General features: G+C 47.1%; 1 protein-coding gene and 1 long non-coding RNA gene across 2 annotated transcripts; one reads left to right on the top strand and one right to left on the bottom strand.

The window, feature by feature from the left end:
• The first annotated feature begins 8,471 nt into the window (after window positions 1-8,471).
• On the top strand, window positions 8,472-38,877 carry SLC26A9 (solute carrier family 26 member 9). The gene is made up of 22 exons (XM_009238648.3): window positions 8,472-8,563; window positions 16,091-16,233; window positions 18,831-18,970; window positions 19,089-19,199; window positions 19,868-20,043; window positions 21,861-22,025; window positions 22,569-22,721; window positions 23,015-23,097; window positions 23,853-24,000; window positions 24,297-24,410; window positions 24,615-24,692; window positions 25,273-25,368; window positions 27,443-27,549; window positions 28,318-28,387; window positions 28,504-28,596; window positions 28,736-28,849; window positions 30,088-30,369; window positions 31,701-31,755; window positions 32,937-33,082; window positions 34,573-34,644; window positions 36,525-36,568; window positions 36,746-38,877. The coding sequence occupies exons 2-22, from the start codon at window positions 16,109-16,111 to the stop codon at window positions 37,149-37,151; spliced, it is 2,778 nt and encodes a 925-aa protein (XP_009236923.2). The 5' UTR covers window positions 8,472-8,563; window positions 16,091-16,108; the 3' UTR covers window positions 37,152-38,877.
• A 16,778-nt stretch (window positions 38,878-55,655) lies between these two features.
• LOC129048184 (uncharacterized) lies at window positions 55,656-60,635 on the bottom strand. The gene is made up of 2 exons (XR_008510307.2): window positions 60,423-60,635; window positions 55,656-57,275 (listed from the first exon to the last, which is right to left on the bottom strand). It is a non-coding gene; the product is annotated as an uncharacterized LOC129048184 (long non-coding RNA).
• Between the last annotated feature and the right edge of the window lie 10,865 nt (window positions 60,636-71,500).

Raw genomic sequence — 71,500 nt, forward strand, 5'->3', positions numbered from 1 at the left:
GAAGAGGAGAGGGCATTCAGGAAGCATGCCCAACAACTCAAGACCCAGACCTGTAAGTGGCGGCCTCATTCTCCATTCCACAGTCCAGTGAAGACTCAGCCACATGGCCACACCTCATTACAAGGAAGGCTGGGAAGTGGAGTCCCACTTGGCCACCATGTGTCCTACCATAATGCAGTCTCTGACGGTGGATAGCATAGCACCATCAGGGTTGGGACAACACAGTGTGACACAGATTGGAGAGATGCCACAACCCACACTTCTGCATGGTACACGATGTGGCAGCTGGTCACAGTGTGCCCTGAGATGCTGGGCCCTCAAGGGTTGGAGCTCCGGGACATGGCACCAGAGCAGGAGAGCAGAATTCTCAGGAGGGACCCTGTCTCCATGACCCATGGGCAAGAGACAGTAAGAACAAGTCTGGAGCAGAAGAGTCTACCCAGAGACACCCCAGAGACTCCCAAGCGTAACCACGGCAAACTATAGCTGAGGAAGGACACGAGCTCTGAGTCAGAGGGAGGGGACACAAGCCAGCAAAATGTGGGTAAGTCGCAATCACATGAGCTCACCAGCTGGTGGGGTGTGGCTGCAACTGAAGCACTTCTTTGGAACCCTTGAATCTCCAAAGAGCATAACTACAACCACAATAAATTATGGTTATTCTAATTGCCCAGGGGTAGGACCCAGGATGGGAGTTCAGTCAACAGGTAAGCACTCTTGTTAAAATGTTTAGTATGTTTTGGTCCGCAAAGGAGACAAAACAAGCAAACATCCCAAATCTTATGCTCCAGGAATGAAGCCTCCCATTAGAGCCAAATCCCTGACAACACGTGGTCAAGTATCTAACTGCAGTTACCATCTGAGAGTGCTATGGGAGTGTGGGTACAACCAGAGCACACGGCAGGCATCAGGGAGATGTGGCTTGAGCTGAAGTGCTTCAGAAGCTGAGGCGAGAAGGGAGAGCATTCCAAGCTGAATGGGGAGAGGGCATAGAGAAAGGGCAGTGTTAGTGGGCTGGGCCCTCTGGGGCTGAGAAGTGTTAGACCTTGAGCTATGTGCTTTTCATGCATTACTTTGTTTAATCTTCCCAAAGTCACTCTGAGGTAGGTGCTGCTGGTACCCATATCTTGCAGATGAGGAGGCCAAGAGCTCAGGGAGTTTATTAACTCGCCCATAATCACACAGCTTGTTTCTGGAGGGGACAGAGCCAATCTCAGGACACTGCAGTTGCAGACAGAGCCGGTACTCAGTCTCCTTGCCAGGGCCAGTGGGGGTGTCAGAACTTCTCAGGCAAACTTGCTCCTGCCCTTGGAAAACAGCCCCAGATGGTCACATCCCAGGCTGGCCAGCCCCTGCTGCCTCTGAGCTCCCTGCTCGGTGGAGCAGCTCAAGTCCTGCCCGCAAGCTTGGCGTCCTGCCTGCCCCCTGAAGATGTCTTCAGCAGGAATCACAGCCAATGAATGTACCAGCAGGACGAGACAAGCTAAATGCTCAAGAGGCTCCCAGGGAACAATGCAGCCCTGTGAGCAGGCCAGGCCAGAGCACAGTCCTGGAGGGCTGACAGGAATTAGCCCCAGCTGACCAAGAACCCACTCGCTCAGTGACCTGTTTCCTGTACTCTGGGGATGAAGGTACTCCTTGAGGGTTGGACCCCAGCGCCACTCAGCCAGCCTTTGTCACACCTACCTAGGGCCTGCCTGCTGTGCTGGGAGACCCAGAGAAGTGGCCCCAGCTGAGGTCCCAGCATACCAGTCCCTGTTTTCCTCCTCCACCCTCACACTGGGCCCACTTTGCTCAGTGAATCTCATGCACAGTTCACACTTGACCCTAATCCCAGATGAAGAGTGGAGTTTAGGCTAGTCAGGGCACCCGAGTGTGTCCCAGACTAAAGCCCTGGCTTGGTTCCAGTCTCCTTCCTAGGGTGGACATTCCCTTTCTCTAGGGCTGCAAGCCTATCCTTGACCCTGCTACCATCTCCACCTTAGCCCTCGGTGATCAGTGCTGGGGAGGTTGCTGGAAAGGGGGAGGGTAGAATCAGGGAGCTAAGTCCCCTGACCTTGGCAGGTAAAAAACCCCGCAGCAATAGGAGGTTTACTTTGCAGAGGGGTGCTGATAAATTTCTGCACTTGTCCCCCACACACTCATGGTAAACACATGCCCCTCCACACTCCCTTCCCTCCAATGTGAACTGGAGCAGCCCTTGCTGCAAGACTCTGTTCTTGCAAAAGCTGCCTCCACCTGTGGGTCTGGCTCTAGAGAGTCTGGTTTATTCCTTAGGCAGGAAAGCTCCAGGTATCTAGAAGGTGAGAGGGCTCAGCTGCATCCAGGGCTAGGCAAAGGACCACTGGTCACCAGGGAGCATGTGGAGGTAAGGAGGGAGGAAGAGGAAAGGTGTACTACATACCCAAGTCCCCCTGTGTTTTAGAAAAGCATTGTCACTCTTGTTCAAAATTCACACTGCAGACACACACACACACACACATTCACTCACACCCTTTCCACCTGGCACCTTCCAAAAGGAGAAAAGGCAGAGGGGGCTGGGGCTCCAGGGCTCAGGTGCAGGTACTGCCACCATGGTTTTGCTCTTCTGGAGAAGCTTGGGTGGGGAGCCTTCTGGAACCCATTCTGCCACTTGGCTGCATCTCTGGGAGACTGTGAGGCAAGACCTGCAAACGGGAGCTCTGCACTCCTGGCTCCCTGGGACAAGGGAGCAAGGGCCATTCATTGTGCAGTTGAGAAGGGCCTCGCCTAGCTGGGATATGGATGAAGGGCTGATTACACTGCGCTATCAGAGAGATGATGGAGATAAGCAGATGGCCATGCCACTAGTGGTCATTCCTCGGCCCTGTCTTTGTGCCGGAAGGAAAGGAATTCACCTTACAACCACACCTCCTTTGTTGCCACTCGACCCCCTTCACAGATGAGTAAATTGAGCCTGGGAGTTTAATACTTTGCCCCAGGTCTCATGACTAGCAAACCCCAGAGCCAAGATCTGAGCCTAAAGTTTTCTTTCTTCCAGTACATTCTGATGTCTCACAAGTGCTTGTGATACAATCCCGGGCCTCAAGGAACCACTGGGAGACAAAACTAACCTAGAAGACCTAGAATACCTCACTTTCCGCCAGCAGTGAGGTTCAGACTGCACAGCTGTTGGCACTCAGAAAACAGAGGTCTGTGTGGTCAGGAGTCACCAGGGAGGAAGAGTCAGGTGGGCTGGATCAGGTGGTGGGTATTAGGCACCTTCCAGTCTCAGACTCTTTCCTGGAGAATGTGGAATAGGAAGAGGGAGATGGGAAGGTATCATTTTCCTATGACTTTACTGCAGTCAGAAAAACCACCTCTGCCATAATACCCTCACTGCCTAAGCCAGATCCTAGAGATAGGGTGAGGCCTGGTGCCCAAGATTCTCAATTCCATGCTTCTCCAGCTCTCTCAGTTCTCCCTGAATTGGGGGTCTACATCCCCCGCTTAGAAGCAGCCCCTACACCCAGGTTAATATGTGCTTGGCTTAAGGCCCCAGTGTCAGGATTGCAGCCAGGAGGCCCATCAGTCAACATTAACCACCTGGAACTCACCTCCTCCTTAGCTCCAGCCCCAGTCTCAGCATTCCTAGGGCAGTGTGAACTGCCCTGAACACCCTCACCCAGGCCAATTTCTGGTTCTGAGCAGAATCCTTTCCTCTTTCTAGAAGCTGCAGGACCCGCCCACCTAGGAGTTGTATCCTCCTGGGCTCCCAAGCCCTGACGCTGCAGACCTGCTTCCCCCACACCCCCAACCCCAACCCTAAACCACTCCTAAAGGAGTGCTGAGTTCAGACGGGCAGAACAGTCCCTCTGCAGCGGCAGCTGGCATATGCCCACCTCAGAGCCCAGGGTGTGTCTGGGTAATGATCGAATGGGGAGTGGGAGGAGGTCCCCACGTGACTTCTTGCCCTCTTTGTGGAGAGAGGGCTTGGTTTGTGCTCCAGGGCCAGGGTGGAGGGATAGGATGGGGTCCTGAGGCAGGCACCAACCTGAGCCATCTCCTCAGCTCTGCCATTATCTCTCTCGGTGACTTTGGGCAGGTCCCTGGCCCTCTCTGGGGCCTCGGGTATCTCATATGTAAAATGAGAGAGGTGAACCAGGTGGACCCTAAGGCCCCTTCCTTGTCTCCCATTCTATGGTTTGTGCCACGTCCTTTCCTCTGGCCTCAGATGTGCAGGGATCATGGTCAATGCTGACCTGACTGTCTCCAGACAAGAACTGTCCAGACCCTCGCCACCTCAGAGTCCACCCTAAGGTTCCTCCTAACATATTGTCTCCCAGCTCTGTCGTTGTGTGTATTCTAGAAGCCTCCTCTGCCTGCTCCTGCCAGGGTCTTGATCTCCCAAGGACTGGTTCTCACTGGGTCTTGCATGCCCAGTGCCTAGCACAGTGCTGGGCACATGCTAGGAGTTCCCTGTGTTGAAAGACCAAGCAAGCACTGGTTGGCATCACCCTACTCACCTTGCCTTCCATGTCTCCTGACCAACCTAAGATACTTACAGCTGGGGTACTTGAGCCCCTGGCTTCCCAGGGGACAGAAGTGAGGATTCGCCTCTCCTTGGGTACCTCTGCAGTCCCACCAGTCCTCAAGCACTCATGAAACTGGCAGCCGTGGAGGGCCAGGCCAGATCCTGCCACTGCAGGGCAGGGTGGTGAAGACTTTGCTGTCTTTAGCCTTAAGGTATTTGCTTAAGTCATTGGGCTGCTCTGCCCAAGACATGTTCCTGCCCACACCCTTGGCACCCACACAGGGCACACGTGCAAGAAGCCAGCAGGTGCAGATAAGACCAGAGGCCCAAGGATGGACAGAGGTGGCAGAATTTGTCTCCTGTTTGCAGGTCTAGCCTGATTTTGCTCATCTGAAAAATAGCTGTTTCTTAGCAAGATCAGCTCCAAGGTGAGATGTGTCAGGAGGGAACCTTAGGAATACTTTGGGTTTATCTGCATAACTCAGTGTTATGTGTGACTGTTCAGTGTGACCATGTGTGTATGTGGTCACAAGCTCTGGATCACAGGGGAACATAGGGATGGGCTTTAAGGCAGAGAACCTTGGGTGCATTCAGAAGTCAAAGAGGACTTGGGAACAAGCTGGAAATCCCTTCTAGAAACAGTGCTTCCAGGGGAAGCCACCATCCTACTTCTTCCTGGGAGTCCTCCCCCACCTGGGGTCTATAGCTTAGGTGTCCAGGCTGCAGCTGTGACTGACCTTCCTGCCCTCCTCTTGCCAGAAGTCTTCCTGGCTCCTTCTCTGTCCCCTGGAGAGCTGATCTGGGCACCTCTCCCCTGTACTCCCATAGCACCCTATGTTCCTTGCTACAATGGTTTCTTCACCTTCCTGTCTTCCTCACCAGACTGTAGGATCTTTTCAGGACAGGGATTGTGTTTGATTTATTTCATTTTCCCCAGGACAGGATCCTGGCACTTGATAAGGGGTTTCCAGTGAATGAATGAATGAAGGAAGGAAGGAAAGAATGAAGGAATGCAGCATCCCACCCTAGGGCTGGGGGTGAAGTAGGTTGCTTCCAAAGGATTCTCTCTCCTGCTCCAGAAAGAGGCATAGGGTTGCTGTTCATCACTTCCATCATGAAACACAGACGATTTAGCAAAACTCAAGGCTGAGCTGCTATGGCTGTGAATGTGTCCTTGGCTCCTTTCTCTTTGTTTCTGAGTCTTTGTCTCCATCACCTTTTCTCTGTGTTTCTATTTCTGTCACCTATCTCTCCATATCTTTGTGTTCCCTCCACCAACCCTAAATTTGTCCACACTTTAATTCTACCCAAGATACCCCTAAGATGCCTTTTCAGCCCTCGGGGCACTCTCCCTTCTGTCTTCTGCTTCCCTAGCCTCTGATCTGGTTTCCTTCTTCCTGGGCCTTCCACCAATGACCAGCCCCAGATTCTGAGGCCCCTATCAATCTTCCTTGGTGACTTCAGAGGAATCTCTGGGCTCATCTATCCCTATTGCCCCTATAATGCAAGAGCTACCTGCCCAGAATTTTGCTGAGACAGTAGAAAAGTTTTGAGGACAGAAAACAAGTTTCCAACTCCAGTATGTATCCTGGAGGCCCCAGACATCTTCATTCACATTACGTTAGGAGTTATACCTGCAAGGGAACCTGATAGTATCTAAAAGGTATGGTCTTTTATAGGATCTCATCCTTAGCTTCACAGGCTCAAAGGTTAAGATGATATCATAGACTAAGCAGAGGATTTGAAGCCATTTTAGCTAAGTTAGATTCCTGTCTCTTCCATCCAGATCTTTGTGATCTTAGACAAGTGATTTCACTTCAGTCAACTCAGTTTACTCATCAAAAAATGACAGTAACGTGCCTAAATGTTTGATATAAGAATTAAACCAAATCACCTGTGTGAAAACCAAGTGTTACTGTGGAAACTAGGTCATACTCAGGAGATACTAACTCACATTAATAAAACTCACACTGGACCAATGGGTAGCCCAGAATGTCCATGGGTCATTTAAAAGAGAAGCATGCCTGCAAAAGCAGCCCTAGATGCTCTAGCCAGCTGGGCAGTGCATTCTCTGCCCTAAAGGACATACAACCAGAAGATTCCCTGGTGGACATGGTGTCTCAGCAAGGGGACTTAGTTGTTTGATCTTGATGGCCACTGTCACCTGGCTATAGGAAGAACCTAATGACTCATCTGCTTTCTAGGAATTTCCTGGCCAAAGTTTAGAACAGGTCAGGCTACCCATGACACTGGACAATACTGAAGATGCATGGACAAATTCTTACCCTCTGGTTTTGGTTTGTTTAAAGACTCTATCATACCATTGTTCATTCATTCCTCAAATCTATATTGAGCTCCTCCTAAGTGCCAGGCACTGGGCTAGGTGGGTAGGGATACAAAAGAGGCACTGCCCCCTTGCCCTCCTCAGGGAGTTCATGGTCTTTGCAGAAAGACTGACAATTCCATACATAATTACCATTAATTGTGGTCAGTGTTATGAGAGTGAAGCAGAGAAAGCCAGAGGAACGAATGTGCAACATGTCAGCTAAGTCCACATAGGGGTCTGGGGAGGGGCTCCCCGAGGCAGTGTCCATGCACGCATCCTTCCCTCAGCCAGGTGTCAGGGCACACTTGGGTCACTTGAATTCTGGCTCTCTTCAGCCATTTGTCTGGCTACACCCTGACAACTCTGAGTGACCTTGGGTGTTTCCCTAGTCCCCCCCACAAGCAATGCATCTACAAACTATCCCTTGGGTTGGGCTTGCAGATAATTCACTCTTTCATTCATTTAACAAATATTTATTGAGTCCCTATTATGTACTGAAGCCAGCTCATTTCACCATGGGGAACTTTCGGCCCAACTTCCAGAGGTGCCTTACTGAAGCCCCCTGCACTGATTCCAGCCCACTTCAGAGCCTCTGGTTTCTTTTGGAGAGATGAGAGGACAATTGAGGACAAGGACAGTGCAGCACTTGATGTCTCAAAGAACAGGCACCTGGTGTCAGGTAGGGACTCTCCCTCCCAGGAAGTAAATTAAGAAACTTCCCCACCCACCCTCCCAGCCCCTGTCCACAATTGCTTTCTGAGGTCCTTCCGTAGCACTCAATGGGCCTGGGATGGGCAGCTCTGCTGGCAACAGCCGGATCAGTGCCATGACCCAGGGAGACATTAATTCCTGGAAGCGGCAGAGGGCTGTGATTGGAGATTTGCTAGCCTTCAGGTCGCCTCTCATATAATTGTTCTAAGTCCGGTTTCTTGAGCTCTTTTATCAGATTCTAAACCCCTGTGTTCTCTTTGCACACTACCTTGAGGGCCAGGAATAATTTCCCCCATTGCACTGATGGATAGACCAAGGCACAGAGCTTATAAGCAACTGAAGACTGGGGACAGAACTGGGAACCAGGTCTCCACCACAACCCAAAACTGCCTAAAGGCTCCCAGGGCCTCCCAGACACGGTTCTTCCCCTTCCCCAGGGGTGTTCAGAGGACTACTGTCTTCCCACCCCCTAGATCTCCAATCTTCAAAGCAAGCAGCCCCAAGAGCACACCCCTCAGGTGGCCTCAATAGCGCCCATTGTCCAAGAGGCTCTTTGGCCTGACCCCCAGCCCCATAAGCAGCAGGACAGCAAGCTCAGAGGAGCTTGTCCTGCCTTGTCCCCCTCCTCTGCCTCGTCCCCCTCCTCCCGGGCTGCCTTGGGGGAGCCTGTGGGGCAGGAGCCCCGCTGAATGTGACCTATTGTCTTCGGGGTGGATTTAGGAAGTGCCAAGCTCCCATCAAACAGCCCTGCTCCCCAGGTAAAACAAAAAAAGGGCTGTTCATTTGGGACCTTTTCCCCCTTATCTCCTTTTCCTATCTCCTCAGGCTTAGCTATGGTGTAGTGTTCAAAACCACTTCCCCTCTGAGCCAATCAGAAGCCGGGGCTCACCCCGTGGCCCTGAGGAAAAGTTATTTATAAACGCCTCCCTGGATTATTTGAGCAGAGCCCTTTCACACACCTCAGGAACACCTTTCGGCTGCCCGCTCCCCAGACACACCTGCAGCCCTGCCCAGCCGGCTTTGCTCACCCACCGGTAAGCCCCACCCAGCCCAGCCCACCCCACTGGGCTGGGGTCATCCCTGCAAGAGGGCAGGCACCAGGGGTACCGAGAGGAGGGATGACAGGAACCAACTGCCAACCTGGGCACAAGTAGGAAGGACACTCTGGCCCCTGGAGTCTGAGAGCAGCCTCCCAGCCCTTCCCCTCTGAGGAGCCCTTCGGGTCTTCACGTCCATGTAAGGACCTGGGCTGCAAGGCTGGGCTTGGCTGAGGGAGCAAGTAGGGTGAGGGTGTGGTGGAGGAGGTCGCCAGACCCTGAAACAGAGCGAGGCAAAGGCCTCCGAGGGAAAGGAAAATGTTAGACCTTCCTCTGCGCCAGCCTTTGAAGCTGTGCGCTGCTCCTCTCCCTTTCTTTTCAAGTCTTGGAGGCAAAAGCTCTTAATGCTTGACTCACCAGCCTACTCTGTATGGCTGTCTCCCCACCAGACATCCTCCTTCACTCATTTACTTCTCCACCAGCTCGGGGAACTTAGCATGGACTACGCAGAATCCCACGTGTCCCCATTAGTCCTGAGAAGTTGGAAGAGGTGGAGGGGGAGGAAACCGAGGAGTGGGAGAGGGTGAGCAAGGGACCAGCTCCATCAGGCAGGCGGGTGGGTGGTAGCTGGACCTGGGACGCCCGACTCATTGGTGAATGCTTCAACACAGAAGGGCTTGGGCCAGGACAGTGGATGGGCAGCCAGCTCTCCAGGCTCTCAGTCCCCAAACCCCTCATCCTGAAGCTCCAAGGGGTTCCAAGCCACTCTCAGGCAGTGCCCCCATTCCTCAAAACCAGCCCAGAGGGTCCCCAGCTGAGACCTAACAAAGCTTCTATTATTCCAGCACCAACTGCCCCCTTACACTTGGCCCCACGGGTCTGAGCACCAGAAGAAGACCTTGGAGTGACACAGCCCCCCAAGTGGGCAGACTGAGAGAGGGCTTTCCCCCTGAGTGGCTTCACTCATGCAGATGACCCTTTCTCAGAACCCCACAGTCCTCCCCCACCTCCCTCATCCTGGCCCTGGCATTCAGAACCTGGCAAGACCCTGCTTGGGCAGCATGGAGACCAGCATGGCCAGGAGCACCTCCACTGCCAGGATGGCCTTCCCAGGCACTTCCCAGAGCTAGCCACCTGCTCTCTGAGTCTCATTTGTATAAACCCTGGAGCAGAGACGGACTCCTCTTTGTCTTTTAATGTCCAGAGTCTTCCGGAGATTGGCATATACCCAGTATTCAAGAGTGCCTCTTAAACCGTACTAAACAGCCAGACTGACCCCCGTGAACTTGCTGGGGGAATCGAGGACCAGCTCAACACTGACCAAGCTTTGGGGGCTGTGGGGTCACTATTTGGAAGATGGAAGGGGCAGAGCCACCCCTTCAAGGGGAGTTGATCTTCACTGGATGCCTCTCTGGGCTTTCGCCTGGATTTCTGGGACCAGAGCAGCTGGGCCCTTCGCTGGTCTCCTTGCCCAGGCCCTGCTTCCAAGTGAAAGTAACCCCAGTCTCCTTAAAGACTTCTAGGAATTTAACCTCAAGTGCCCATTCCAGGGAGCCCATGACCTTGTCAGTCTTGCTATTAGGAAGTGATTCTCAAAGTCTAGCCTTGGTCCCTCTTTCTGGAGCCTGTTTCCTCAGCCCAGCACATTCCTAGCAGGGAAAGTGCAGAGGGAGGGGGAGTCCGCCTGTAGATAAGGAGTGGGGATTTGGGGGGTGGTATCAGTGAATCTCTCCCCTACATGGGATGCAGTCTCTAAGACACCTTAGGGACATCTCATCCTCCCCTACACTGAGGAGGAAATTAGGCTGGGGTGAGGAGCAGGGAGAGATTTGCCCTGGAAACACAGGGACAGTAGAAGGAAAAGGAGTGTTTAAAAATGCCCTGGGGGGCTGGGCGCAGTGGCTCAGCCTGTAATCTCAGCACTTTGGGAGGCCGAGGAGGGCAGATCACTAGAGGTCAGGCATTCGAGACCAGCCTGGCCAACATGGCGAAACCCCGTCTCTAGTAAAAATACAAAAAAAATTAGCTGGGTGTCATGGTGCGCACCTGTAATCCCAGCTCCTAGGGAGGCTGAGGCAGGAGAATTGCTTGAACCCAGGAAGCGGAGGTTGTGGTGAGCCGAGATCGTGCCACTGCACTCCAGCGTGGGTGACAGAGGGAGACTCCATCTCAAAAAACAAAAGCAAAACAAACAAACAAACAAAAAAGCCTTAGGGGTGCAGAGGCCTCTACATCCTTTCTCCTCCTGCCAGGGATGTGGTCTCCCACTGAGACCCCAGCCAGCTTGTCTGTCCCAACTCACATTCACACCTGGGTCACTCAGAAGCTGCTCTTACCCAGTGGCCCCCACCCTGGATGAGGCAGGGAGGCAACCAGCAGCTAGAGCGAAGGGGAAACCTCAAGGTGACCTTTCCTCTTCCCAGAACACAGCAACCAGCTGGCTAGGAACCAGCGATAAGGACGCCAGGGTGGGTTGGCCAAGCCAGGGCTGTTCCCGTACCTGGCACACATGCGTCAAAACCCCCCTCCCCCACATGCACACCCCCGACAGGACTGAGGGAGGAAGTCAGCCTGGGCCACAGTGACAAGATCACCTCCAGATCTGACCAAAACCCACAAATGGGCCCCTCACCGTCCTGCTCCGCAGATGTTCTACCCTCTTCTGACAAGGTTTTCTGCTATTCCTCTCATCAAGTCCTGGGAAAATTTGGAGGGGTTAAGGCATGGGGCAGTGGGTATAGGGGCAGATGGAAAAAGGAAAGCCAGAAAAAGGCAGAGTGCCCACTAGAGATGGCAGAGCAAGAAAAAGGCTCCTCTGGAGTCATAGCAGTAATGATGATAGTTGGAGTTTATTGCATGCTTCCCACGGCCAGGTGCCGTTCCGAGCCTTTCGGTGCATCCACTAGGGCACTATCTCTGCCTGAGCCCATCTCTGCCCAAGCCCATCTCTGCCTACAATATTTGGATGGTGTTGACAGAGACCTGGTTAGAAATGTGACCGGGAGAATGTACCAGGGGCATGCTTTGGCATGAGCTCATTGGAGGAGAAATCCTGGAGAATCTCAAGAGGGGATCTGCTTCAGCCTGTGCCCTCCCTGCAGGGTCTATTTTCTCTTTGCTTCCCCTCTCCCAGCTCCTCCACCTCGCAGGACCCCTGCATCCCCTCTGCTCCAGATTTGACCCACTCTCCTGCCAGGGCATGGGAATGGCCCATGACCCACATCTCCTGCCCTCTGCTCTCCCCGGCTCACCCCCTACTCCCCTTAAACCCTACAGACCCCCTCTAAGTTCCTGCAGCTCTTTAGGACCTACCCCCCTTCCCTGCAGAGTGGAGGAGGGGCAGGGTCACCCTTTTGTTTCTCAGTATTATCATATGGCACCTGCTATTTATCCCTGGCCCGGTAGGGGGATGGAAGGCAGTTGAGGGGTGGCGGGGGCAGGGCTTGTAGATACACACCTCTGGCAATAGGGCACTTGACTTTTTTTCCCAGCGATGCTGACATCACTTAGCATGGCTGTTTGGTTGTTTAACTAGGGATCAGATTGTTATATTCCCTATACCTGGCTCTCTTTCTTGCTCCCTCTTCCACTTTCCCGCCCCCAACGTAGCATCTAGCATCGTGAAACACCCTCTCTGAGGATTCCCTGGGACTCCCATCCCTGCTAGCTCTCTGAGACTCCTCCTCCCCACCATGCCACTCACCCTTTTCCGCCACTCCCATCCCCCTTCCCTCCACCTCTTGTCCTCACCTGAAGGGCTGGCTGGGGATGAAGTACCCTTGTCTTCTACGTCCCACCCAACCTCAACCCCTATTCTTGGAATTAGGAAGTACGTTGAGGGCGCCTTCTCACCAGGAGCTGGGGCAGTTCCTGTGGCTTCAGTTTTGCAACTCTGGCCATCATAGTCCTGGGAAACCAAGGCCAGGAGGGAACCAGAGCCCTCAAGAGGAGTAACAGAACCCAGAGGTCCTGTCCCATCAGCTGGGGTGGCAAGGACACCAGGGTGGTCAGAAAGGGGCATTCTGAGTGCCACTCAGGGGAAAACATTGTCCTGGGATCAGCTTTGTCCCTGGAAGGTCTGAAGCCCCTTCGAATAGGAACACTGGAGTTAAATCAAGTGCAGTTTCTTTATCTGCAAAATGAGACAATTGGACCAATGTGGTCCTCAAGTTCTCTTCTACACAAAACTTTCTGACTCTGACTGGCTACTGGGTTCTCATCTTTATGCAAACTCAGGATTGTGAAAGCTCCCAGAGCCTTCTCCCCTTCAGCATCCTATTTCTGGGATGGGCAGAGGGCATGGGAAAGAGACAGATTTGGTATTCCAGTAAAGCAAGGGAGGCTTTTCCTCTGTTAGCCTGTGTCAGAGGGGACTCCCTAGTATCTGGTGCTCCATCTGTTGGTGAGCCTGCCCAGAGAGGCAGAACTGGTCCTGAGTCACCTACCTGTTGCTCTCTGAAGGACTTCCACCACCCCTGCCGCTTTCCTCCCGAAGAAAAATGGCCAAAGCCAACACTAGTGTACAGGCTGGAGGGGTGCACATGGAGATCCTGGGAGAAAGAGAAATCCTTCAAGGTTTCAAGGTGGTCAGGAAAGGCTTCATATGCAAGAAGGAGAAGGGAAAAGAGTGGAAGAGGAAGGAGAGGGATGGAGGAGGAACTTCAACAGGTCTTAAGGATGGGCAGGTCTAGAAAGGCAGAAATGAGTCAGAGCACCTCAGATAAGGAGGAAAGTGGGAACAGAGACCCAGGCTTGTTTGGCGGGTGCAGAACAGACCAGCCCGGATGGTGTGGAGGGACCCAGCCAACAGATTTCCTGAATCCACCTAAGGCCAGAGGATAAAAAAACAAAAAGCCCAAAATAAGGAGTTTGGGTCTCATCCTCCTGGAAATGAAGGAGATAGAGGTTTCAGAGCAGGGAGTTTAGGCTGGGTTGGAGGGGCATGGCTGGAGACCAGCAAATCAATTTTTGCAATAGTCCAAATATGAGATAAGACTTGAAGAGGGAGGCAATGGGACAGGGTGGGTGGAAGTATGGAGGCAATGGACAGGACAGAAGGACATGAAGGAAGGAAGGAAGGAAGGAAGGAAGGGAGGAAGGAAGGAAATAGCAATAGGATTTGATGAACAACTGAATATGGAGGCTGAGGAGGAGGGAGAGGACAGGAACAAGGATGGGGGTGGGCTGGGTGGCAGGAAGAAAGGTACCACTGAGGAAGTGGGGAAATCGCGAGGAGGGGGGCTGGGATAGTAGGGTTCAGCGGAATCAGATGCTAATAACTCCATTCCCCGCAAACACACTACCGGAACTTAGAGCCTTTGAAAGCAGCCTAGGAAGATGCTTCAGGGATCGCTGCCTGCTGGTTGGTGTGGAAGCAAGATCTCCCATCACCTCCTCTTCCAAAGGGCTCTTCTTTTCTGATTCAGCCCCCCTTGAAATTTTTGGCTATTTTTTTTTTTTTTTTTGCAAGTGGTCTGTTTAGTGGCCTGGGCTAGACTCCCCAAACCATGAGTCTTTTTCCGAAGCAAGGTCTGGAGCTCTGGGTTCCTATGTGGGGAGGTCATGCTCCCCACTCATTGAGCCCCCCCCAGGCAAACCACCTCGACAGCCAGACCCATGCAGACTCTGGAGCAGGTGGAAAGGAAGAGCGAGACCACCCCGACTCACGGGCAGGTGAAGGGCCGGCAGCCTCTGAATAGTCTCTGCTAGGAGGTAGAAAGCACCCTCCCATCTTAATCATAGTAATCACCGCCACTACCATTTACTGTGTGCCTATAAAAAGCTAGCCTCTTCATACACATGATCTCACTTAATCCTCATAGCATCTGCCTGCAACTGTTATTATCCCCATTTACAGATGAAGAAACTGAATCTTTGAACCTAGGTCATCTGGCTCTCAAACTTGTGCTGTTTTCCTTAAGCCACCCCGTCTCTCATTTCTCCCACTGAAATGTCTCACATGCCATTGCCCTTACTCATTTCTGCCCATGTCTCCTCCAAAACACCATTTATCAATTCGCTCAACAAGTATTTGTTGAGGACACACTAAGGGCAAGGCAAGGGGCTGGGCACAGGCCCTGGGGGTAGGTTCATTCTCCCACCTTCGCTTCTGCTGGGTACCACCTGTGGGGTCTTGCCGGGCATCCCACCCTCACATGTAGTTCAAGTGGACCTTGGGATCCTAAGACCAAATGAATGGAATGCACCAGCCCAGCCTTCACCAACTTGAGCACAATCTTATTCATAATAGAAACTCACATTTGCATCACACTTTACATTTTACACAATCCTTTCTTATCCATTAACTCATTTGATCTTCACAACAACCCTGTGAGATATGTCTGTTACCCCCACTTTAGTGATACGGAATCTGAGGTTTGAAAAGTAATGTTGCCCGTTCTACCTCCTTAATAAAAGCAGGACTAACCCAGGCTCCTGGACCCTTCCACAAAAGGCATTAAGCAACCTGCTCCCCTCTGACAACCTGCCCCTCACCCAGGCTCTCCTCTGGGAAGTTGGGGGCATCTCTAGTCCCCATGTAGTTACTCATTTTCAACCCCATCTCCAGTCTTTTGCCAAACTGGCCACAGCCACCCCACACTCCCCACCTCCCAGATACAAATCCTCACTCTAAGCCTGCCCCATCTCTTTCTTCTCTGTCCTTCTTTCTCTGTGGTCCTCTGAGCAACTTCTCCCAGCTCTAGGAGGTAGAGGGGAGGTGGGAAGCCCAGTAATTGGAAGAAGGAGGGGGAAAGCTTCCTGCAGGGAACTCCTCCGGGCCTCAGGGGCCCTGGCACTCAGCTCTGCCCATCTCAACTCCTGGAACGTCAGCAAGGTTGCACAAAAAGTGAGGAGGAGAGGAGCGGCAGTACACAAGGGTGGGGGAAAGGTTAGGCACAGGAAGCCGTGGGAGAGAGAGCCGGCAGGCGGACCATGCTGGTTTCCCCACACACACCATTGTCCCCCTGGGAAAACTGTTGGTGAAGTTCTAGGTGCCTTATCCAAGAAGGGTCCTCCTGAGTTCATCTCAGCTATCCCCCTGCTTCTAGGCAAGCTGTTTTCTGTTTCTTCCAAGCTGACTGGCTGAATGGTGGGAGCCTTTCTGCCAGGGAAACTGAGGTCTGGGGAGGGAGTATGGCTTGTGGGGACACCAGAGGTCAGGGGAGGGGAGGGTCCACCTGCTGAATCAAGTGGGGACTCCTGCCCTCGTACTTCTACCTCCCCTTTGCCTGGTGCTCAGTGGGGGTGATGGTGATGCCACAGGTGTGGAGTGCCAGCCACGTGCTGAGCGCCAAGCAAAACAGCCAGGGCGAGTGTATGCATCATCAGTGCCTGGGAAGGAAGGCCATTGCGAGCAGGGAGTCTGACGGAAAAACTTGACAGAGGGAAGGGAGGCACCTTGCTTTATCGGGGCGGGGAAGGCCAGAATAAAACTCTGCTGCTGCAAGGACCAGAGAGAGAAGGCCTGGGCTGGCACTGGGGAGGGATGTTCCCTCACCCTCCCTTCCTCTGCTTCTCCCAAAGCTTGTAAATGCCCCAGATATGAGCCAGCCCAGGCCCCGCTACGTGGTAGACAGAGCCGCATACTCCCTCACCCTCTTCGACGATGAGTTTGAGAAGAAGAACCGGACATACCCAGTGGGAGAGAAACTTCGCAATGCCTTCAGGTAACTGGTCCAGAACCCAGACTCCTGCCTCCTCTCCTCCCTATCAAAATCCTTTCTGCACTAGGACACGGCTTCCGCACTGGTATCCCTAAGATGGGGTTAAGGGAAGCCCTGGGGAAGCGAGGTTCTGAATGACGAATTTAAGATCCTACAACCTCATCTGTACTGAGACCCCCAGGGAGGATGGGGAGCAGGAGCAAGAACCATCCAGAAGGGTTATAGGGCATTCCCAAACCCCTGCATGGCATCTCCCATATTCTCAATCCACCCCAGTCTCTCTGGGTTTGTTAAGGTGTGGTAGATGAGCATGCTACATTATGGAGGGATGGGGAGCATCAGAGCCCTTACTCCATGCCCTGTTCCCTCCTTACAAAAAAATACCTGAAGTTACCATCACCCCAAGTTCTTTGTCCTTTCCCTCCTGGGTGTTCCTTCCTCCATTTGGTCCAGAGAATGCCAAAAGGAGGCCCTAAATTTCTGAACTTTCCTGAGGGGATCTACCAGCGGCCAGGCTCTTTCCACTCTCAGCTCCCGGGAAATGCGATGGTGGGTATGAAACCTTGTCCCTAAGGAGGCGCTACACAAGGTGATCCATACCCACACCCCAGGAGGCTGGGGCTGCGGGTGTCACCCTCCCCATTCCCAGACTCCTGGCAGACCTCCTCTGGCCCAGCTGTAGGCCGGCTCACTCTCCCTCACTCCCCTGGGGAAACGGCTGATTCAGTTACCTGGATTGAGGTCACTGGCAATGGCTGAAGTGGAGACGCAGGTGGAACAGGTTCAGGCCGGGGGAATCACCCACTTGAGTTTGTACTAAAAGCCCCAGCCCAACCCTATTTCTCTTGGGAGGCTCCATTTCTGCCCAGTTACAGTCTGTCCTCATAGCTGTGCTCCTCAGACAGGTGGTCTCTGCCAGTCTTTGTGCCCAAGACTTTAGGGCACAAAGTCTGAGGATGAGAAGATCTGCTATTGTTCTAAAAGATTAGGATAATGAAAGCTGTAAAGGGATACAGCAAACTAACAATTCCTATGATACTGGCATGAGAGCCTTGAACAGTGCCTGGCATAGAGAAGGTGCACCAATAAATATTTGTTTCATGAATGAATGAATGAATGAATGTCTAGAAAGCTAATCCCTCTCAGCCTCTGTTTCCAGCTCTTCTTTCAAGCTTCAGATTGCTTTGCCCAACATACAGCAGACTTGCAAGTAAGGTTGGGCATGGACTAGCCCTCAAATGAGTTGTTTTTCTTTCCCTAGCCAGCTCTCTATTCATAAGTTCGGCTTTCTCTGCCACAAACAGACCTGATGGAGCCCCTGCAGGGCTGATTCTCTCTTCAAGCAAGGCTTTAGAGTTGCATTAAGCAATTTATCCCCCATTCACCTCCCCTTCCAGCATCCCAGGGATGGCAGAGGCACCCATGAGCCCCAGAAGGGACAGGGGGTAAGATATTGATGATGATGCTTTTCCTTGGAGTGTTAGTTGGAAGAGAAAATCTGCCCAGACTTTCCAAGGTACAAAGCATTGTCTTTGTTGGTTTCAGTCTTGGGTGACATCCAGGGGACCGAGTGTCAAGGAAACTATTGTTGAGCAAGAGCAAAGAGCAGGAATTGGTGCTGGGCAGGAAAGGAAGCCTCATCAGAGCAGGCCAGTGAGTCACCAGATGGGCCCTAAGTATTTGAGTTCCCTCAACTGGGAGAAGGAAAGCAAATGCCCCTCACCCACTTCCAGTCATCAATCCACCGGCTGTCACCCTTGAGTTTGTAAGCCCTTGTTCCTACCGCTCCTGAGTTTCTATGAAAGGACCTTGAGGTGTTCAACAAACAGGGAAGGGATCAACTCTCCCCACCCTGCGTTGACCAACGAATTCTTCCCTCCTTTGCTGCCCAGTGAATTAACAGGAGAAAGAACTCCGGTATTGGAGTTACCACACATAAAGGATAGTGAGTCAGCAGAGTGCACCCTGCAGGAACAATAGAGCCTTCCTTTTCAAAGAAGTTCTAAGAAAAATGGCAGCAGGCAGGCCCCACTCAGGTGTATTCACTCATTCATTTATTCAACAAATATTTACTAAGTGCCCCTGTGCAAGGCTCAAGGTGTACAAAGATGAACAGGAGAGTTAGACTTCTCGCCATGCATGGTGGGGTTTGCTGCCTAGTGGGAGAGACAGACGAAAAGCAAAGAATGCACACACAGGATGCACACACAGCGGCAGGAGCCAAGGTGCAGTTACCCAGGCCTGGGATCAGACAGACAGGACTCAGAGGAGCCTTTCCCACAGAAAAGCCATCTGAGCCAAGGGATGGATCTGATACCTCCGAAGGCTGAGCCACCATAACACCCATACCTTTAAGCCAAGTCTTGTAAACTCCCCAGGTAAGCAGCTGGCAGTCAGAAGACCTCCAGCTAATGCCCAGGACAAGTTGATGAGCTCTCAAGAAAAAGTTCCTGCCTTTTCTTCTCAATATCCCTGGCACACAGTTCAGTGAATTTTGAATGAACCAATGAATGAAACGAGCAGGATATGATAATCCCTCTCCAACATGGAATGTCCAAGCCATGCAGAGCCGACTGGAAATTTTCCCCTTTCCCCTCCAGATGTTCCTCAGCCAAGATCAAAGCTGTGGTGTTTGGGCTGCTGCCTGTGCTCTCCTGGCTCCCCAAGTACAAGATTAAAGACTACATCATTCCCGACCTGCTTGGTGGACTCAGCGGGGGATCCATCCAGGTCCCACAAGGTGAAGGGGCCTGGATTGCCACTCCCCCCACCATTCCTCTCCTCATCCCCACTCCATCCCTCTGTGATCTCCATAAGCCAGTCATGCCGCTGAGCTTCAATCTTGTTGTCCTCTGCAGGCATGGCATTTGCTCTGCTGGCCAACCTTCCTGCAGTCAATGGCCTCTACTCCTCCTTCTTCCCCCTCCTAACCTACTTCTTCCTGGGAGGTGTTCACCAGATGGTGCCAGGTAAGGCCTCTCCCCTCTGGGCAGGAAGGATAACCCAGACCACAAGGATGGGAGGTGTGGCAAAGGGGGCTCGGGAGATTTTCCATCTGCATTCTCCTGGAGTTGTTGCTGGTCAGTCCTAGGGGAATGGTCACTGTGAATGTCATTTCCAGGTCCTCAGTGACCTTGGAGAAACCACTGAGCCTCTTTGAGTTCGGTTAGCATTACCTGTTCCATCTTCCTCCCAGAAATGAGAGGAAGACTTGGCAGAACAAGATGTACCATATGCTATAACATGCTTAAACAGATGGGAGAAATCACCATCTAACTCCCTAGTTGGTCCCAGCCGGCCACTACAGGGACATTTGGACTTCTCTGGTGCTAAGTGAGATGGAGGAAAGCCTGGTCACAAGGGCTGGTTTCTGGTTCAGGCTCTGCTTATATTTCTTATTTCTGAGTTCATTTCCTCACATGTCTGGTAAGACAATATTGACCGTTGAGGTGAAAGCACCTTGAAAAGCATAGATCATGGTTAGAGTGAGTGGTTGTTATTATTATGATGGAGAAGAGCCTTGGAGGTGCAGGGATCCATCCCCCTGGGGGTTGGGAAGCGTTCCTGGGCCCCTTTCTGATTTCCATTGGGTGTGGTCCAAACCTCTGATTTTTGCTGGCTGGGTGGGGCACCACAGGTACCTTTGCCGTTATCAGCATCCTGGTGGGTAACATCTGTCTGCAGCTGGCCCCAGAGTCGAAATTCCAGGTCTTCAACAACGCCACCAATGAGAGCTATGTGGACACAGCAGCCATGGAGGCAGAGAGGCTGCACGTGTCAGCTACACTAGCCTGCCTCACTGCCATCATCCAGGTGAGGGGGCAGCCCCCAACCTTGCTAGAAGAGCATCAGACCACCCTGCCCCAATCAGACTGATGCTAAATCTGATTTAGGGGGCTGGGTGTGGAGGCTCATGCCTGTAATCCCAGCACTTTGGGTGGCTGAGGCGGGTGGATCACTTGAGGTCAGGAGTTTGAGACCAGCTTGACCAACATGATGAAACCCCATCTCTACTAAAAATACAAAAATATGCCAGGCTTGGTGGCATGCGCCTGTAGTCCCAACTACTCAGAAGGCTGAGGCAGGAGAATCACTTGAATCCGGGAGGCAGAGGTTGCAGTGAGCCAAGATCGCGCCACTGCACTTCAGCCTGGGTGACAGAGCGAGACTCCATCTCAAAAAAAAAAAAAAAAAAAAAAGAATGAAAAACAATTTAGGGCTCTACCTCCTCCCTCCTCCCCCCTCCTCATCCCAGGGCTAAAGTGAACCTTGAAAATTAACAGTATCTCCTCATCTGCATCCAGCAGGACCATACAAAAAAACAACAGCTGTACCTGGTAAAACTGTCCTGAGATTTAAAACTGTAAAAGACTCACAGCCTCTCTCCATTATCCCGTGGAGAAACCCAACTCTCTGCCAGCACAGTCTTGCAGACTGCTAATTTTCTCTAACATCCCTCACTCCGCTCCAGCCTCCTCTGCTCCAAGCCACAGCAGCAGTTGCACAACATAAATTGAGCTTCTGCAAAGGGTTGCAAAGGATTCTGCTAGGTTTTACAAAGGAAAGCACAACATGACAGAATGCAAGAGCAAAACGCAGTCCCAGAGAGCACCTTTTCATTCACTCATTCATTCAGTTTTGTGCCAAGAACTAGGCTAAACCCTGGGATACAAAGATAAGTAAGAAAGAGGTCCAATTCACAAGTTGCTCACAGCCCAGCAGAGGAAGGAGCCATGTCAACAGATAAATTTGTATGCAGTGAGATAAGCAGCAAAGTAGAGCCATGTACAAAGACTGTAGGGACACAGAGCAGAGTCACGGAGGACCTCAAAGAGGAGGTGACACTCCACCTCTCTTAAAGGATGAGAACTTAACCAGGAACAAGATATACAAAGGATGGTCCAGGCAGAAGGAACAGTGCCTAAAAACACTGAGGCCTGAGAGAGTGTGATCTGCCCAGGGAAAGTAAGGGGCTTGGTGTGGCTGGAGGGTAAAGAGCCCCAGAAGAGGATGGAAAAGTAGGCAGGAACCAGACAATGAGATATGGGGTCTGGTCTCTAAACAGCGACTTTGGGTCTGATTGGCAGTTTATAAGGATCATTTGGGCTACGCAGAGAATGATCAGTGGGAGGTGGATTAGAAACAAGGCAGGGGACCTGTTGGGAGACTCTGCAGAGGCCCAGGCAGGAATAATGCAGGCCAAGACCAGGTAGAGAAAGAGATGGGGCTGGACTTGAAAAGAATATTTTACCAGGAGCTTGGTGATAGACTGGATGTGGGAGGTAAGGGAGGATGACTCTCAAGTTTTTGGTTGGGCAACCAGGTTAATGATGGTGTCATTTACTGAGAGAGAAAACACTGGGGGAGAACCAGACTTATTTTACAGATAAGCCAAAGCCAGAGAGGTGATGTGACAAAAAGGCCCACGCTCTAAAGGAGCTGAAGGTCTGATGGCAGGCATGTAGAGCACAGTGAAGGGCAGATGAAGGTCACAGATGGTCCATTTCCCTCAAGCCACTGCTATGCTAGGACTGCATGGAGCTCCAGACCTGGGTGTGGGTGGGGCGGGTCATTGGAACTGCTGAACCACATTGGTCTTCCTCCACCAACCACCCTTTTCCTCCTCTCAGATGGGTCTGGGCTTCATGCAGTTTGGCTTTGTGGCCATCTACCTCTCCGAGTCCTTCATCCGGGGCTTCATGACGGCCGCCGGCCTGCAGATCCTGATTTCGGTGCTCAAGTACATCTTCGGATTGACCATCCCCTCCTACACAGGCCCAGGGTCCATCGTCTTTGTGAGTCTGGGGATGCACCCCTGCCAGTGGGGCAAGGCTCGAGCAGACACATGAGGAGGATGTACTGTTTTAAGATGTTGTGAGCTCCTCATTGCAAGAGCTGGCTTAGCTGTTGTTCAGAGAGGATTCTGAGGGGGTTTCTGTCTTGGGAGGGTCAAAGTCATGACCTTGAGGCTCACTGAGGTTCTTGGTAGTTAATCCCTGCAGAAAAGAGCTGTACATTCTCCGCCAGTTCCCCATTCTAGTGCCTCAATCCCTCCCTGCCTGGAAAGTCCTGCCTTATGTCTAATCTCCATCCCTCCTCCTTCAGCCCAAACTCTTCTAAAGAAAAAAAAACCACTCCTTTTCTAGCACAAGTTCCCCATGTGCCTTTTGGGAGAGGGCGGTGGACGACGGGACAAGGTTCCTGATCAGGGTCTTAATTCTGTCTCAGTGTGCCTCCATTAGCTTTGATGGCAACCCTTCCCTGGGTCAGACACCCAAAGATGGGGTAGTATGGGAAGAAGGGGTGGGAGCCTGTGAGCATGATGCTCTTTCCCCCAGACCTTCATTGACATTTGCAAAAACCTCCCCCACACCAACATCGCCTCGCTCATCTTCGCTGTCATCAGTGGTGCCTTCCTGGTGCTGGTGAAGGAGCTCAATGCTCGCTACATGCACAAGATTCGCTTCCCCATCCCTACAGAGATGATTGTGGTAAGGATGTTGTCCAGAGCTGGGGTGTTGGGGGGCCAGGCTGTGAGACGAGGAAGCCCCTACCTTTCCTCACCCCATCCCCTCAACTGGCAGCCAGTGGGACAGGAAGTCAGATGTGAATCCATCCCATCCCCCATATGTGGCGTTTCCTCTCTTTCTACTGCTCTAATAATTCCCCCTAAGGAGGCAGGGGAGTGGGATTCAGGGACCCTAGAGAAAAGGAGACTTGAGAGAGACCCCTGCCCTGGCCCCAACTTAGGGCCAATCCCCATTCTCCACTCTGGGGTTTGCAGGTGGTGGTGGCAACAGCTATCTCCGGTGGCTGTAAGATGCCCAAAAAGTATCACATGCAGATCGTGGGAGAAATCCAACGTGGGTGAGTCCAGGTGGCCCAGAAGCCTGGCCCACCCACACCACATGCCCCACTAAGGCCTGAGCTTGGAGAGGGAGACAAGATGAACTCTATGAAAGTGCAGTCGAAACTGTATGACACTATTACCGTTTCCTGAGAAGGGCCGCACAACCAGCCAATGTAGGCTATTTTATCAAAAATGAGTCTCAACTGCCTCACTCCCCTTATAAATCTCATTCAACAGATGCTGTTAAACAAAGCCTCTCTGATCAGCCCCTTGCTGGCTCTTCGCCTTGCTCTAATGCATTGGTTCTTTGTCCATGTAGAAAGGGAACTATTAGGTTCAACCAGATTCATGAAGCATCCACTCTGTGCCAGGCACCATGCTGGGCCCTGGGAGGAGAGGGGAGACGCTTGTCCTGCAGGACTGGAGCAGGCAAGGGAGGGAAGACCATATAGCACCAAAGGTCTAGGTGTCTGTGGACTCGTGAGTGTACAGGGTTCAGAATCTGGGAGTTAACAAATGAGGCCCTACCATGTACTGGCCCAGGGACCTTGGGCAAGTTAGGTTCTCTCAGCCTCAGTTTCCTCCTTTGTAAAACAGGAGTGATGGTCCCTACCCTATGGGGTGGTGCTGAGGATTCAGACTGGATGGGATAACTTAGGCAAAGATCCCGGCACACCATGGGGGCCTGGCTGGTCCCTGTGGGCTGGTGAAGGACTTGGCTGCCCTCCCACTCACACCCTTGGGTTCTGCCTCCTTCCTGGATCCTCGGCAGGTTCCCCACCCCTGTGTCGCCTGTGGTCTCACAGTGGAAGGACATGATAGGCACAGCCTTCTCCCTAGCCATCGTGAGCTATGTCATCAACCTGGCTATGGGCCGGACCCTGGCCAACAAGCACGGCTACGACGTGGATTCGAACCAGGTAGCTCTGGCCACCTCCGGCAGGACTGGGCAGGACGGGTCAACTCAGGCCTGGCATGAGATATCTTGGGTGGGGAGCTCATTGGGCTGAGGTGAGGCAGGCTGCCTCGAGTGTGGGGGATAGGGGGTCCTCTGACCCCAAGAAGCTGACCTCCTCTTGACTGGGAATGTGTGACTTTATAACCACTGGGTCACTCTCAGGTCCTAGGCCCACAATCCAGCTTGCGTGCCTGACTGCACTTGGTCCCCGTGCCCCCCAGCCCCACACTGGCTTCTAATCCTGTCCCCTACCTGCAGGAGATGATCGCCCTCGGCTGCAGCAACTTCTTTGGCTCCTTCTTTAAAATTCATGTCATTTGCTGTGCGCTTTCCGTCACTCTGGCTGTGGATGGAGCTGGAGGAAAATCCCAGGTAAGCCTTGTTCTAGGGGAGTTGGGGGGAGGTGGTAACAGAACAGTTGCCCCAAAGAAGCCTGGGCACTGCAAGCCAGGCCAGCTCTTCTCCAACCCCCTTCTTCCCTTCTTAGTCTCCACTCCACCAAAGCCATGGATTGGAAATAAATCAAGAGCAAAAATTTCACACCTTCCCTCTATCCCCAACTCTTTCTCGGAATAGGTGGCCAGCCTGTGTGTGTCTCTGGTGGTGATGATCACCATGCTGGTCCTGGGGATCTATCTGTATCCTCTCCCTAAGGTAAGAGCCCAGCCATCGAGCAGAAGAAAACGAGAGACTCCAATAAGAACAATCCCTGAGAGTTGTGTGGCACTTTACGGACTACAAAGTGCCATCATTGTCGTACTTAGTCTCAACCACAACCTGTGAGGTAGACAATGCAGGTTTTATCCTCCCCATTGTACAGGTGAAGGAAACTGAGTCTGAGAGCCTAAGTAACCTTGTCCATAGTGAGGCAGCTTACAGCGCAAGGCTGGTCCCAAACTCCAGCCTTCTGGCCTCAGAGTCTAATCCCTAGGCAACATTTGCACCTACCCATGAGTACCAGGCTCTTATATAGCCCAGCTAGGAGGGCTCTAGGCATGCATCATTTAGAGATGAGGGAAGAGAGATAGGGCAAGGATGGGGCCAGGAAGGACCCCATGGCTCTAACGCCAGCACTTTCCAAACCTAAGGTTGAATGCAGAGATTTGGGAGATCAGCCAGGGGAGGTGTTCCAGAACTCCATCTCTGTCCTGCCAGGCTTCAGGGTCGAGTATGCGCAGGAGGGCAAAAAGAAGGGGAGACCCTGGGGGCCTGGAGCAATGTTCTGCTTCTCTAGTCTGTGCTAGGAGCCCTGATCGCTGTCAATCTCAAGAACTCCCTCAAGCAACTCACCGACCCCTACTACCTGTGGAGGAAGAGCAAGCTGGACTGTGTAAGTATTGGGCAGCCTCTGGGTACTGGCCATGCCCCTGCCCTCTCCTCCAACCCCACAGCCCTGTCAGTTAGCCCTGTCCTAACAATGAACCCTCTAGTCTGCTGCTTCCTAATTAGCATAGATGAGTTGTTAAAAGTCCAAGTTTCGAAGTGAAACATCCTATGATCAAACCCTAACTCAGCCATCTGCTGGCTCTGTGGCCAATAGCAATCCCCTTAACCTTGCCCATTCTTGGCATCTTAATCGGGGAAATGGTTATTTTATACTCTCTGCCTCCCAGGGTTTTCTATGAAGAGGAAGCAAGGTAATACAAGTAAACATGTTGTCTACATCGTATTTTATACTCAATAAAGCTTAGCTATGACTACTTTATGACATATAGCTCCAAAAAAGTAAAAGGAAATTGTTTTTTTTTTTTTTTTTTTAAAAGCCCTAGAACATAAAGCCAGGGGACCAAAATCTTGAGCAAGTTACTAGACTTCCCTGGGGTTCTATTTCCTCATCTGTAAATGGGGGTAAGACTCATGCAGTCATGGTTGCGTCAAATGCTGGTTCCGAGGATTAAATGAGATCACAGTGGGAAAACACCACATGAGCACAAACATCCTGCAAACATGACTTATTGTTATGATTAGTCACACACTCCACTGCATCATCCGCTGGGCATAGTAATGAAGGCCAGTGTGTTTTGATGACACTGCCTTCTCTCCATTTAAGCCCCACCATAACCTATGGGAGAGGATTTACTAAACTTTCTTAACGATGGTGAAACCAAGGCTCAGAATGGTTAAGTAAATCGTCAAAGGCCACAGAGGTAGGAAGCGGTAGAGTCTGGATTAAAACTCCAAGTCCTGGACTCCAGACCTCTAGGCTGTACTGTCTCAAAGGGAAGGGAGGCTCACCCAACCTAGGGCAGGAAAGAAAATCCTTAAAGCCAGAGAAGTGAGTGGCTCATCTGTGGTCACCCAGAGAGTGATGAGGACAGGGAGAAAAATTATACCTCAGTTCCCAGCCCAAGGATCTGCTTTGACCATAGCCCAACAAGCCCCCACTATGGCGGTATTTCCTTAGGTTCATATGGTGGCTTTTGTTTCCATTTGATCTTCACAGCAATTCTCTACAGGAATCTGGGCAGATTTATTTCCTTTAGAGGAATTTCCGGGTCTTAAAATCTATAGGGGGCAACTATCAAAACTTCACCCAATGTTGCCCCCTACCCACACACAAAACCAGGCCCCCAGCCAATCAGAAAGCACTGCTGAGCTCCTGTCAGGGCCCACACAGCTCGCTGTGAGACAGAGAGAGGGAACTCACATTTGTTGATCACCTACTGAGCATCCATCACTAGGCTAGGATTGTCACATTCCTTAACTTTTGAATCCTTTCATAAGGTAGACATTATTATTCTCCTTTTGTTTCACATAGCGATTAAAGAACAAAACTTTGGGCTGGGTGCAGTGACTCATACCTGTGATCTAGCACTTTAGGGGGCTGAGGCAGGAGGATCACTTGAGGTCAGTGACCTCAAGCCCAAGTGACCTTGAGGTCAGCTTGGGCAGCATAGCGAGAACCTTCTGTAGAAAAATAAAACGTTAGGTGGGTGTGGTGGCATGTGACTATAGTCCTAACTATTCAGGAAGGTAAGGCGGGAGCACAACTTGGGTTCAAGAGTTTGAGGCTCCAGTGAGCTGATCTTGCCACTGCACTACAGCCTGAGCAACAGAGCAAGACCCTGTGACTCCAAAAACAAACAAACAAACACATTTTGAACCCAAACAGATCTGACCCAAGATGCATGCTCTTATAGATGCCGCCTCCCTGTGTGCTGGGGCTTCTATTAAAAACGCAGACGAGATCAGCCAACGACAGTCAATCTAAGGGAAAGAGGAAAGTGTAACCAAAGCACAAATACATAAAATATTGCAAAAATGCAATTTAAAAAAAAAAAAGAGAGAGAGAAGAGAGGCACTGAGGTTGTACTAACAGAGAATGGCCTTGGCTAATCCAGGAAGACTTCCTGAAAGAGGTTGTTTTTTCCCCAGGTCTGCTTTTGACATCTCTCTTTTCACAGTGCATCTGGGTAGTGAGCTTCCTCTCCTCCTTCTTCCTCAGCCTGCCCTATGGTGTGGCAGTGGGTGTCGCCTTCTCCGTCCTGGTCGTGGTCTTCCAGACTCAGTTGTAAGTGATAGCTTCTGCCCTCCCAGGCCCACAGTCGGGTCCTTGGGCCAGCCCACAAAGGGCTGCCATGCCACAGCCTGGCTTAGTCCACTGCACCTTCCACCTCTGGGCCTGGCACTGGAGGTGCTGCCAGGCCCAAGGAGAGCCCAACCCAGCCAGGACTGTGGGCACAGTCTGGGCTGTTTAACTTCCCATATCCTGAAAACCCCAGAGAAAACCAGCATAGTCTTGCTGGGGACAGCTGGGGAGAGGGCAGTGGCAGAGAAAGGAGGGCAAGGGCAGGTGGTGAGATTCAACATCCTTCCAAAGACACTGCCAGAACCCCAAACCAAATGGACCCCACCCCAGGAGAGAGCCTGGGTAGAAGACAGAAGCTGTGTTCTACACACTGGGAGTATCACAGAGAAGGGGTCTTGGCCAAGGCAGGGAGGATGCTGAATGTTGGGGGAATCCTATCTTCTCTTCTTGAGAACTCAGAACAAGGAAGTGATGACTTCAGGGCGACTCCCACCACTTCTCCTACCACTTCTCTCCCCCGCCCCGTGGTCTGGGAGCTATGTCAAGGGCCTGCCTGTCATCCTCATAGTTATAGGAGGCCACAGGCCACCAGACATGTGTCTCCAGTGCAAAAAGACAGACACAGCAAGTCTGGGGGTGAGGACAGGACCCCATCCTACCTTGGCTCTGCCCCCGCCCCAGCAGGGGCACCCTTCCAGGCCCATGTGCCATTAGCATTCTCTTATGTTTTTCTCTTCCTTCTTCATCCAGTCGAAATGGCTATGCACTGGCCCAGGTCATGGACACTGACATTTATGTGAATCCCAAGACCTATAATAGGGTAGGTAATTCAAGCTTATGACCTCCTTCTTTTGCTCTGCACCACCCCAAGAAGAGGTTGTTTTTTAAAGCCAATAAAGACATTTCTGCAACTTGAGCTCAGTCTCCCTGTCACAGGCCCAGGATATCCAGGGGATTAAAATCATCACTTACTGCTCCCCTCTCTACTTTGCCAACTCAGAGATCTTCAGGCAAAAGGTCATTGCCAAGGTAAGACTCAGTCCCTGACGACCAGAGGCTCTAGACAGAGAGTGGCCAGAAGATGGAAGCAGAAGGGCGGTGGGAGCTGAGAACAGCCCACTCCCATAGAGGGCGGAGGTCAAGATTGCTGTTGGCTCTTTCCCTACAGACAGGCATGGACCCCCAGAAAGTATTACTAGCCAAGCAAAAATACCTCAAGAAGCAGGAGAAGCGGAGAATGAGGCCCACACAACAGAGGAGGTCTCTATTCATGAAAACCAAGGTGAATGGAGGCCAGAAGCAGCCCCGTACCCTGCTCTCCTGCCCATTCTGATATTGCCCCCTGTTATTCGTGGTACCTTGGGGGCCCCACTTCCAACCCTGACAGGCAAAGACAGAAAGTCTCTGGGAACACTGCCTGGTGGCCACTGGGCATTTTTCTTCTTCTATTTTTTTTTTTTTTTTTTTTTTAAGAAGTGGAATTTTGCTCTCGTCACCCAGGCTTGAGTGCAATGGCGTGATCTTGGCTCTCCGCAAACTCCACCTCTGGGGTTCAAGCGATTCTCCTTCCTTAGCCTCCCAAGTAGCTGAGATTACAGGTGCCACCACGCTGGGCTAATTTTTGTATTTTTAGTAGAGATGGGGTTTCACCATGTTGGCCAGGCTGGTGTCAAACTCCTGACCTCAGGTGATCCACCTACCTCAGCCTCCAAAAGTGCTGGGATTATAGGCCTGAGCCACTGCGCCCAGCCTGGGCATTTTTCTTCTTGGATGAGGTGCTACCATCTCCCAGGAAAGCCACTGAACCCCCCATGGCCCTTCTCCATTTTCTGGCTAAGATAGGACATGGCCCATGGACTTTTGAACAACCCAGGGGGGAGCAGCAGTGAGTTTCCTGGGGAACCCAGGCAGCCCAGGGCTAGCAAGGCTGGGGTGGGCATGGGAGAAATCCTTATAATCCCAGCACTTTGGGAGGCCGAGGCGGGAGAATCACTTGAGGTCAGGAGTTCAAGACCAGCCTGCCCAAAATGGCGAAACCCTGTCTCTACTAAAAATACACAAAAATTAGCCAGGCGTGGTGGTGGGCACCTGTAATCCCAGCTACTTGGGAGGCTGAGGCACGAGAATCACTTGAACCCAGGAGGTAGAGGTTGCAGTGAGCCTAGATAGTGCCACTGCACTCCAGCCTGGGCAACAGAGGGAGACTCTGTCTCAAGAAATAAAGGAGCTCAGTGTCCCTGGAGGGGCATTCTCCCGGACAGAGTGGGCTTGAGGCTTCAGTGCCTCTCTTGGCTGGGTCCTCTGACTTTGTCTGGATTGTAGGAGACCAAGTTTGCAGGCCCTGCCTAAGAAAGGGCTTTAGGAGAGGCCTCTCTGGTGGAGCTTTCGGGGTCTGTGTTCACCATCACCGAGGCAAGTTATTCCCCTCCACCTACACCCTCCATGCCCCTGCTTCAGTCACAGCAAGGTCTGGCTCAGTCTGGTGGTCCCTGACTCTGCCCACTGTCCCCACCCCTCCAGACTGTCTCCCTGCAGGAGCTGCAGCAGGACTTTGAGAACGCGCCCCCCACAGACCCCAACAACAACCAGACGCCGGCTAACGGCACCAGCGTGTCCTATATCACCTTCAGCCCTGACAGCTCCTCAGCTGCCCAGAGTGAGCCACCGGCCTCTGCTCAGGGCCCTGGCGAGCCCAGTGACACGCTGGCCAGCGTCCCGCCCTTCGTCACCTTCCACACCCTCATCCTAGACATGAGTGGAGTCAGCTTTGTGGACTTGATGGGCATCAAGGCCCTGGCCAAGGTGAGGCCCTCGGGGACAGCAAGCACCACCCACTCCGACCCCTCCGCTCTGCTCTCCACATTCCCTTTCCTGGGAGCCCTCATTTCAGGAAGCTGAGGGAGGAAGCTCACCAGGGAGGCTAACGGCTCCTAGGAATCCCTCCTTCCCCAGACGCTACCAGGATGGGACATTCTCCACAGAGCAGGCCCAGACGACCCGTGACAATGAGTGGCGGGAGAAGTCTACCAGAGCTTCAGGCCCCCGTGCTCCCAACACCCCCAGCAGTGGCCATCCCAAGTCCCTCTCAGCCACCAGGAACCGACCCAGGGTCTCTGAGGAGGGTCCAGTTTGGCTCCTGGTTCATGATCTGCTGCCCTTGTCCCTCATTCACCGGCCACCTTAAGAGCGGAAAAGAAATAACACCAGTGCCCCACACCATCAGGCCAAACAGACAGCCCACGGGACACCTTGAATGAATGTATCTATCTGATAACTTTCCAGCAGCCACCGCCAATGGCGGGAGTCAGCAAACCTCAGAGCTGGCTCAGATAGAGGCAAGCCAGGGGAACAATGGGCACAGAGAGTGTTCGGACTGACTTCACCATCAATCAGGCGCAGGGCAGGCCCCATACCCAGCCTTGGGCCTCAGCCAGCTTCCTTAGCCGGGATCTGGAGTCCAGGCCGGCCTTGGCTGAAGCTCTAGACTCCCTGAGCCTCCATCCTCCCCTGTAGCTTCTGTCTGAAGCCACAAAGGAGTCTGGGAATCTAAGCTACTGAAAGAAAAGATCAGCCGGGCGTGGTGGCTCATTCCTGTAATCCCACCATTTTGGGAGGCCAAGGCAGGTGGATCACAAGGTCAGGAGTTCAAGACCAGCCTGGCCAACATGGTGAAAGCCCGTCTCTACTAAAAATACAAAAATTAGCCGGGTTTGGTGACAGGCACCTGTAGTCCCAGCTATTCGGGAGGCTGAGGCAGAGAATTGCTTGAACCCAGGAGGCGGAGGTTGCAGTGAGCCGAGATCGCGCCACAGCACTCCAGCCTGGGCAACAGAGTGAAACTCCATCTCAAAAGAAAAACAAAGAAAAGATCTAGCCCCACAGGAAGGGGCCATGGTGACTTTAAGTGCCCACCACGTTGGCAAAAGTCCATTTCCGCCCCACTTCCCAGAGAAGCCGTCAGCCAACACTCCAGGGAGAAGTGGTGTGCTTTGCTGCTATTTTTATCTTTGGCTGCTGGGCTCTTGGGGTTGCTTATTTGTTTGGCTTCCCCTCTGAAGTAAGTTTTGTGAATCACTTTTGAGACCCACTCAGAACATTCCTTTCCTTTTGCCTCCCTACTCCAACACTTCTAGCTGAGCTCCACCTATGGGAAGATCGGCGTGAAGGTCTTCTTGGTGAACATCCATGGTAAGAGAAAGAGGACATTTAGGGACTGAAAGGCTGGCAAGGAGTGTGGGGTAGGAACAGGTTGGTGGGGTCTGAATAGTGAGGAGGTTGGAAATGAGAGCACCCAGCTATCCCCCCTCAAGCTGCTGCCTGCTCATAAAAGCTTCAGGTACAAGTCCAAAGAGACTGGTCAGATTGCATAAACATCCTAGGGGCCTTAGTGGCAGAGTGGGGGTGAAGGGGTCATGGAGTTACAAAAGGACAGCTAGGATTCTAATCTACCCCATAACTAATTTGCCATGTATCCTTGGCCGAGTCACTTTATCTCTCAAGGGATCTATTTCTACCTATGTAAAATGAGAGGGTTGACTAGATGGATTTGAGGATCCTCTCCCAATCAGAAACTCTGTGAATCTATATAGGCATAGAGCACACAGTACCCTAATTCCCCAGGGAACATATAAATATGCAGTTTTGTAGGCATACAGCCTCCAAAGGGTGCATATACACAGCCTCAAGGACGTGGCCACAGAGCAGCAGACATTTACATCACTAGCATGTATGCAAAGTGCAGAGATGTGGGAGCAAGTGCACACAGACACACAGGAGAATGTGAAGGGGCACATACACACACATCCAGCTCCCTGCACTGGGTCAGACCCCCTCCAGCAGGGCTGCAGGTCCCAAGCTCCACATGGCCACACTCGGGGAGAGAATCTGCAGTGGCAATGACCTGCTATGACATGTTCTGGAGTTAGAAGCAGTGGATTCTCCCCAACCTCACTGGACACCCCCTCAGGAAACCATCTCTGGGATAAAGAGTAATAGTTCTGCCACACATTGGAAGTTGCTGGAAAGGTCTGGGAAAACAAGAGGAAGGATGGGTTCTTGGAGGATAGAACTGGCAGCGGCCTCCTCAAGGATGGCTTAGGCTTTTCCACTCGAATCACCACAAAGTACTGACTGCCTAAATCAAACTGCTTCCTTCTGCCCTGGGTTGAAACTTCAGCATCCTCAAGTTCATGTTGCCCTCTGCTGTCCAGAACTGATATTGCACTGCCAATGCCGTGGCCCTCAGATACAGCAAGAGCTGGCACCTCAGGCCTCTCCCATCCCTGCTCTGGTCTCACCATCTTCCCCACCCCCCAGCTCCAATCCACAATGGCTGTTATCTCTCTGAAGGTGATTTTTCCTCCTTCTAGCCCAGGTGTACAAAGACATTAGCCATGGAGGCGTCTTTGAGGATGGGAGTCTAGAATGCAAGCACGTCTTTCCCAGCATACATGACGCAGTCCTCTTTGCCCAGGCAAATGCCAGAGACGGGACCCCAGGACGCAACTTCCAAGGGGTAAGGTCCTTGCACCTGGGGAATCCTAGGCTCCAAGGCACTGAAATAGCAGGACCAAGAGGCATTAGAAAGAACACAGGAGAAGATTTAAATTCCAATATCAAGTCTGCCATTTCAGTTTTCTGAATCTCAGTTTCCTTATCTATAGAATGAGCACCATCAACTAACATTACCTACCTCTCTGCATTTTTCTTTTGTTTTGTTTTAGGGTTAAGTGATAATTACATCTTTTGTGTCACTTGAAAGCACTTTGTGTATTGTAAAAATTATTTATCAATATAAATTTTCTGGTTGCACAAACACCCAAAGCATAGTAGAGCAGGCCCACTCTGCTGGCATTGTTCCCTGCCTCCTCCTCATCTCTTTCTAAAGAAGGCTTTCGGGAAGGGAGGGGAGGGGAGTAAGCCTACCCATTTTAACTTACCGAAGCTTAGGGATTTCAGGCTGGTGAGGGATAAAGAGATTGGGTCTGAGTTTTGTCTCAGCTTTTTGACATTTAATTTACTAGCTCAGTAAGTGACATACAAATGGGATACAAAATAACACCATCTAAAACTCCAGAAGACTGGGGAGTCAGAAAAAGCCCACCCTCTTGGGGTCCCTGCCCAGATCCCCAGTCATCTCTCAGCCCTCAGGGTCCCCTCCCAGCTCAGCTCCTGCCCTTGGCCTCCCAAGACTCTGGTTGTGCCCCAGCCCTGGGTAAAAACCTCCCCTGCCCTCTGTGGGTCATAACAAAGGCTTTTCTGGCTCTAGAGCAATGATTTGCTCTTTGCCTTAAGAGACTGAAGAAGGTGAAACCATCTGTTCTAAGTGCTGAAAGACTGCCGAGGAACACACAGGGTGCTGGCTCCTGCCCTCCATGCCTAGAGGGAAACCCTGGGGAAACAACGGGCTTTCCTGCTTCGTGAATTTGTCTGCAGAGCAAAGAGGGAGATTCTGGAGGAACCTGCGTTAGTTGTTAGTGCCCTAATCATGTTCAGCTACTCTAGTTGATATGTATACTTGATTAGTTATAGACTTATAAATAATTTATATTTTATATTATATATACTCACATATTATAGACTATATTCACAGATACAAATCACACACATAAACGCACATCTTTTCAACAGCGTTGTGAGGGACAAAGCAGGCAAAGTGAGGCTGGTTATCAGACTTTAACAGATTAGAAAATAGATTCCCAGGAGGACAGGAATTCCCCAAGGTCAGGCGGCTAGCCAATAGTTTTTCTAAGCTGGGTAAAACCTTCCCTGCCTCTAACGGACCACAAAGGAGGGAAGACCGCGATACACACCTGTCTGGTATAAGGGGGAAGACCACAGCCGTGCTGTTTTTGTGAGGCAGGTGAGGGAAGGGACAAGAGGATGTCATGTGTCAGGAAGCAGCATCCAATCAGAGCCGGCCACCTGTCCCTTTTCCTGCCACCATGCACCAACTTTGCTGCTCAGTCACTGAAGCTCATTCTGCACCGGCTTCCTCCCTTCCAGGCTCCAGAGGACACTGAACTCTCCTTGTACGACTCAGAGGAGGACATCCCCAGCTACTGGGACTTAGAGCAGGTGAGCTGAGGGACCGCGCTGTGAGAGTGGGAGCAGGATGAGGAGGGGAAGGATGGGGTCGCTGTCAAATACAAGGCGTTCACTCAGCTGTCTCACCTCCAGCCCAGAGCAGTCACATTCAAGACCACAAAGATTTGTGGTCATCTTTGTTTCTTTTTCTTCTTTTTCTTTTTTGTTTTTTTTTGTGAGACAAAGTCTCTCTCTATCACCCAGACTGGAATGCAGTGACATGATCTCAGCTCACTGCAACCTCTGCCTCCCAGGTTCCAGCAGTTCTCCTGCCTCAGCCTCCCGAGTAGCTGCGACTTCAGGCCCATGCCCAGCTAATTTTTGTATTTTTAGTAGAGACAGCTTTTCACCATGTTGGCTGGGCTGGTCTCGAACTTCCGATCTCAAGCAATCTGCCTGCCTCAGTCTCCTAAGTGCCTGGATTACAGGCATAAGCCATGATGCCTGGCCTTTGTTTTCATTCTTCTCACTCCCTGAAAGGCATCGTGGGGTAAGGGTGAGTCACTGGACCAAGTCCTAGAGAACTAGTATCTATTCTTATTCTCCAACACATCACCCATGTGACCCTGAGCAAGCCACATACACCCTGGGCCCTAGTTTTTATCATCTGTGAAATTAGGGAAACATAGGTAATACCTGTCCCATCCACCACACAAGATTGGCAGGGCAGTCACTTGTTCTTTCATTAATTCAGCAGGTATTTATGGCGTACCTACTGTTTGCCTAACGCAGTTCAGTACGGGCATATAGCAGTGAGCAAAACAAAGGCCTCTGCCTTTTCGAAACTTACGTTCTGGTAGAATAGATGAATTCTGGGTCTACAAATGAATTATTATTGCATGTAGACAAGCCTTAAGAACTAAAAGATATGTGGCTGGCTGCAATGGTTCACACCTGTAATCCCAGCACTTTGGGAGGCTGAGGTGGGTGGATCACCTGAGGTCAGGAGTTTGACACCAGCCTGGCCAACATGGCAAAACCCCGTCTCTACTAAAAGCACAAAAATTAGCCAGGCGTAGTGGTGCATGCCTGTAGTCCCAGCTACTCGGGAGTCTGAGGCATGAGAATCACTTGAACCCGGGAGGCAGAGGTTGCAGTGAGCCAAGATCATGCCACTGCACTCCAGCTTGGGTGACAGAGCTAGACTGTCTCAAAAACAAACAAACAAAACAAAACCTAAAAGGTATGTGTATACGAGGGATCCCCATCCCCATAGGGCCCCTGGATTAACACCACCCCACCAATGCCCTGAATTAAAAGAAACCAGATGACTAGGTTTGGGGAAATCTGGCTTTGGATCTATGAGAAGTAGTGTCTCTCTTTGTGCCTCTTCCCATTCTTTTTGACATTGAGCTCCATGGTGCTCTGAATCCATCTCTCACAGTGCTGATGGCAGGTGGGACAGATTAAAAAATAGAGCTGGAGCCACAAAGATTTGGCAGACTGATTTCTGTGCCCTCTTGGAATCTCCAGCACGTTCCAAAAAGCCAGGATAGGACCAAAATAGCTTATCAACGTGAGAAAGGACTTTAGAGCTTGTCTACTGCCAACCCTCATTTTACCCAATGAGGAAAGTGAAGCTATTAGGGGGCGAGGGACACGTGGAAGGTCACACAGCACACAGGAGGTGATTCACATGTAGATTTCAGCACCTGCTCCTGCCACGCTGGACTGGTTCACCTCCTAGGCTGACCCTGCCTCTCCCCTGTTCACAAACACTTTCGCACACACACACACGCACACACACAGGCACACATGGTGCCTCGTTCTGGCCAGGGGTTCCTAGGGTCACCTCTTGGTTGCAGCCACTGTGACCCCAACTGGTCTAACTTCTCTCTTCCCCTCCCACTTCCTTCCTGTGGTTCCTGCAGGAGATGTTCGGGAGCATGTTTCACGCAGAGACCCTGACCGCCCTGTGAGGGCTCAGCCAGTCCTCATGCTGCCTACAGAGTGCCTGGCACTTGGGACTTCCATAAAGGATGAGCCTGGGGTCACAGGGGGTGTCGGGCGGAGGAAAATGCATCCCCCAGAGCTTGGGTTCCTCTCTCCTCTCCCCCTCTCTCCTCCCCTCCTTCCCTCCCCGCATCTCCAGAGAGAGCCTCTCAGCAGCAGGGGGGTGCTACCCTTACAGGAGTGAGAGTCTGGTGAGCCCACTCTTCACCCGTCAGGCCCTGGCCGCAATGGACAAGCCTCCTGCTCACTCCACCCCACCCACCTCTGCCCTGTCCTTGGCAGCTGAAGGACACCTTGACTTCCAGCTTTTACAAGTGAGCCAAAAACAGAAGGACAAGTACAACTGTGCTGGCCTGCTGTACAAGCTTCAAAAAGTGTCCCAGAGCCCACACGGCTCGGTGTCAGATGGTGTCAGGCTGTCACGGGACATAGGGATAAACTTGGTTAGGAATCTGGCTTGCCTTCCCCAGCTGCCTCAACTCTGTCTCTGGCAGCTCTGCACCCAGGGACCATGTGCTCTCCACACCCAGGAGTCTAGGCCTTAGTAACTATGCGCCCCCCTCCATCATCCCCAAGGCTGCCCAAACCACCACTGCTGTCAGCAAGCACGTCAGACTCTAGCCTGGACAGTGGCCAGGACCGTCGAGACCACCAGAGCTACCTCCCCAGGGACAGCCCACTAAGGTTCTGCCTCACCTCCTGAAACATCGCTGCCCTCAGAGGCTGCTCCCTTCCCCTGGAGGCTGGCTAGAAACCCCAAAGAGGGGGATGGGTAGCTGGCAGAATCCTCTGGCATCCTAGTAATAGATACCAGTTATTCTGCACAAAAGCTTTTGGGAATCCCTCTTTGCACCCAGAGACTCAGAGGGGAAGAGGGTGCTAGTACCAACACAGGGAAAACGGACAGGACCTGGGCCCAGACAGTCCCCCTTGACCCCAGGGCCCATCAGGGAAATGCCTCCCTTTGGTAAATCTGCCTTAACTTTCTTTACTTGGCAAAGAGCCAATCATGTTAACTCTTCCTTATTAGCTTGTGGCCCAGAGACACAATGGGGTCCTTCTACAGGCAAAGGTGGAAGTCCTCCAGGGATCTGCTGCATCCCCTAACTGCATGCAGATGTGGAAAGGGGCTAATCCAGATTGGGTCTTCCTCCACAGGAAGATTCTTTAACACCCTTAGGACCTGAGGCCATCTTCTCCTATGAAGATGAAAATAGGGGTTAACTTCTCCATATGTACAAGGAGGTATTGAGAGGAACCCCACTGTTGACTTGAAAATAAATAGGTTCCATGTGTAAGTGTTTTGTAAAATTTCAGTGGAAATGCACAGAAAATCTTCTGACCTCTCATCACTGCTTTTCTCAAGCTTCTTCAACTTAACAACCCCTTCCCCAACAGGTTGGGCTGGCCCAGCCTAGGAAAACATCCCCATTTCTAACTTCAGCCAGACCTGCATTGTGTGTCTGTGTGTTGAGTGAGTTGGTCAGCTAACAAGTCTTCTTAGAGTTAAAGGAGGGGGTGCTGGCCAAGAGCCAACACATTCTTGGCCCAGGAGCATTGCTTTTCTGTGAATTCATTATGCCATCTGGCTGCCAATGGAACTCAAAACTTGGAAGGCGAAGGACAATGTTATCTGGGATTCACCATGCCCAGCACCCGAAGTGCCAAATTCCAGGAGGACAAGAGCCTTAGCCAATGACAACTCACTCTCCCCTACTCCACCTCCTTCCAAGTCCAGCTCAGGCCCAGGAGGTGGGAGAAGGTCACAGAGCCTCAGGACATTCCAAGTCAGAGTCCCCTTTGAACCAAGTATCTAGATCCCCTGAGGACTTGATGAAGTGATCCTTAACCCCCAAGTAATCATTAACCCCCAGACCAGCCTCAGAACTGAAGGAGATTGTTGACCCAGTGGCCTGGAGTTGAGGCTCAGGGAGAGATCTGCAACATGTCTGAGGGTTGCAGAGCCCACTGTGGAGGTAAGATTGGAAACACATGAGGCAGAGGGAAGACATTGAAGAAAACATCTCTGCTGGAATATTTGGAAAAGAACACTCTTCTGGACCTGGTTGAAGCAGGAAAGATGGAGGCAAAGTAGTGAAATAATCCAGAATTTCAATACTTTTGAATGTTCTTAGTGATACTGACCTGTGATAATATAATTCCCAGGGAGGACTGGGAACCTTATCTCTTGAGATATTTGCATAATTTATTTAATTTAAGCCTCATTCTTCTTTTGTTCATTTTGGTAATAAACTGGATTTGAACTGTGAACAAATGCACATGTTTGGGTGGTTTTATAGAAAAGCAAAACAAGTCACCTCCACGGAGACCTGGCCTTGCTTTGCATTATCCCGGGCAGGGGAAGAAACGAGGACTCAGATTTCTCTGTAGGTCTCCCAGCTCCTCTCCAGGTTCTGATTTTCCATCCTGGGAATGCATAAACTTCCATGATCCAGCTAAAGAACAGAAATTGGGGAGAGAAGATTGGGCTGAGGGGTCCACACACCCAGGACCAGTATCCAGAGCCAACTCTGGATTTTTGTGGCTATAGGGGGTGTCAAAGCCCCATCATCCCTCTGCATACCTTTCACTCACTAATTCTTTCACATTCATGGGATGCCTATTAAGGGCCAATCCCATCCTTACTTAGCAAACCCTTCAGAATCCTTAGTGTGGGGCAGCACACAATCTAATCCCACCTTTCTCTGCCCTGTTTGTGAGACAATGCAAGGAGAGCAAAGCCATGGGATTCAAGTGTCATACAAGCTAGGTTGACTGTCAACTGTGTTTACCAGCAATCAGAAAGGGAAGAAGATAAGAGGAATCACAGAAAAACAAAAAGCAAAGCCATAAAGGAGACAGAAAGAGGATGAAGTGGAAAGAGATGAAGGACCAGAGATTAGACAAAACAAAGAGGGAAGGGAGATGAATGGTCAATGGTGTGGAGATACACAGGGCCAGGCACAGTGGCTCACACCTGTAATCCCAAAACTCTGGAGATTTAAGGGATTGCTTGAAGCCAGGAGTTCAACACCAGTCTGGCCAACCCATAGTGCGACCCCATCTCTTAAAAAAAAAAAAAAAAAAAAGATGGGGAGAACTAGAAGAAGGAGAAACAGTTGAAGGAAGAGGATATGTTGCAGAGGCAGAGAAGTCAATGAGTCCCAAAATGATATTTATTTAAGATAAACTAATCTTGCTTTAGCTGCTATTCAGCTGAGCTGTGGGATTTGGGTAAATGAGCAATTAGCATCCCTCTCGTAGGAGTTTTAGACTTTTTTTCTAATGATGCTATCTTAGCCTGATTCCCCCTGGATGCAGAACCTGAGACAAAAGTCTGCATGGGCTATTCAGGCAATGATCTCAGGGAGAGGAGAGATGGGCAAGAGTGAAAACAGGGAGGCAGAGAAAGCCAACACAAGAAAGAGCCACTGTGAAAGGCAAGTGGGGCTCTACCCTGCCAGTCCTTCCCAGGAGCCCTGTGAGAAGCATCTGCAAACTGTCCTAGAGAAACATTTAACCCTCACACCCATAGTCCATTGATCAAGGATGGCCCTATGGGTATTAACTCTTCAACAAATGTAGGATGCATGGATATGCGTGCAGAGCAGTTCCCAAGGTGACCCATGCTAGGGCAACAGTGATGCACCTGCAGGAAGGAAGAGGTATGGCATGGCTCCTGGGAGGGGCTAGCAGATAAGACCACCCAGAACCATTATTCCAACAGAGGCTTAGTAGGAGGGTTTTGAGTGGCACGTAAGTAGCATCTGAATTGGGTACATTTCTTTAGCCTTTCATCTTCCAAACCCACTGTAACCTATGTAGTTGTCTAACTACAACATGGCATTAGTCGTATATAGAGGTAGTATGGAAGCATTTGTAAGACAGCCATCTCACCATTCTAGACTGGAATGGGGTAATTTTAAGACTGTGAATCCCTGAACATGCCCAGGAAGAGATAAGCTAACCACCCACCAGGGATGTTGTCAGAGGAGCTCCTGCTCTAGATGGTAGATCAAACAAGATGACACTAAGACTTCTGTCTCTAAATTGCATAACATGAAAGCAAATTCTTTAGAATTATGCGAGTTACTTCTTACTTCCAGAGCTGGAAGTAAACACTTTTCCTTCAACAAATTTTTGTGTAAATAAGGGATTTTTTTAAACAAATTTTTACTTGGAAATAATTTCAAACAGATAAAAAGTTGCAAAACTAAAAGTATCACAAGAGGCTGGATGCAGTGACTCGCACCTGTAATACCAGCACTTTGGGAGACCAAGGCAGGAAGATCATTTGAGGCCAGGAGTTTGAGACCAGCCTGAGCAACAAAAGGAGATCCCCACCCCTACACCCCATTTCTACAAAGACAATTTAAAATTTTTAAAAATTAGCTGTGCATGATGGCACGTGCCTATAGTCCTAGCTACCAGGAAGGCTGAGACAAGAGGATCACTTGAGTCCAGGGATTTGAGATTACAATGAGCTATGATCACATCACTGCACTCCAGCCTGGGCAAGGGAGCAAGACTCTGTTTTCAAAAAGAAAAAAAAATCACACAATAAACACTGTATGCTCTTTAATCTGGTTCACTTATGGTTAAATTTTACCCCATTTGCTTTATCATTTACTCTTTCATTGTCTTTCTTTTCTTTTTTTTTTTTTTTTTTTTTTAGACAGTCTCGCTCTTGTAGCCCAAGCTGGAGTGCAATGGCATGACCTCAGCTCACTGCAACCTCCGCCTCCTGGGTTCAAGCGATTCTCCCTGCCTCAGCCTCCTGAATAGCTGGGATTACAGGTGCCTGCTACCGCACCTGGCTAATTTTTTTGTATTTTTAGTAGAGACAAGGCTTCACCATGTTGGCCACGCTGGTCTCGAACTACTGACCTCCAGTGATCTGCCCACCTCGGCCTCCTAAAGTGCTGGATTACAGGCATGAGCCACCACCACCGGCTTATGTCTCTTTTCTTTCTCTCTGTGGACATGCATAACTTTTTCTGAGGTATTTGAGGATGAAGTCCTTTAACTTTAAATACTTCAATGTGTATTTCCTGAGAGATAGTGTCTTACATAATCACAGTACAGTTATCAACTTAATGCATTTACATTGATCCAATACTTTTATCTAATCCACCATCCATATACCAATTTTGTCAGTTTATCTAATGAAGCATTTTTTCTCTCCAGCACAGGATTTAATCTAAAGTCAGGTATTGAATTTATTTTCTTTTTTTTTTTCATTTATTTATTGAGACGGGGTCTCACTCCATCGCCCAGGCTGGAACGCAGTGGAGCTATCACGGCTCAATGTAGCCTCAACCTCTGGGGCCAGGTGATCCTCCCACCTCACCCTCCCAGGTAGCTTGGACCATAGGTGCACACCACTACTCCTGGCTAATTTTTGGTATTTTTTGTAGAGATAGGGTTTCTCTATGTTCCCCAAGCTTGTCTCAAACTCCTCAGCTCAAGCAATCCTCTTGCCTCGGCCTCCCAAAGTGCTGGGATTACAGGCATGAGCCACTATGCTCGGCCAGGTATTGAATTTAGTTGCATGCGTTTTAGTGTCCTTTTATCTGGAATATTTCTACAACTCGTCTTTGTCTTTTACAGCATTGACATTTTTCTAAGATTGTGGTTCACCCACCCTTTCTTTGTATTCCTCATTTTGCATTTGTCTGATATTTCCTCATGATTACACTGAGGTTTTGCATTGTCTCCCAGAATACTCCATAGGAAATGCTCTGTCCTTTTCTGCCTAACATATCTGGAAGCACATAATGGCCACCAGTCTCTCATAGGTGAAATTAATTTTGATTACTCAGTTGGGGGTATTGCCCGATTTCTCCACTATATGATTACTGGGTTTGTTTTTTTTTTCTCCCTTGAAACTTATAGTTTGTGAGGATACACTTTAAGACCATGCAAATATTCTGCTGCTCATTAAAATTTCCCGTAGGTTAAGTATCCATTGACAATTCTTGTCTGATCCTATCAATACTACGATGATTGCAAAATGATGATTCTCCAATCCCAGCACACCCTCTACATTTACCAGTCCTAATAGGCATCCTACTATAACTAAGAACACTCGCTTCTCACCTTTTTCTACAATTTCCTCAAAATTGTATATGTATGTTTGTGTGCCTGTTTATGTGCACATGTATATGTATGAATATGTATATATGTGTGTACGTACATTTGTAGGTACGAGTATGTAGCCATGTGCCACATAACAATGTTTCAGTCAATGACAGTCGCATATACAATGGGATCCCATAAGGTTATAATACTGTATTTTTATTGTACTTTTTTTCTGTGTTTAGATACACAAATACTTAGCATTGTATTATAGTATGCAGTACAGTAACATGCTGTACAGGCTTCTAGCCTTGGAGCAATAGGCTACACCATGTAGTCAAGGTGTATAGTAGGCTATACCATCTAGGTTTGTGTAAGTACACTCTATGAGGTTCACACGATGACAAAATCACCTAAAGAGACGTTTCTCGGAATGTGTCTCCATTGTTAAGCAGTGCATGAAGAGGGCCCTAACTAGACATCGACTCTGCCAGCACCTTGATCCTGGACTTCCCAGCCTCCAGAACAATGGCATGTACATGGATATATTTCCTAGTGCTGACTGCTGAAAGTTCCAAGAAGTAATGACATCCAGTAAAAAGGAACAAATCTAGTACCTAGATTTCAGCTTCTAACACCATTCCTTTCTAAAAGGAGACAGAACTTCTTAAAAGAAACGGTTGATTCCAAGGCCAGGATAGGATTGGATACAAGATAAGTCTGGAACATATTTTTATACCAGACAGCAAGGAATTGTTCCAAAAAATTGATGGGAGTATGTCACAAGGTCACAGGAGCCAGATCAAAGTGGCCTCTACACGCAATTTAAGCACCAAAATGAATAAATACAAGAATGAATTTTAAACCATTAAAAACAAGAATTGAGCTCATACCAACGATGATGAGAGAGAGAGAGAGAGAATTAGGAAGGCTTTATAGTTGCTAGAGACTGTGTGTGTTGCCCCAAAATTCGTATGTTGAAATCCTAACCCCCAAGGTGATAGTATTAAGGGCTATTGGGAAGTGATTAGGTCATGAGGATAGAGTCCTCATGAATGAGATTAGTGCCCTTATAAAAGAGACCCAGAGATATCTCACCCTCTGCCATGTGAGGTTACGGTGAAATGACAGCTATCTACGGACCAGGAAGAGGGCTCTCACCAACATCAAATCTGCCCGCATCTTGATCTTGGAATTCCCCACATCCTTGGTTTCCCTTGATGTTGTCATCCCAACATCTGAGTTCTGGAAAGGTGTAGTGGCTACTGGCCCCCAGAGGAGGGCACACTGCAGAAGTGGCATAACAATGTGAGGAGTTCCACTGGCCAGCTCCCCTGTGAAACTGGTGAAAATTACTAAAATGAAATAAAATAAAATAAAGCCTCTAGAAATAGTCCCAAGGACAAACAGCAAATGAAGAAACATCTATTCAAGAAAATCTATGAAAATTTAATAAGAAAGCAAAAGCTATAAGCCTAAAACATCTTTATGTTAGCCCCAAAGTACATCTTTACATTCTTTATCTATAATAGCCCCCAAGTACATCTTTAGGTTCTAGGTGAGGATGGACCCTATGAGATATAGAGGAAGGTCAGTCCTTACTGCAGATAACTGAAACTGTGGGTTTCACTTTCTACAGTTTCAATTACCCGCAGTCAACCCTGGTCTGAAAAATATTAAATGGAAAATTTCAGAAATACACAATTCATAAGTTTTAAATTGCATTGCTGTTCTGGGTAGCATGATGAAATCTTGCACCATCCTGCTGTAGTTCTGCCTGGAATGTGAATCACCCCTTTGTCCAGCATATCCATGCTTATACACTATGCGCTCATTAGTCACTGAGTAGCCATCTCAGTTATCAAATTAACTGTCACGGTATCACAGTGCTTGTGTTCAAGTAACCTCTATTTTACTTAGTAATAGTCCAAAATAGGCCAGGCGTAGTGGCTCACGTCTGTAATCCCAGCACTTTAGGAGGCCAAGGCGGGTGGATCATAAGGTCAAGAGATCAAGACCATCCTGGCCAACATGGTGAAACCTGGTCTCTACTAAAAATACAAAAGTTAGCTGGGCATGGTGGTGCACAGCTGTAGTCCCAGCTACTCAGGAGGCTGAGGCAGGAGAATTGCTTGAACCCAGGAGGCGGAGGTTGCAGTGAGCCCAGATCGTGCCACGGCACTCCAGCCCAGTGACAGAAGGAGACTACATCTCAAATAATAATAATAATAATAACCCCAAAGTACAAGCATTGTGATGCTGGTATATTGTTATAATTGGTCTATTTTATTATTAGTCGTTAATATATTACTATGCCTAATTTGTAAATTAAACTTTATCATAGGTATGTATAATATGTACAGCAAAAAGGCCGGGCACGGTGGCTCACGCCCGTAATCCCAGCACTTTGGGAGGCTGAGGCGGGCGGATCACGAGGTCGGGAGATCAAGACCATGCTGGCTAACTCGGTGAAACCCCGTCTCTACTAAAAATACAAAAAAAAAAATTAGCCAGGCATGGTGGCGGGCGCCTGTAGTCCCAGCTACTCGGGAGGCTGAGGCAGGAGAATGGCGTGAACCTGGGAGACGGAGCTTGCAGTAAGCCGAGATCACGCCACTGCACTCCAGCCTGGGCGACAGACCGAGACTCTGCCTCAAAAAAAATATGTATATATATATATATCTACAGCAAAAAAAATACTGTAAACAAGGTTTTGTACTATACAAGGTTTCAGGCATCTATTGGGGGTAGATGGAATATGTCACCCACAGATAAGTGGGGGACCACTGTAGGTTTTTTTAATTTAAGAATATGGTATTTCTTCCCATTTGTTTAAGTCTTCTTTTGATAATTTCAGAAGTGTTTCCATATACCTCTTACACACTTCTTTTTTTTGGAGACGGAATCTTGCTCTGTCGCCCAGGCTGGGGTGCAGTAGCGTGATCTCGGCTCACTGCAATCTCCATATCCCGGGTTCAAGCGATTCTCCTGTCTCAGCCTTCCGGAGTAGCTGGGACTACAGGCACGCACTACCATACCCAGCTAATTTTTGTATTTTTAGTAGAGATGGGGTTTCATTATGTTGGGCAGGCTGGTCTCGAACTCCTGACCTCAAGTGATCTGCCCACCTCGGTCTCCCAAAGTGTTGGGATTACAGGCGTGAGCCACCGTGTCCAGCCAGCACTTACACATTTCTTAAGTTTAACCCTAAATATTTTTTACCACCTTTATAAATGGAATTTCTTTTATTATATTTTCTAACTCGTTGTTGTCGTTTACATACATAAAGGCTATCGATTCTGTATATTAATTGTGCATCCAGACTACTTACTGAATTCTTTTACAATGTTAGTAGTTTTGCTTTTGATTGCTTCAGCTTTTTCAGCTATACATTCTGTCTGCAAATAATTATAACTGTACCTCCTTTTCAAATTTTATACCTATAATTTTTTCTCTTATCTAATTGCATTGACTAGTATCTGCAAAACAATGTTAAATAATAGTGAAGACAGTAGACATTCTTTATTATTATTATTACTATACATTAAGTTCTGGGGTACATGTGCACAACGTGCAGGGTTGTTACATAGGTATACATGTGCCATGTTGGTTGGCTGCCCCCATCAACTCGTCATTTATATTAGGTAGTTCTCCTAATGCTATCCCTCCCCCACCTCCCACCCGCCGACAGGCCCTGGTGTGTGATGTTCCCCTCCCTGTGTCCATGTGTTCTCATTGTTCAATTCCCACTTATGAGTGAGAACATGCAGTGTTTGGTTTTTTGTCCTTGCGATAGTTTCCTGAGAATGACGGTTTCCAGCTTCATCCATGTCCCTACAAAGGACATGAACCCTTCCTTTTTATGGCTGCTTAGTATTCCATGGTGTATATGTGCCACATTTTCTTTATCCAGTCTATTATTATGGACATTTGGGTTGGTTCCAAGTATTTGCTATTGTGAATAGTGCCACAATAAACATGCATGTGCATATCTCTTTATAGCAGCATGATTTATAATCCTTTGGGTATATACCCAGTAATGGGATCGCTGGGTCAAATGATGTTTCTAGTTCTACATCCTTGAGGAATCACCACACTGTCTTCCACAATGGTTGAACTAATTTACACTCCCACCAACAGTGTAAAAGCTTTTCTATTTCTTCACATCCTTTCCAGCATCTGTTGTTTCCTGACTTTTTAATGATCACCATTCTAACTGGTGTGAGATGGTATCTCATTGTGGTTTTGATTTGCATTTCTCTAATGACCAGTGATGATGAGCATTTTTTCATATGTCTGTTGGATGCATAAATGTCTTCTTTTGAGAAGTATCTGTTCATATCCTTCGCCCACTTTTTGATGGGGTTGTTTGTTTGTTTAAGTTCTTTGTAGATTCTGGATATTAGACCTTTGTCAGAAGGATAAATTGCAAAAATTTTCTCCCATTCTGTAGGTTGCCTGTTCGCTCTGCTGATAGTTTCTTTTGCTGTGCAGAATCCCTTAGTTTAATTAGATCCCATTTATCTATTTTGGCTTTTGCTGCCATTGCTTTTGGTGTTTTAGTCATGAAGTCTTTGTCCACACCTACGTCCTGAATGGTATTGCCTAGGTTTTCTTGTAGGGTTTTTATGGTTTTAGTTCTTACATTTAAGTCTTTAATCCATCTTGAGTTAATTTTTGTATAAGGTGTAAGGAAGGGATCCAGTTTCAGCTTTCTACATATGGCTAGCCAGTTTTTCCAGCACCATTTATTAAATAGAGAATCCTTTCCCAGTGCTTGTTTTTGTCAGGTGTGTCAAAGATCAGATGGTTGTAGATGTGTGGTATTGTTTCTGAGGCCTCTGTTCTGTTCCATTGGTCTATATATCTGTTTTGGTACCAATACCTGCGGTTTTGCTTACTGCAGCCTTGAAGTATAGTTTGAAGTCAGGTAGCATGATGCCTCCAGCTTTGTTCTTTTTGCTTAGGATTGTTTTGGCTATGCAGGCTCTTTTTTGGCTCCATATGAACTTTAAAGTCATTTTTTCCAATTCTGTGAAGATAGTCAGTGGTAGCTTGATGGGGATAGCACTGAATCTATAAATTACTTTGGGCAGTATGGCCATTTTCATAATATTGATTTTTCCTATCCATGAGCATGGAATGTTCTTCCACTTGTTTGTGTCCTCTTTTATTTCGTTGAGCAATGGTTTGTAGTTCTCCTTGAAGAGTTCCTTCACATCCCTCGTAAGTTGGATTCCTAGGTATTTTATTATCTTTGTAGCAATTGTGAATGGGAGTTCACTCATGATTTGGCTGTTTGTCTGCTATTGGTGTATAGGAATGCTTGTGATTTTTGCACATTGATTTTGTATCCTGAGACTTTGCTGAAGTTGCTTATCAGCTTAAAGGAGATTTTGGGCTGAGACAATGTGGTTTTCTAAATATACAATCATATCGTCTGCAAAGAGAGACAATTTGACTTCCTCTTTTCCTAACTGAATACCTTTTATTTCTTTCTCTTGCCTGATTGCCCTGGCCAGAAATTCCAACATTATGTTGAATAGGAGTGGTAAGAGAGGTCATCCTTGTCATGTGCCGGTTTTCAAAGGGAATGCTTCCAGTTTTTGCCCCTTCACTATGATATTGACTGTAGGTTTGTCATAAATAGCTCTTATTATTTTGAGATACATTCCATCAATACCTAGTTCATTGAGAGTTTTTAGCATGAAGGGCTGTTGAATTTTGTTGAAGGCCTTCCTGCATCTATTGAGATAATCATGTGGTTTTTGTCATTGGTTCTGTTTATGTGATGGATTACGTTTATTGATTTGGGTATGTTGAACCAGTCTTGCATCCCAGGGATGAAGCTGACTTAATCATGGTGGATAAGCTTTTTGAAGCGCTGCTGGATTTGGTTTGCCAGTATTTTATTGAGGATTTTCGCATTGATGTTCATCAGGGATATTGGCCCAAAATTCTCTTTTTTTGTTGTGTCTCTGCCAGGCTTTGGTATCAGGATGATGCTGGCCTCATAAAATGAGTTAGGGAGAATTCTCTCTTTTTCTATTCATCGGAATAATTTCCGAAGGAATGGTACCAGCTCCTCTTTGTGCCTCTGGTAGAATTCAGCTGTGAATCCATCTGGTCCTGGACTTTTTTTGGTTGGTAGGCTATTAATTATTGCCACAATTTCAGAACCTGTTATTGGTCTGTTCAGAGATTCGACTTCTTCCTGGTTTAGTCTTGGGAGGGTGTATGTGTCCAGGAATTTATCCATTTCTTCTAGATTTTCTAATTTGTTTGCATAGAGGTGTTTATAGTATTATCTGATGGTAGTTTGTATTTCTGTGGGATTGGTGGTGATATCCCCTTTATCATTTTTTATTGCATCTATTTGAGTCTTCTCTCTTTTCTTTTTTATTAGTCTTGCTAGCATTCTATCTATTTCATTCCCTTTTCAAAAAACCAGCTCCTGGATTCATTGATTTTTTGAAGGGATTTTTGTGTCTCTATCTCCTTCAGTTCTGCTCTGATCTTAGTTATTTCTTGTCTTCTGCTAGCTTTTGAATGTGTTTGCTCTCACTTCTCCAGTTCTTTTAATTGTGATGCTAGGGTGTCAATTTTAGATCTTTCCTGCTTTCTCTTGTGGGCATTTAGTGCTATAAATTTCCCTCTACACACTACCTTAAATGTGTCCCAGAGATTCTGGTACATTGTGTCTTTGTTCTCATTGGTTTCAAAGAACATCTTTATTTCTGCCTTCATTTCATTATTTACCCAGTAGTCATTCAGGAGCAAGTTGTTTGGTTTCCGTGTAGTTGTGTGGTTTAGAATAAGTTTCTTAATCCTGAGTTCTAATTTGATTGCACTGTGGTCTGAGAGACAGTTTGTTGTGATTTCTATTATTTTACATTCGCTGATGAGTGTTTTACTTCCAATTATGTGGTCAATTTTAGAATAAGTGTGTGGTGATGCTGAGAAGAATGTATATTCTGTTGATTTGGGGTGGAGAGTTCTGTAGATGTCTATTAGGTCTACTTGGTCCAGAGCTGAGTTCAAGTACTGGATATCCTTTTTAATTTTCTGTCTTGTTGATCTGTCTAATATTGACAGTGGAGTGTTAAAGTCTCCCATTATTATTGTGTGGGAGTCTAAGTCTCTTTGTAGGTCTCTAAGAACTTGCTTTATGAATCTGAGTGCTTATGTATTGGGTGCATATATATTTAGGATAGCTAGCTCTTCTTGTTGAATTGATCCCTTTACCATCATGTAATGGCCCTCTTTGTCTCTTTTGATCCTTGTTGCTGTAAAGTCTGTTTTATCAGAGACTAGGATTGCAACTCCTGCTTTTATTTTTTCTTTTCTTTTGCTTGGCAGATCTTCCTCCATCCCTTTATTTTGAACCTACATGTGTCTTTGTATGTGAGATGAGTCTCCTGAATATAGCACATCGATGGGTCTTGACTCTTTATCCAATTTGCCAGTCTGTGTCTTTTAATTGGGGCATTTAGCCCATTTACATTTAAGGTTAATATTGTTATGCATGAATTTGATACTGTCATTATGATTCTAGCTGGTTATTTTGCCCGTTAGTTGATGCAGTTTCTTCATAGCATTGATGGTCTTTACAATTTGGCATGTTTTTGCAATGACTGGTACCAGTTGTTCCTTTCTATGTTTAGTGCTTCCTTCAAGAGCTCTTGTAAGGCAGGCCTGGTGGTGACAAAAGCTCTCAGCATTTGCTTGTCTTTAAAGGATTTTATTTCTCCTTCACTTATGAAGCTTAGTTTGGCTGGATATGAAATTCTGGGTTGAAAATTCTTTTCTTTTCTTTTATTATACTTTAAGTTTTAGGGTACATGTGCACAATGTGCAGGTTAGTTACATATGAGAACTTGAATACTGGCCCCCACTCTCTTCTGGCTTGTAGGGTTTCTGCAGAGAGATCTGCTGTTAGTCTGATGGGCTCCCCTTTGTGGGTAACCCGACCTTTCTCTCTGGCAGCCCTTAACATTTTTTCCTTCATTTCAACCTTGGTGAATCTGATGATTATGTATCTTGGGGTTGCTCTTCTCAAGGAATATCTTTGTGATGTTCTCTGTATTTCCTGAATTTGAATGTTGGCCTGCCTTGCTAGGTTGGGGAAGTTCTCCTGGATAATATCCTGAAGAGTGTTTTCTCACTTGGTTCCATTCTCCCCATCACTTTCAGGTACACCAATCAAATGCAGATTTGGTCTTTTCACATAGTCCAATATTTCTTGGAGGCTTTGTTTCTTTTCACTCTTTTTTCTGTAATCTTGTCTTCCCACTTTATTTCATTAATTTGATCTTCAATCACTTTCTTCCCTCTCTTCTGCTTGATCAAATCAGCTATCGAAGTTTGTGTATGCCTCATGAAGTTCTCGTGCTGTGTTTTTCAGCTCCATTAGGTCATTTATGCTCTTTTCTACACTGGTTATTCCAGTTAGCCATTCCTCTAACCTTTTTTCAAGGTTTTTAGCTTCCTTGAGATGGGTTGGAACATGCTCCTTTAGCTCAGAGAAGTTTGTTATTACCCACCTTCTGAAGCCTACTTCTATCAACTCATCAAACTCATTCTCCATCCGGTTTTGTTCCCTGGCCGACAAGGAGTTGTAATCCTTTGGAGGAGAAGAGGTGTTCTGGTTTTTGGAATTTTCAGCCTTTCTGCTCTGGTTTCGCCCCATCTTTGTGGTTTTATCTACCTTTGGTCTTTGATGTTGCTGACCTATGGATGGGGTTTTGGTGTGGATGTCCTTTTTGTTGATGTTGATGCTATTCCTTTGTTTGTTAGTTTTCCTTCTAACAGTCAGGTCCCTCAGCTGCAGGTCTGTTGGAGTTTGCTGGAGGTCCACTCCAGACTCTGTTTGTCTGGGTATCACCAGAGGAGGCTGCAAAACAGCAAATATTGCTGCCTGATATTTCCTTTGGAAGCTTTGTCCCAGAGGGGCACCTGCCAGATGCCAGCCAGAGCTCTCCTGTATGAGATGTGTGTTGGCCCCTACTGGGAGATGTCTCCCAGTCAGGATACACAGGGGTCACGGACCCACTTGAGGAGGCAGTCTGTCCCAGAGCTTGAACGCCATGCTGGGAGAACCACTGCTCTCTTCAGAGCTGTCAGGCAGGGACACTGAAGTCTGGAGAAGCTGTGCCCACAGCTGCCCCTTTCCCCAGGTGCTCTGTCCCAGTGGGATGAGGGTTTCATCTATAAGTCCCTGACTAGGGCTGCTGCCTTTTGTTCAGATATGCCCTGCCCACAGAGGTGGAAACTAGAGAGGCAGTTGGCCTTGCTGAGCTGCGGTGGGCTCCACCCAGTTCGAGCTTCCTGGCAGCTTTGTTTATGCTGTGAGCATAAAACTGCCTACTCAAGCCTCAGCAATGGCAGACACCCCTCCCCCCACCAAGCTCCAGCGTCCCAGGTCAATCCCAGACTGCTGCGCTAGCAGCAAGTATATCAAGCCAATGAATCATAGATTGCTGGGCTCTGTGGGCATGGGACCTGCCAAGCCAGGGACCAGAGGGAATCTCCTGGTCTGCCAGCTGTGAAGACCATGGGAAAGATGCAGTATTTGGGCAGAAGTGTACCATTCCTCCTGGTACAGTCTCTCACAGCTTCCCTTGATTAGGAAAGGCAAATCCCCCGACCCCTTGCACTTCCTGGGTGAGGCGACACCATGCCCTGCTTCACTCTCCCTCTGTGGGCTGCACCCACTGTTCAACCAGTCCCAGTGAGAAGAACCAGGTACCTTGGTTGGAAATGCAGAAATCACCCATCTTCTGCGTCGATCTCGCTGGGAGCTGCAGACAGGAGCTGTTCATATTCGGCCATCTTGGAAGAGTCGACAGTAGACATTCTTATACCATTTCTGACTTTATTATAAATGTATCTAGTTTTTTTGTGATTAAACATGATTCTTGTTTTGCATTGGGAAAAATATATATATTGTCATTTTGAGATTTTTATCAAGAATGGATGGACAGAGATCAACAATTGGCATGACAATGTGAGGGGTTCCACTGACCAGCTCCCCAGTGAAACTGGTGAAAATTATTTTTTAAAAAGACACATTTAGGCAAGGTGCGGTGGCTCATGCCTGTAATCCCACACTTTGGGAGGCCGAGCGGGGTGGATCAGGTAAGGTCAGGAGTTCGAGACCAGCCTGTGCAACATGATGAAACCTCATCTCTACTAAAAATACAAAAATTGGCTGGGTGCAGTGGCTCACACCTGTAATCCCAACATTTTGGGAGGCTGAAGCAGGCAGATCACCTGAGGTCAGGAGTTCGAGACCAGCCTGACCAAAATGGAGAAACCCCATCTTTACTAAAAATACAAAATTAGCCAGGCATAGTAGCACATGCCTGTAATCCCAGCAACTCAGAATTACAGGAGGCTGAGGCAGGAGAATCACTTGAACCTGAAGGCAGAGTTGCAGTGAGCCAAGATTGCACCATTGCACTCCAGCCTAGGTGACAAAGTGAGACTCTGTCTGAAAAAAAAAATAAAAGAAAAGGAAAGAAAACACACACACACACACACACACACACACAAAGCCTCTAGAAATGGTCCTAAGGGTAAACAGCAAGTGAAGAAACTTCTATTCAAGAAAATCAATGAAAATTTAGTAAGAAAGCAAATCTATTAACTTTTTAGAAGAAAACACAGAGGTATCTTCATGATCTTAAATTTGGCAAAGAATTCCTAGATATAACTCCAAAAGCGTGAGCAACAAAAGAAAAAAATTGGCAAATTGGACTTCATCAAAATTTAAAACTTTTGAGCAAGATGGCTGACTAGAGATGCCTGGTGCTAGTCTCCCCCACAAGAAAGGACCATGGCAATAAATAAATAGCTAAGACTTGACTGGATTGTTGAAGGAAGAGCACTGGAGTACAGTGAGGAAGTGGAGATGCACATGTGGTGATTGGAAGTACAGGAGGGCAACATGGAGGCACCTGCCCTTTGTAGCCCCATTTCCCTCACCAGGATCAGATCAGCCCAGATATGGGAAGGATTTCCCGCTGCAAGGAATAGGTAAGCAGAAGAGTCCCACTAGATACATGGCCACCACAAATACCTACAGTCCGTACTATAGGAGAATCTCACAGTCCTCACAAGTCCTAAGCCCAGTTTGGAGAGCTACCAGGAATTCACATAGCTGCCTTGCCCTGGATTAGGAGCACAAAGTATACACTCCCCACACTCCACCCACTCCCTGTGAGCCAAGCTGCTGTGGCACGATGCAATATTGAGACCACAGCCACTTCTGCAGTGTGCCCTTCTCTGGGGGCCAGTAGCCACTACACCCTTCCAGTACACAGATGGCTGAAGGCTCCAACCCCAGACAGCCAGACCCCATGTTGGCTGACCCACTGTGTACACACACGTTTCCAACCTGAGAAACAGAAACAGCCAGGTGAGCCACCCCTGGCAAAGCCTCACCATCATCACCACAAATTCTCTCAGCTTAGGCTACTGGGAAACTTGCAGACACCACTAGTGTGGACTATAGCTGAAGAAACTACATGGAGATTGCACTACTGCATCCACCTAGAATCAAGGCAAATGCACCCCACTGTACTGACATCCCAAGACTCATTCATACAAATAAACTTTTCTCCTGAAAACCTATTCCATAAAAATAGAAAAGATGACTTTTACACCATACATGTAGAAACCAATGTAGAAATACATCAACCATGAAAATGAAAGGAAACATGTCACCTCCAACAGAAAACAATAATTCTCCAGTAACAGTAATCATAGGAAATATAAGAAATGCCAGAAAGAAAAACAATTAAAAATAATAATCTTAAAGAAACTTGACAAGGCCAGGCACAGTAGCTCATGCCTCTAATCCCAGTACTTTGAGAAGCCACGATGGAAGAATGACTTGAGGGCAGGGATTCAAGATCAGCCTAGGCAACACAGGAAGACCACATCTCTACAAAAATAAATAAATAATTAGCTGGGCATGGTGACACACAGCTATATTCCTAGCTACGGTGGAGGCTGGGGCAGGAGGATTGTTTGAGCCCAAGAGTTTGAGGTTATAGTGGGCTACAATCACACCACTGAACTCCAGCCTGGGTAAGAGGGTGAGGCCCTGTCTCAAAAACAACAATGACAAAAAAAAATTTAGTGAGATACAAAAGAACACAAATAGACAATTCAACAAAATCAGAAAAACATTTCATAATTTGAATGAGAAATTCAACAACAACAAAAAAGATAGTATTAAAAAACAGCAGAAATCTCAGAGCTGAAGAATTTAATGAATTAAATAAAAATTTAGCCATATACTAGACCAAGCATATAAAATAATTTCTGAACTGGAAGACCTGTCTTTTAAAATAAGACAGGAAAGAAGGAAGGAAGGAAGGAAGGAAGGGGAGGGGAGGGGAGGGAAGGAGGGAAGGAGGAAGGAAAGAAGAAAGAAAGAGAGAAAGAAAGAAAGAAAGGGAGAAAAAGAAAGAAAGAGAAAAAGAAACAAAGAAAGAGAGAGAGGGAGGAAGGAAGGAAGGAAAAAAGGAAGGAAGGAAGGGAGAAATACTCCAGGGATGGCCAAGTGTAGTGTTTCATGCCTGTAATCTCAGCACTTTGGAAGGCCAAGGCAGGAAGATGACAAGTGCAGGAATGTGAGACCAGCCTGGGCAACATAGTGAGACTCTGTCTCTAAGGGAAAAAAAATTAAAGTAGCCAGACATGGTGGCACAGGCCTGTGGTCCTAGCTATTCAGGAGGCTGAGATGGGAGGATTGCTTGAGCCTGGGAGATCAAGACTGCAGCAAGCAGTGAATACACCACAGCACACCAGCCTGAATGAAAGAGCAAGATCCTGTCAAAAAAAAAAAAAAAAAAAACCCTCTAGGGAGGTCTATATCCAGAAGTGAGAAGTGCAAAGACCAGCTTGGTTGGGGAGACCCTAATCCAGTGGTGCTAAAGGAATTAAAGACACACACACAGAAATACAGAGGTGTGAACTGGGAAATCAGGGGTCTCACAGCCTTCAGAGCTGAGAGCCTCCAACAGAGATTTACCCACGTATTTATTAACAGCAAGCCAGTCATTAGCATTTTTTCTATAGATATTAGATTAATTAAAAGTATACCTTATGGGAAATGAAGGGATGGGCTGAAATAAAGGAATGGGTTGGGCTAGTTATCTGCAGCAGTAGCACGGCCTTAAGGCACAGATCACTCATGCTATTGTTTGTGGTTTAAGAATGCCTTTAAGCGATTTTCCACCCTGGGTAGGCCAGGTGTTCCTTGCCTTCATTCTGGTAAACCCACGACCTTCCAGCATGGGCGTTAAAACCATCATGAACATGTCACAGTGCTGCAGAGATTTTGTTTATGGCCAGTTTTGGGACCAGTTTATGGCCAGATTTTGGGGGGGGGGCCTGTTCCCAACATGTCCCCCTTCTTTGATTTGCAAATCGATAAAAGCAAAGGCAGCTTTGACACTGTGAGCTACTTCTCGCAGGAGTCAGGATCCACATCTGCACACTATACAAAGACAAACAACACAGATTAAAAGCACAATCATCATTGAAATCACAGAGCTTCCAAGTGTTTTTATCCATTTTAATGGGTTACTAGCTGCTAATCTGTCTGCAGCTCCTTCAAGCACTCCAGTTCCTGTCATTAAGGTCAGGTGTACCTGGGATGCTTTAAATATTTGTTCTTTTAATTTTGCAATATCCAAAGACAAGTTTGTAGAGTGTCTTTCTGGATGCTTTTTTATTCTTTCTCAAATTTTGATCTTATTAGGAGCTATTAATAGTTTCCACAAATCCTTATGTTTAGCTCCTACAATGAGCCATATCATTTGAGGTTGAGGTGACACTATACTGCCATGGTTCCAGACAATAGGAACTTTTGCCATACTTCTTATCATTTCTGCCATCTGACCACTTTGTTCAGACCATCTGAACTAGTGTGGCCATGGCATGCAGACTGAGAGGTGCAATTTAAGCTAAACATCCCCTTAGGGGACCAATCAATGATTCCATAGGAATAGTTGCATAGCATCTCTGCCTGTTCTGCAATGCAATCTTACTAAACAAGTTGTTCATTATTTCTGGCCAGGTGCTATTTTGTTTACAAATAGGTTTTTGAGGGTGGTATGCCTCAAGTATAGGAGTAGATTTATTATGGTAAATACTGAGATCAGAAAGCATGTGTAACTGTGTCATAGAGTGAAATCATCTAGGCATTATTGCCAGACAAGATTGATAAATATGCCCAATAAGTATAATTGTTCTCTGTGTCAGCCCTTGTTGAAGGAATACTCATGGCAATGGTGATCATCACTATGATAGATCACCAAATTACTCATTGTGACTGGTTGTCCCGCTTTCCTCAGGTTTTCTTCCACCATCTGTGACAGCTTCTTGATTTGTCCCCAGGTGGGTGGCTGTGTTCAATGGGTGTTGCTCATGACAGTTGGGGTCCTCCTCAGTGTCAGCCTTGACATGGGTGCAACCAGGGGGTCCTCGGGATCCTCCTGGAATTTCTTCCTCGGCATCTGGCTCATGATGAGGTTTCAGGTTTCTTGATGGTATCCAAATCAGTTATTGATTTTGGCCTGGAGAAACACAAGCATAACCTCTACCCCAAGTTATTATTTTACCTATTTCCCAACTTTTTGTTATCAGATCTCTCCACCAAACCAGTTGTTCTGCTTCTGTCTTTGCAGCCGGTTTCTGTAAATGCTGTTCAGCTGCTGATAACATCTGGCCTCTAGGCAGGCTCAAAAAATTTAAAGTTAATAATGCTAGATTCAATTGTATATGGGCTGTCCCATAATCCCTGTTTCTCCCCCTTTTTTGTTTTTGTCTTCAGTTGTTCATCTGTATGAAATTGTAACTAAGCATTTTCAGTTAACTGTGTGGAATGAACCACATATGAAGAATCAGAAATCACATTAATAGACATATCAAAACAGTCAACACCTCAATTACAGCTACAAGCTCCGCTTTTTGAGCTGAAGTATAGGGCATCTGGAAAACTTTACTTTTTGAGCCAGAATAAGAAGCTTTACCATTACTAGACCCATCTGTAAAACAATGAAAATGCTTAGCAGGCTGCAGGTTGTTTACTGCAAGAATTGTAAATGAAAACCATTCAGTCTTGCTCAGCTAAAGGGATAGTAAAGAAACAGTCTCTCAAATCTACGACTATTAAAGACCAATTTTTTGGAATTATAGCAGGAGAAGGCAATCCTGGCTGTAATGCTCCCATAGGTTGTATAACTGAACTGATGGCTCTTAATTCAGTTAATATTTTCTATTTACCTGAATTTTTCTTAATTATGAACACTGGAGAATCCCAAGCAGAAAATTTTGGGGCTATGTGCCCATTTTCTAGTTGAACTAATTTCTCTAAAGCCTCCAGTTTCTCTTTACTTAGCGGCCGTTGTTCTATCCAAATTGGCTTATCTGTTAACCATTTTAAAGGTATAGGTTCTGGAGGCTTAACAATGGCCGCCATCAAAAATGATATCCTAAGCCTTGGCAGGAATTTTGTCTTTCCACTTGAAGTGGTCCTTTCAAAACTTGCAAATTTTTTCCTAGTCCAATACCAGGAACATACCCCATTATATGCATCATATGTTGACTTTGAGGGCTATATAATTGTTCTGGAATTAGAACTTGTGCTCCCTATTGTTGTAATAAATCCCTTCCCCATAAATTTATGGGTACAGAAGTTATAATTGGTTGAATAATCCCAGGTTGTCCATCGGTCCCTTCACAATGCAAAATATAGCTACTTTGATATACTTCAGGGGCTTTACCAACTCCAACTATGTTAAATTGAGTGGGTTGAATTGGCCATGCAGATGGCCAGTGCTGTAGAGAAAATGTGCAGTCCTGTATCTACCAAACCTTTAAATTTATTTCCCTGAATAGTTATTTCACAGGTAGGATGTTTATCCATAATTTGATTTACCCAATAAGCTGCTTTGCCTTGTTTATTTGTGCTTCCAAATCCTCCTGTTCATTTAATTTCACTTTTTCCCATTCCCACATATGACAAAATCAGGAGCTGTGCTATGCACTCTCCTGGCTCTGCTTTCCAGGGAACAGAAGTAGATATAACAATTTGAATTTCCCATTCTAATCTGAATCAATGACTCCTGTATGTATTTGTACTCCTTTTAAATTTAAACTAGACCTGCCTAGAACTAATCCTATTGTCCCTGCTGGCAAGGGATCACAGACTCCTGTTGGGACCTTTTGTGGGGGTTCCCCAGGCAGAAGACTCACAGCTTTTGTGCAGCATAAATCTACCGTGGCACTACTGGCTGTGGCGGGGGACAGGCATTGTACAGGGGTGAGGGAGTGACCTGAGCTGGAAATGCCCCAGTTTGGAATGGGGCCCGGGATGGGCCCCTCATGGCATTTCCTGAAATCAGGTTCCCATCTTTATCAAACTTAGAGTGACATGGATTAGCCCAATGTTTTCCTTTTCTACATTTTGGACATAGTTCAGGCTCAGCAGTTTTCTTTTTTCCCCTATCTGGTGGCCTGACTAGCTGATTTTTTCTACATTTTTTTTTAGTATGACCATGCTTCCCACAGTTAAAACAAGCTCCAGGAAATGGAGTATTTTCTTTATCCACTCTCAGTCCTGCCATTGTCCGTGCTAGCAGGTGGCCTGATGCAGATTACCTCTGATACCACCACAGGCCTTGATATAATCAACTAAATGTGCTTTCCCTCTGATAGGTCACAGAGCAGCCTGGCAATCAGGATTAGCATTGTTGAAAGCTAATAATTGCAACACTATATCCTGAGCAGCCAAATCTGCAATCACCTTTTTAAGAGACTCCTGTAACCGAGCTATAAAATCCACATATGGTTCTTTTGGTCCCTGTTTTATAGCACTAAAGGAAGGGTATTTTTCTCCACTTGAAGTGATTTTTTTTCCCAAGCTCTGATGCACACTCCTCTAAGCTGTTCTATGGCATCATCCTGCATGACCACTTGTGCATCTAAATCAGCCCAGCTGCCAACCCCCAAAAGTTGGTCTGCAGTTGTATTAATTTGAGATTTGGCCTGGGTGTTGCAAGCAGCCTGAATGGAAGCTTCATCTGCCCACCAAGTTTTAAATTGTAAGAACTAAGCAGGAGTTAGACAAGCTTGAGTAAGAGTGTCCCAGTCAGTAGGAATCATCTGACTGGAAACAGCAATGTTCTTTAACAGTCCCATTACAAAAGGAGAACCTGGTCCATACTGATTAATAGCTTCTTTAAATTCTTTGAGTAATTTAAAACAAAAAGGCTCAAATGTAGCTATAATATTTCCCTGTTGATCTGGGCAGTGTAGTCTAACAGGGAACTGCCAAGCCTCTTAATCACCCTCTCATCTAGCTTGCTGAATTCCTGACTGAATAGAACTAAGAGCGGTCGCTCGAGGTGCTGCTTGAACAGTCACTGGGGCAACTAATTTTTACCCACTGTCCTCTGGAAAAGAAAGATCTGGAGGGTTAGGCCACTCTTTTTCTTCAAAATAATAATGAGGGGGTGCAGAAGGGTAGGGATGAACCTCTCCCTCCTTTGCCACTTTAGCTTTAGCTGGTAAATAAACCTGCTCTATAACCTCTTCTGTTACTTCATTATACTCTCCTTCCTCCTCATCATCAGTGTGAAAAAGTTCCAAGATGGAACGAACCAGACCGCACACTTGTCCCATTGTTACCCTGATGCTTCTGAGCTCCCCTTCTTACTCACCATGGGGATTGCCTTAAGAGTACTCAGGTGTCCTCCAGCTAGTTCCATGTTCTCCAAGCATCGCTCCAGTGACCCTTCAACCTGGATTCGAGACCCCATGATGGAAACCACTTGCTCAGACCAGCTTGGTTGGGGAGACCCTAACCCAGTGGTACTAGAGGAATTAAAGACACAGAAATATAGCAGAGTGAAGTAGGAAATCAGGGGTCTCACAGCCTTCAGAGCTGAGAGCCTCCAACAGAGATTTACCCATGTATTTATTAACAGCAAGCCAGTCATTAGCATTCTTTCTATAGATATTAGATTAACTTAAAGTATCCCTTATGGGAAATGAAGGGATGGGCTGAAACAAAGGGATAGGTTGGGCTAGCTATCTGCAGCAGGAGCATGGCCTTAAGGCACAGATCACTCATGCTATTGTATGTGGTTTAAGAATGCCTTTAAGCAGTTTTCCACCCTGGGCAGGCCAGGTGTTCCTTGCCCTCATTCTGGTAAACCCAGAACCTACCAGCATGGGCGTTATGGCCTTCATGAACATGTCACAGTGCTGCAGAGATTTTGCTTATGGCCAGTTTTGGGACCGGTTTATGGCCAGGTTTTGGGGGGTCTGTTCCCCACAGAGAAGATGATAATCAGCATCATAAAAATATGTGACACTATAAAACTCACTGGTAAAGTTAATACACAGGGAGAAAGAGATAAGACTCAAATCTTATCCCTACAGAAAACTGCCCAACTGCAAAAATAAACAGTAAGAGAGGAAGGAACAAAGGATATACAAAACAAGCAGAAAATAATAGAATGCTAGGTGTAAGTACTCACCCATCAAGAATAATATTGCATGTAAATAGATTGAATTTTCCCATTTAAAAGATATAGACTGGGCTGACTCTCTTTTTGGACTCAACCCATCTGCACCCAGGTGAAATAAACAGCCTTGTTGCTCACACAAACCCTGTTTGGTGGTCTTTTCACATGGATGCATGAGACATTTGGTGCCAAAGACCCAGGTCAGCAGGACTCCTTCAGGAGACCGTCCCCTGTCCTCACCCTCACTCCATGAAGAGATCCACCTATGACCTCGGGTCCTCAGACCAACCAGCCCAAGGAACATCTCACCAATTTTAAATTGGGTAAGCGGCCTCCTTTTACTCTCTTCTCCAACCTCTCTCACTATCCCTCAACCTCTTTCTCCTTTCAATCTTGGTGCCACCCTTCACTCCCTCTCTTCTCTTAATTTCAATTCCTTTCATTTTCTAGTAGAGACAAAGGAGACGCATTTTATCCATGAACCCAAAACTCTGGTGCTTGTCATGTACTCAGGAAGGCAGCCTTCCCTTGTTGTTTAATCATTGTGGGGATGCCTGCCTGATTATTCACCCACATTCCATTGGTGTCTGATCTCTGCAGGGATGCCTGCTTTGGTCATTCAACCACATTCCCTTGGTGGCAAGTCAATTGCGGAGATGCCTCCTTTGGCTGCTCACCCACATTGCAGCCCAGGGCTGCTCCCCAACCCTTTCTCCATGTCTCTACCCTTCTCTTTAAACTTGCCTCCTTCACTATGGGCAAACTTCCACCCTCCATTCCTCCTTCTTCTCCCTTAGCCTGTGTTCTCAAGAACTTAAAACTTCTTCAACTATCACCTGACCTAAAATCTAAATGTCTTATTTTCTTCTGCAACATTGCTTGGCCCCAATACAAACTCGACAATGTTTCTAAATGGCCAGAAAATGGCACTTTTGATTTCTCCATCCTATGAGACCTAGATAATTTTTGTCAAAAAATGGGCAAATGGTCTGAGGTGCCTGACGTCCAGGACTTCTAATACACATTGGTCCCTCCCTAGTCTCTGTGCCCAATGTGACTCATCCCAAATCTTTCTTCTTTTGCTCCTGTCTGTTCCTTCAGTCTCCACCCCAGCTCTGAGTCATTTGAACCCTTCTTTTCTACAGACTCATCTGACCTCTCCCCTTCTCCCCAGGCTGTTCCTCACCAGGTCAAGCCAGGGCCCAATTCTTCCTCAGCCTCTGCTCCCCCACCCTATAATCTTTCTATCACCTCCCCTCCTCACACCCAGTCTGGCTTACAGTTTCATTCTGTGACTAGCCCTCCCCCACCTGCCCAACAATTCCCTCTAAAGAGGTGGCTGGAGCTGAAGGCATAGTCAAGGTTATGCTCCTTTTTTCTTTATCCGACCTCTCCCAAATCAGTGTTTAACATCAAATATAAAAACTCAGCCCAGTTCATGGCCCATTTGGCAACAACCCTTAGACGCTTTACTGCCCTAGACCCAGAGGGGCCAGAAGGGCATCTTATTCTCTATGAATTTTTTTACCCAATCTGCTCCTGACATTAGAAAAAGCTCCAAAAACTAGATTCTGGCCCTCAAACCCCACAACAGGACTTAATTAACTGTGCCTTCAAGGTGTATGATAATAGAGAAGAGTTGCAATTACTTGCCTCTGCTGTGAGAGAAACCCCAGCCATATCTCCAGCACACAAAAACTTAAAAATGCCTAAGCCACAGCAGTCAGGCATTCATTCAGGACTTCCTCCCCCAGGATTTTGCTTTAAGTGCTGGAAATCTGGCCACTGGGCCAAGGAATGCCCGCAGCCTGGGATTCCTCCTAAGCCATGTCCCATCTGTGCGGGACCCCACTGGAAATTAGACTGTCCAACTGGTCCAAGGCTCTGACTGACTCCTTCCCAGGTCTTCTTGGCTTAGCGGCCGAACACTGATGCTGCCAATCACCTCAGAAGCCCCCTGAACTGTCACGGATGCCGAGCTTTGGGTAACTTATAGTGGAGGGTAAGTCCGTCCCCTTCTTAATCAATACAGAGGCTACCAACTCCACATTACCTTCTTTTCAAGGGCCTGTTTCCCTTGCCTCCATAACCATTGTGGGTATTGATGACCAGGCTTCTAAACCTCTTAAAACTCCACAACTCTGGTGGCAACTTGGACAATATTCTTTAAAGCACTCCTTTTTAGTTATCCCCACCTGCCCAGCTCCCTTATTAGGTCAAGACATTTTAACTAAATTATCTGCTTCTCTGACTATTCCTAGGCTAAAGCCACACCTCATTGCTGCCCTTTTCCCCAGTTCAAAACCTCCTTCATATTCTCCGCTTGTTATCTCCCCACCTTGATCCACAAGTGTGGGATACCTCTACTCCCTCCCTGGCAACTGATCACACACCCATTACTATCCCATTAAACATAATCACCCTTATCATGCCAATATCCCATCCCACAGCACACTTAAAGGATTAAAGCCTGTTATCACTCGCCTGTTACTGCATGGCCTTTTAAAGTCTATAAACTCTCCTTACAATTCCCTCATTTTACCTGTCCAAAAACCAGACAAGCCTTACAGGTTAGTTCAGGATCTGTGCCTTATCAACCACATTGTCTTGCCTATCCACTCCATGGTGCCAAAACCATATACTCTCCTATCCTCAATGCCTCCTTCCACAACCCCTCCATAACCCATTATTCTGTTCTAGATCTCAAATATGCTTTCTTTACTATTCCTTTGCACCCTTCATTCCAGCCTCTCTTCACTTTCACTTGGACTGACCCTGACACCCATCAGCCTCAGCAACTTACCTGGGCTGTACTGCCACAAGGCTTCATGGACAGCCCCCATTACTTCAGTCAAGCCCAAATTTCTTCCTTATCCATTACCTACCTCAGCATAATTCTTCATGAAAACGACATGCTCCCTCAGCTGATCATGTCCGGCCAATCTCCCAAACCCCAACCCCTTCTACAAAATAATAACTTCTTTCCTTCCTAGGCATGGTTAGGTACTTCCGCCTTTGGATACCTAGTTTTACCATCCTGACTAAACCACTGTATAAACTCACAAAAGCAAACCTAGCTGACCCCAGAGGTCCTAAATCCTTTTGCCACTCCTCTTTCCATTCCTTAAAAACAGCCCTAGAAGCTGCCCCCACACTAGCTCTCCCTAACTTATCCCAACCCTTTTCATTACACACAGCCAAAGTACAGGGCTGTGCGGCCAAAATTCTTACACAAGAGCCAGGACCACACCCTGCAGGCTTTTTGTCCAAACAGCATGACCTTACTGTTTTAGGCTGGCCATCATGTCTCCATGCAGCGGCCGCTGGTGCCCTGATACCTTTAGAGGCCCTCAAAATCACAAACTATGCTCAACTCACCCTCTACAGTTCTTATAACTTCCAAAATCTATTTTCTTCCTCAGACCTGACACATACACTTTCTGCTCCCTGGCCCCTTCAGCTGTACTCCCTCTTTGTTGAGTCTCCCACAGTTACCATTGTTCCTGGCCTGGACTTCAATCCAGCCTCCCACATTATTCCTGATACCACACCTGACCCCCATGACTGTATCTCTCTGATCCACCTGACATTCACTCCATTTCCCCGTATTTCCTTCTTTCATGTTCCTCACCCTGATCACACTTGGTTCATTGATGGCAGTTCCACCAGGCCTAATCTCCACTCACCAGCAAAGGCAGGCTATGCTATAGTATCTTCCACATCTATCACTGAGGCTACCACTCTGCACCCCCACCCCCACTACCTCTCAGCAAGCTGAACTCATTGCCTTAACTCGAGCCCTCACTCTTGCAAAGGAATTATGCATCAATATTTATAGTGACTCTAAATATGCCTTCCATGTCCTGCACCACTATGTTGTTATATGGGCTGAAAGAGATTTCCTCACTATGCAAGGGTCTTCCATCATTAATGCCTCTTTAATAAAAACTCTTCTCAAGGCTGCTTTACTTCCAAAGGAAGCTGGAGTCATTCACTGCAAGCACCATCAAAAGGCATCAGATCCCATCACTCAGGGCAATGCTTATGCTGATAAGGTAGCTAAAAAAGCAGCTAGCATTCCAACTTCTATCCCTCAAGGCAGCTTTTCTCCTTCTCATCTGGTCACTCCCACCTACTTCCCCACTGAAACTTCCACCTATTAATCTCTTCCCACACAAGGCAAATGGTTCTTGGACCAAGGAAAATATCTCCTTCCAGCCTCACAGGCCCATTCTATTTTGCCATCTTTCATAGCCTCTCCCATGTAGGTTACATGCCACTAGCCTGCCTCTTAGAACCTCTCATTTCCTTTCCATCATGGAAATCTATCCTCAAGGAAATCACTTCTCAGTGTTCCATCTGCTATTCTACTACTCCTCAGGGATTGCTCAGGCCCCCTCCTTTCCCTACACATCAGTCTCAGGGATTTGCCCCCAACCAGGACTGGCAAATTGACTTTACTCACATGCCTCGAGTCAGGAAACTAAAATACCTCTTGGTCTGGGTGGACACTTTCACTGGATGGGTGGAGACCTTTCCCACAGGGTCTGAGAAGGCCACCACGGTCATTTCTTCCCTTCTGTCAGACATAATTCCTTGGTTTGGCCTTCCCACCTCTATAGAGTCTGATAATGGACCGGCCTTTACTAATCCAATCACCCAAGCAGTCTCTCAGGCTCTTGGTATTCAGTGGTGCCTGGTTTTACCTCAAACTGCCACCCTTAAGTCTCCTTTAAGTGGATAGAAGATCTTCATTGACAAAGTATCCTCCAATACTTTCACCCTGATGAAGTCATATTCTTTACTGTTATACTCACTATTATTCTGGTTCCCATTCTTATGCCACCCTCTACCTCTCCCCAGCTATCTCCACCACACTATCAAACTCAGTCTCTCCTAGCAATTTCTAATCCTTTTTAACAAACAATTGCTGGCTTTGCATTTCTCTTTCCTCCAAAATCACCAAGGCCCTGACTTACTCACTGCTAAAAAAAAAGGTGGGGGGGGACTCTGTATATTTTTAAATGAAGAGTGTTGTTTTTACCTAAATCAATCTGGCCTGGTATAAAAAAAAACTCAAGGATAGAGCCAAAAAACTCACCAATCAAGCAAACAATAATATTGAATCCCCTTGGACACTCTAATTGGACATCCTGGGTACTCCCAATTCTTTTCGCCTTCTTTTCTTTGGACCTTGTGTCTTTCATTTAGTTTCCCAATTCATACAAAACCACATCCAGGCCATCACCAATAATTCTATACAACAAATGCTCCTTCTAACAACTCCACAATATCACCCCTTACCACAAAATCTTCCTTCAGCTTAATCTCTCCCACTCTAGGTTCCCATGTTGCCCCAATCCCACTTGAAGCAGCCCTGAGAAACATCACCCATTATCTCTCCATGCCACCCCCAAAATTTTTCACCATTCCAACACTTCACTATTTTGTTTTGCTTTTCTTATTTATATCAGAAGACAGGAATGTCAGGCCTCTGAGCCCAAGCAAAACCATCATATCCCCTGTGACCTGCGTGTATACATCCAGATGACCTAAAGCAACTGAAGATCCACAAAAGAAGTGAAAATAGCCTTAACTGATGACATTCCATCATTGTGATTTGTTTCTGCCCCACCCTAACTGATCAATGTACTTTGTAATTTCCCCCACCCTTAAGAAGATTCTTTGTAATCTCCCCCACCTCTAAGAAGGTTCTTTGTAATTCTCCCCACCCTTGAGAATGTACTTTGTGAGATCCACCCCCTGCCTGCAAAACATTGCTCCTAACTCCACCACCTATCCCCAAACCAATAAGAACTAATGATAATCCCACCACCCTTGCTGACTCTCTTTTTGGACTTACCTCACTTGCACCCAGGTGAAATAAACAGCCTTGTTGCTCACAAAAAAAAAATATATATATATATATATATATAGAGAGAGAGAGAGAGACTGGCTGAATGGATAAAAACACAAGACCCAGTCATATGCTGCTTAGAAGAACCTCACCTTACCTTTAAAGACACACATAGACTGAAAGAGGAGGGATGGAAAAAGATATTCCATGCAAAAGGAAACCATATTTGAGCAGGAGTAGCTATACTTATATCAGACAAAACAGACTTCAAGTTAAAAGCTGTAAAGAGATAAAGAAGGATATTATATAACAGCAAAGGTGTCAATTCAGTGAGAGAATATAACTGTTGTAAATATATAAGCACCCAACACTGGAGCACTCAAATACAAATAAAGCAAATATTATTAGATCTAAAGGAAGAGACAGGTCCTAATATAATAACAGCTGGGGACTGCAACACCCCACTCTTGTCCCTGGACAGATCATCTAGACAGAAAATCAACAAAGAAACATCAGATTTAAACTGCATCTCTAGTGGACCTAAGAGATATTTACAGAACCTTTCACCCAATGGCTACAGAATACACATTATTTTCATCAGAACATGGAACATTCTCCAGGATGGACCATATATTAGGCCACAAAACAGTCTCAACAAATTTTAAAAAATCAAAATTATATTAAGTATCTTCTCAGACCACAGTGGAATAAAACTAGTTATCAACACCAACAGGAACTTTGGAAACTATACAAATGAATGGAAATTAAACAACATGCTCCTGAATGACAAATCAGTGAAGAAATAAATTAAGAGTAAAATTTTTAAATTCCTGGAAAAAATGAAAATACAAATACACATACCAAAACCTGTAGGATACAGCAAAAGCAGTATTAAGAAGCAAGTATACAGCAATAAATGCCTACATCAAAAAACTTAAAAGGTCTCAAACAACCTAACAATGCACCTCAAAAAACTAAAAAAGCAGGAACAAACCATACTCAAAATTAATAGAAATAAATAAATAATAAGGGCAAAAATAAATGAAACTGAGACTAGAAAAACAGTAACAATACAAATGATCAATGAAACAAAAAGTTGATTTTTTGAAAAGATAAACAAAACTAACAAACCATTTAATAGACTAAGAGAAAAGAGAGAGAACCCAAATAAATGAAATCAGAAACAAAAAAGAAGACATTACAATGTATACCACAGAAATACAAAAGATCATTACAGAATATTGTGAACAATCATATGCTGACAAACTGGAAAATCAGAAGGAAATGGATAAATTCCTGGAAACATAAAACTTACCAAGATTGAACCAAGAAGAAACAGGAAACACAAACAGATCAGTAACAAGCAACAAAATCAAATAGTAATAAAAATCCTTCCAACAGAGAAAAGTCCAGGACCAATTGCTCCATTGCTTAATTCTACTGAACCTTGAAAGAATTAATACCAATTATTCTCAAACTATTCCAAATTATTAGGTCAGAAGGAATTCTTCCTAACTCATTCTATGAGGCCAGCATAACCCTGATACCAACACCAGACAACGACACAACAGGGCAATACCTCTAGTGAACATAAATGCAAAAATCCTCAGCAAATACTAGAAAACCAAATCTAACAACACATCAGAAACATAATACCCCATGATTGAGTGGGATTTATGCCAGGAATGCAAAGATGATTCAAAATATGCATATCAATAAATGTCACCCATCACATCAATAGAATGGAGGACAAAATACTATGATAATCTCAATAGATACAGAAAAAGCTTTTCATAAAATTCAACATTTCTTTATTATAAAAATCCTTAATAAATTAGGTGTAAAAGGAAAGTACCTCAACCTAATAAAGGCCATATATGATAAATCCACAACTAATATCTTATTGAACAGAGAAAAGCTTAAAGATTTTCCTCTAAGAAGTATAACTGGGCAAAGATACTTACCTTCACTATTTGTAGTCAACATAGTGCTGGAAGTGCTAGTCAGAGCAGTCAGGCAAAAAAAAGAAATAAAAGGTATTGAAATTGGAAAGGAGGAAATCAAATTATTCCTGTTTGCAGATGACATAATGTTATATATAGAAAAACCTAAAGGGTTTTTTTTTCTTAGAACTGATAAATGAATTCAGTAAAATTGCAGGATACAAACTTAATATACAAAAATCAGTAGCAGCTCTACACACAAACAGCGAACTAGCTGAAAAAGAAATCAAGAGGGAAATCCCATTTACAATAGCAAAAAATATATAAAATACCTAGGAATAAATTTAACCAAGAAGGTGAAAGACCTCCTCAAGAAAACTACAAAACACTGATTTAAAATAAAGAAATTGAAGATGATACAAACAAATGGAAAGACATCCCATCCTCATGGAATGGAATAATTTATATAATTAAAATGACAATACTAACCAATGCAATCTGCAGATTCAATCCAATCCCTATGAAAATACCAATGACATTTTTCAGAGAAATAGAAAAAAAAAATCCTAAAATTTGTGGGGAACCACAAAAGACTCCAAACGGCCAAAGCAACCCTGAGCAAAAAGAACAATGCTGGAGATATCACAGTACCAGACCTCAACATATACTACAGAGCTATAGTAACCAAAGCACATGATATTGCATAAAAACAGACACATAGACCAATAGAACAGAGTAGAGAACCCAGAAATTAATCCACATATTTACAGCCAACTGGTTTTTGACAAAGATATCAAGAACACTCACTGGGACACCTCTTCAACAAATGATGCTGGGGGCTGGGTCCAGTGGTTCACATCTATAATCCCAACACTTTGGGAGGCTGAGGTGACCTCTCACCTCTTCCCTTGCTTGAGCCTGGGAAGTCAAGGCTGCAGTGTGCTGTGACTGCACCACTGCTCTCCAGCCTAGGCAACAGAGTGAGATTCTGTCTCAAAAAAATAAACGTGATGCTAGGAAAACTGGATACCAATATGCAGAATGAAACTAGGCTCCCACCTCTCACCCTATACAAGAATCAACTGAAAATGGATCTAAGACCTAAATGTAAGACACACAACAATTAAACTACTAGAAGAAAACATAGGGGAAACACTTCAGGACATTGGTCTGGAAAAAGATTTTATGGATAAAACCTTATAAGCACAGGCAACAAAAGCAAAAATAAGCAAATGGGATTACCAAACCAAAAAGCTTTTGCACAACAACAGAAACAATCAACAGAGGGAAAAAACAACTTACAGAATGGGTGAAAATATTTTCAAACTACTTATCCAACAGTGAATTTATATCCAGAATATACAAGGAACTCAAACTTCTTAACAGTCAAAAAGCAATCTGATTAAAAAATGGGCAAGTGACCTGAACAGACACTTCTCAAGAGAAGACATGTAAATGGCCAACAGGTATATTTTTAAAATGCTAAACATCACTAATCATCCAGGAAATGCAAATCAAAACCACAGTGAGGTATCATCTCACCCCAGTTAGGATGGCTATTATCAAAAAGACAAAAAATAGCAAATGCTGACAAGGATGTGGAGAAAAGGGAATTCCTACACACTGCTGGTGGAAATATAAACTAGTACAGCCACTATGAAAAACACTATGGAGGTTCCTCAAAAAAAAAAAAAAAAAAAAAAAAAAAAACTACAAATAGAATTCCCATATGATCCAGCAATCTCACTAATAGGAATTTATCCAATAGAAAGGAAATAATTTTATCAGAGAGACATCTGCACCCTGATGTTTATTACAGCACTATTCACAATAGCCAAGATATAAATCAACCTGGGTGTCCAACAAGATATAATTGGATGAAGAAAATGTAGTATGTATACACAATGGTTTACTATTCAGTTATATAAAAGAATGAAATCCTGTCATTTGCAGCAACATGGATGAAACTGGCAAACATTACATTAAGTGAAATAAGCCAGAAACAGAAAGTTAAACCCTGCATGTTCTCATTCATATATGGAAGCTAAAAAAAAAAGCTGGTCTCATAGAAATAAAAAGTAGAACAGAGGATACTAGAGGTTAGGAAGGGTAGGGGGAAGGAAGGGATAGAGACAGTTGTTAAATGTTACAAAATTACAGCAATCAAGGGTTCAATTTAGCTGACTAGTTGCAGCTAGAACACACCTCTTTTCTGGAGATGAGCCAAAATAACAAGTAGATATTCATACTTCAACTAGATTATCTATGAGAGAACCATGTAATTCAAAAGAGAACTGACAGGAAGCACCGAAAGCAAAGAAAGAGAGGGAAGCAAGACAGCCTGCTCATCCATGATCAGCTAGGAGTTGAGATAAGCTCCCACACACTAGAGAAAGGGTGAGAGGCCCTCAGGACTCCACATTCCTCTGAGAACTAGAGAAATGTTCACAGCCACCACTGCCTCCACC

The sequence above is a fragment of the Pongo abelii genome, chromosome 1 (genome assembly GCF_028885655.2).
Source record: "Pongo abelii isolate AG06213 chromosome 1, NHGRI_mPonAbe1-v2.0_pri, whole genome shotgun sequence".
NCBI lineage: Eukaryota > Metazoa > Chordata > Mammalia > Primates > Hominidae > Pongo > Pongo abelii.

Bases quoted from the DNA above. Each gene is read 5' to 3' on its own strand.
- SLC26A9 (XM_009238648.3), top strand. From the start codon at position 16,109: ATGAGCCAGCCCAGGCCCCGCTACGTGGTAGACAGAGCCGCATACTCC. The intron at 22,722-23,014 runs GTAAGGATGTTG...TGGGGTTTGCAG, and splicing joins TCCCTACAGAGATGATTGTG to GTGGTGGTGGCAACAGCTAT. The intron at 27,550-28,317 runs GTAAGTGATAGC...TTCTTCATCCAG, and splicing joins GTGGTCTTCCAGACTCAGTT to TCGAAATGGCTATGCACTGG.